At 38.7% G+C, this 55,661-nt stretch overlaps 5 protein-coding genes across 8 annotated transcripts; 3 read left to right on the forward strand and 2 right to left on the reverse strand.

Annotated features, from left to right (window-relative positions):
• Nucleotides 1-100: 100 nt before the first annotated feature.
• On the reverse strand, nucleotides 101-4,895 carry hoxb9.L (homeobox B9 L homeolog). Its single transcript, NM_001366834.1, has 2 exons — nucleotides 4,296-4,895; nucleotides 101-1,028 (listed from the first exon to the last, which is right to left on the reverse strand). Exons 1-2 carry the CDS (start codon nucleotides 4,744-4,746, stop codon nucleotides 793-795), a joined length of 687 nt encoding a protein of 228 aa, NP_001353763.1. The 5' UTR covers nucleotides 4,747-4,895; the 3' UTR covers nucleotides 101-792.
• Nucleotides 4,896-24,509: 19,614 nt separating this feature from the next.
• Nucleotides 24,510-28,530, forward strand: gip.L (gastric inhibitory polypeptide L homeolog). Its single transcript, NM_001097922.1, is given in 6 exon segments — nucleotides 24,510-24,537; nucleotides 24,923-25,010; nucleotides 26,097-26,243; nucleotides 27,407-27,544; nucleotides 28,234-28,311; nucleotides 28,394-28,530. Coding segments are annotated over 5 exon segments (453 nt in total). The 5' UTR covers nucleotides 24,510-24,537; nucleotides 24,923-24,930; the 3' UTR covers nucleotides 28,404-28,530.
• A 4,989-nt stretch (nucleotides 28,531-33,519) lies between these two features.
• LOC108700810 (vacuolar-sorting protein SNF8-like) lies at nucleotides 33,520-38,659 on the forward strand. Of its 4 annotated transcripts, none has more exons than XR_001933049.2 (4): nucleotides 33,531-33,638; nucleotides 35,471-35,562; nucleotides 37,220-37,400; nucleotides 37,746-38,659. XR_001933049.2 is itself a non-coding variant. In XM_018234780.2 (3 exons), exons 1-3 carry the CDS (start codon nucleotides 33,585-33,587, stop codon nucleotides 37,878-37,880), a joined length of 264 nt encoding a protein of 87 aa, XP_018090269.1. In that variant the 5' UTR covers nucleotides 33,533-33,584; the 3' UTR covers nucleotides 37,881-38,659. The 4 variants fall into 4 exon arrangements, 1 of the variants encoding a protein (XP_018090269.1); XR_005964136.1 differs by having other exon boundaries at nucleotides 33,532-33,638; nucleotides 37,220-37,294; XR_005964137.1 differs by lacking the exon at nucleotides 37,746-38,659 and having other exon boundaries at nucleotides 33,520-33,660; nucleotides 37,220-37,568.
• Nucleotides 38,660-41,418: 2,759 nt separating this feature from the next.
• On the reverse strand, nucleotides 41,419-51,022 carry ube2z.L (ubiquitin conjugating enzyme E2Z L homeolog). The gene is made up of 7 exons (XM_018234781.2): nucleotides 50,829-51,022; nucleotides 48,922-48,994; nucleotides 48,646-48,833; nucleotides 46,894-47,005; nucleotides 46,702-46,814; nucleotides 44,055-44,145; nucleotides 41,419-42,169 (listed from the first exon to the last, which is right to left on the reverse strand). Exons 1-7 carry the CDS (start codon nucleotides 51,020-51,022, stop codon nucleotides 41,999-42,001), a joined length of 942 nt encoding a protein of 313 aa, XP_018090270.1. The 3' UTR covers nucleotides 41,419-41,998.
• An 87-nt stretch (nucleotides 51,023-51,109) lies between these two features.
• Nucleotides 51,110-53,263, forward strand: LOC108700812. Its single transcript, XM_018234782.2, has 2 exons — nucleotides 51,110-51,243; nucleotides 52,065-53,263. The coding sequence occupies exon 2, from the start codon at nucleotides 52,209-52,211 to the stop codon at nucleotides 52,833-52,835; it is 627 nt and encodes a 208-aa protein (XP_018090271.1). The 5' UTR covers nucleotides 51,110-51,243; nucleotides 52,065-52,208; the 3' UTR covers nucleotides 52,836-53,263.
• Nucleotides 53,264-55,661: the final 2,398 nt, after the last annotated feature.

A 55,661-nucleotide genomic window follows, 5' to 3' on the forward strand; every position in this document is an offset into this window, starting at 1 on the left:
AATTATATTATGTAATTAATAATAACATAAATTACAATATATATATATATATATACAGAATGTGAAGAGATTTCTGAATCAAAGCAAAGAGAAGAAGAAATAATTAAAGTCACTAATTTAATAACCATGGAAATAAAATAAAACAAATAACATCACTGAACCCTTTATAACTACATTTACACACACACAAATATTTCAAGTATTAAAGCCTCCAACAGTAAAGTACAAAATATACAATCACTTGTCACAAGGAACACATTGTCTACATCTTGTAAAAAAGGTAAAATTCACAATAAATTATAAATATCTACTTCTAGGGATACATTCAGTTTTTTTTTGCCCCACACTCTTCTACTGTTTTTATTTATTTCTTTTTTTTTGCTAAAAAAATGATTTTTAATGTCATCACTTGGTCTCTACAAAACTAATTTAGCAAAGCGAGGGGAATTTCTTTGTGCTTCTAATTTAATCTCTTATAATATTCAAGCTCAGTATAAAAATGGGAGTCTGCTGGTCTCAAGGCCCTTTAATAATAATAATAATAATAATAATATTAATAATAAGGAGATGAGGTTGGGATGAAGTCGATTTCTGGGGATATTGATGACATGTGGGTATATGTGTGATGGAGGGGATCATGCAAGAAGGTTTGTGCAAGTCCTTTCCTAAAACTGCAAAGGCAACACAAATACATGACTGGAAATAAGAGGCTGCAGGTAGTGTTATTAACCCTTTATCGTAGCCCAGTCCTATTCACCTTCAGCTGGAACTATAAATAAGGAGCAGGGAGGGTTAATCTTTGCTCTGATCTTTGTTTAGTTTCTTCATCTTCATCCTTCGGTTCTGGAACCAGATTTTGACTTGTCTCTCGCTCAGGTTCAACAGCCTGGCGACCTCGTGCCTCCTGTCCCTGGTCAGGTACATGTTAAACAGGAATTCCTTCTCCAGCTCCAGGGTCTGGTATTTGGAGTAGGGGCACCTCTTCTTTCTGGAGGAGCGAGCGTGTAACCAATTGGCTGAGGGGTTGTCTGAGAAATACACAAAGAAATGAATTAATGCCTGGAAACGTTGGTTTTATATATATATATATATATATTTATTTATGTATAGTGTGTATATATTCAGAGTGAGTGATATAATAATAATAACAATGTACCCAGTGTAGGTGTTATAGAATATAAATACACTTACATATCTATATATATAAAAGTGTATATATATTAAGAATGAGTGATATTATAATAATAATAGTAGTAATAATAATAATAATTTACCCAGTGTAGGTATAAAATATAAATACACTTACATATCCATTATATATATATATATATATCTATATCTATATATATATATATAGTGTGTACATATTCAGAGTAAGTGATATAATAATAATAATAATGTACCCAGTGTAGGTGTGATAGAATATAAATACACTTACATATCTATATATATAAAAGTGTATATATATTCAGAATGAGTGATATAATAATAATAATAATAATAGTAGTAATAATAATAATAATTTACTCAGTGTAGGTATATAATATAAATACACTTACATATCCATTATATATATATATATAAATATATATATATAGTGTGTATATATTCAGAGTGAGTGATATAATAATAATAATAACAATGTACACAAAGTGTAGGTGTGATAGCATATAAATACACTTACATATCTAAATATATAAAAGTGTATATATATTCAGAATGAGTGATATTATAATAATAATAATAGTAGTAATAATAATAATAATTTACTCAGTGTAGGTAAATAATATAAATACACTTACATATCCGTTATATATATATATATAGATATATATATAGATATAGTGTGTATATATTCAGAGTAAGTGATATAATAATAATAATAATGTACCCAGTGTAGGTGTGATAGAATATAAATACACTTACATATCTATATATATAAAAGTGTATATATATATATATATATATATAGGAAAACACACACACATATATATATATACATATATATGAATTAGTAAGAGAAATCAATTTCCATACCAAATAAAAGAATTTAGTAGAAATGTATGATTGGTGCACTAATAGGAATAAGCTTTGCGTTTTTTTCTCCAAAACACGAATTATTCGACTTAATATTGGCCAATGGAAGAATTAGGAATTTACAAATGAATGTAATAAAATATACATGATATTCACTCTAAATATATACACAAATATATATAATGGATATGTAAATGTATCTACATCCTATCACATTGGGTACATTATTATTATTACTATTATTATTATATCACTCCTTCTAAATATATACACACACTATATATATATATATATAGCTATATAAATACATGTTATTAATAATAATAATTCCTGGATCAGTGTCTGGGATGGAATTGAAGGGTTTTTGGGACCCCCCCCTCTCTTGTTACTCTTTTTATTTGTGCTGGGGATGAAATATGAAAGTAAATTAAAAAGTTAATATTTAATAAAGCAGTGGCTTTGGTAAAGTAGCATTTATTGATTTCTATTAGTATTAATAATAATAATAAACTTATAGCAGTTACAATATTCAATTATTCTGAAATAATAGTATATCATATTGGGGGGGCACCTTAACTCTCCCTGGGAGAAATAGGCTAAAATCAGCCTGTTTTTATTCGTGGGACCATTGCGTAAAAATTGACGCACGCTCCAATTCTTCAGCGTTTTTTGCGCGACCTGCAGGGATATTAAACCCACAAGATGCAAATCGCAGGCTTTTATTGTGGAGTTTGTTCTGGATCTGTGCCCAGTTTAGCGGAATATGGTTTTTAAAGTGCAGTTTAACTCGCGTGCATAATCCCCTCATTTATCAAGGTAAAACGCTTCTAAACCGCTCATTACATCTGCAAATCGCTCAATATTAAGTGGCAAATGTATAAAAAAAAGTACACGAACACAAAGGAATTATGAATCGTTTTCCGCCGTGTCGATCAGATAAAGGGCTGTAAAATCGGCCAAACAAATCGCCCGACGCAATTGACAGTAGAAGAGGCGATTATTTTACGTTTATAAACGATTTTATTCTGTCTGACAGATGCATCGCTGTGGGCCATTTATATTATGAATTATGCGCTTTTATTAGGGGATATTACATTTCGGGGTTTTTTTTTTTTATTATTATTTTTGTTCCTCCAGTGGTTGAATAAATAAATAAATAAATAGATAAATAAATCGTCTGTGGAATTCGGGTAATAATTGTGTAAAGCTGTGAAATATAACGGCGGGGGCAGACTTGCTGTAAATCCCAAGTCTTATGGGCAATTTGGAAGGAGAATTTAGATTGTGAGAAGGTTCCTGCTACAAATATTCCCAGGATTTCTATATTTTGTGCTGGGAAAGTTACTGTTGACACGAGGATTGTCCCAGATGAATAATTCGGGGTTATTGTGATAAATGTGAGACCTGGGGACGAGTGTGGGCCCCTCTAGTTGGATATAAATATATAGAGAAATAGTGGGGCTGCTGGGAATGAAGTGGGGAAATATTGGGGTTCAGTTTTGCTGCAGAAGTTGAAATAAGGTCCCAGTGATGCAGCTGAAATGTGGGAATATTGGGGAGGGTTTTACTGGATCTAGTGTGAGTTTGTTTCAGTTTATTATTGGGGTTAGAAAAGGGGTACATCTTGGGGATCATTTACCTTGAGGGTCTGACTATTGGGTGTAAATGTTGGGGATTAATTATGAATATTGGGTGTAAATGTTGGGGATCATTTATGAATATTGGGGATCATTTACCTTGAGGGTCTGACTATTGGGTGAAAATCTTGGGGATCATTTACTTTGAGAGTCTGACTATTGGGTGTAAATGTTGGGGATCATTTACTTTGAGAGTCTGACTATTGGGTGTAAATGTTGGGGATCATTTACTTTGAGGGTCTGACTATTGGGTGTAAATGTTGGGGATCATTTACTTTGAGGGTCTGACTATTGGGTGTAAATGTTGGGGATCATTTAACTTGAGGGTCTGACTATTGGGTGTAAATCTTGGGGATCATTTAACTTGAGGGTCTGACTATTGGGTGTAAATGTTGGGGATCATTTAACTTGAGGGTCTGACTATTGGGTGTAAATCTTGGGGATCATTTAACTTGAGGGTCTGAATGGTGTGTAAATGTTGGGGATCATTTGTGAATATTGGGGGGATGTCTGGCAGTTGAGTTTGGTGCTGGGGAGGAGCAGATCCACACCCTGCAGGTAAATTTCCCTTTTATTTCCCCCTTAGGCTTTTGTCTCTCAGTCGCTGAGATGAGAACTTACTTTGATGCGTCCGGTCTTTGTCCCCGGCGTTGGCTTCACACACTTTATTGTCCGGGAAGTCGGCCCTTTGGTTGGAATCTTGTGTTGCAGCAGCGCCGCCGGGCGAGGCCACAGTGTAATGTTGGGGTCCCAGTTTGTCCAGGTCCCCCGGGGGCCCCAGCAGCGGCTCAGACTTGACACTCGGTCCATTCTCCAGCCAAGCCCGTAAGTACCTGCCCTCGGCACTGGGGGCGCCCTGCTGCTGCTGTTGGATATAGGGCTGATAGACTGAGGGGTTCAGGGGGTTCCAGGAGGCGCTGAAACTGCAGGAGGGAAAGTCCAGGGGTTCAGATTGGGCAGGGGCCCGAGGGTTGGGGAATTGTGCCGAGAATTTGGCTGCTGGAGTCTCGTCAGTCTCGGGGCTGATTATTGACTCCACAAAGTAATTAGTGAGAGGCCCAGAAATGGCCATTGTCCATCCCACTCGCCTTCAGCAAATTCATTGAGCGATCCACGAGCTTCTCCCCATCACAACTTGCTCCAACTCGGCAGCACTTGGGCTGCCCACGTGTCACTTGCTGCTGCCGCCGCCAAATGATTGGTCAGACTCCTCCGAGCGGCTGATAATAAAGCGTCAAGCTGATTTATATATAGGCTGGGTCAATCCTTGCAACATTTTACATTTCTCATCATAACAACCTGATAGAGAAGTAAAAATATTTCTGTAGAGTTTATAATGAAGGAACATGTGGATTCTGTTTGGAAACATGAAGCAATGGCGCCACCTAGCGACCTGTTTAGGGATAAAAGTATTGCAGAAATATTGCATTTATTTATTATTTTATTAGTTGATGAGTTTCAGGGGAGGTGTGTGGCTGCAAGATGTGCTTATTAAAGGGGAACTGAGCCTTTATTGAGGGGCTGTGGAGCTGAGAGGGAATGGCCAGTGTGAGGGGCAGGGGCAGCTCCTGACTGAGAAAACTGATAAAGAAAAGTCATTTCCAGATTTCTGTTGTTTAGAAGTTTATGGCTTGGGATTCTTGAAGCCTCAGACACCAGGAACAGGAACACAGAGACAAGAGCAGTTTCCAAGACTTCTGAAATAACAGAAAAGAGCCAGAGGTTTCCCACTTTCCTTTCTCTCCCCCCCCCCCCTCATCATATATTTTGTTTGAACTGATGAAAGGTATTTACATCCCAATCTCCAGAGCTGGGGGGAAACCCTCTGCCTATAAACTTTTACAGCAGTTATATATTCTTTTATGGCCCAGGCACTAAACTCAATTTTCTCTGTTTTATGACCCACTTCTTTGGTTTTTAAAGTCCACCATTTCCCCCTCCTTTGTTTTGCCAAAGAATTATGCAAATTGCCCATCTGATGCCTCTTCCTATACAAATTCCTTTTGTTTTCTTAATTCTCCTTTAACTAGGGGCATAAAAATATATATATATATATATATCCTGTTATTTTCCAATGAATATGTAATAATAAAATCCTATTGTGTGTGTCTGTGTATAAATCTAGAGTTGTATTTAGTTTCTTCTTTATAGAAAAATTGCTTGTGTATTTGTAATTTTGTATCAATATAAATCACCCTGTAAATAGAAATGATATTATTTAATTAATAATGATAATATAAATTATAATATATATAGATAAATCTAGAGTTATATTTAGTTTCTTCTTTATATAAGAATTGTTTGTGTATTTCTGTTTTATATCAATAAAAAATTACCCTGTAAATAGAAATTATATTATTTAATAAATAATAATAATATAAATTATAATATATATAGATAAATCTAGAGTTGTATTAATTTCTTCTTTATATAAGAATTGTTTCTGTATTTCTGTTTTGTATCAATATAAATCACCCTGTAAAAGGAAATTATATTATTTAATTAATAATAATAATATAAATTATAATATAGATAGATAAATCTAGAGTGGTATTTGGTTTCTTCTTTATATAAGAATTGTTTGTGTATTTATACTTTTGTATCAATATAAATTAACCTGTAAATAGAAATTATATTATTTCATTAATAATAATATAAATTATAATATATATAGATAAATCTAGAGTGGTATTTAGTTTCTTCTTTATATTAGAATTGTTTCTGTATTTCTGTTTTGTATCAATAAAGAATTACCCTGTAAATTATATTATTTAATTAATAATAATAATATAAATGATAATATATATAAATCTAGAGTTGTTGTATTTAGTTTCTTCTTTATATAAGAATTGTTTGTGTATTTCTGTTTTGTATCAATAAAATATTACCTTGTAAATAGAAATGATATTATTTAATTAATAATAATAATAATATAACTTATAATATATATATAAATCTAGAGTTATATTTAGTTCTTCTTTATATAAGAATTGTTTGTGTATTTCTGTTTTGTATCAATATAAATTACCCTGTACAAGGAAATGATATTATTTAATTAATAATAATAATATAAATTATAATATAAGAATATAAGCCTTGCTGGTGTATTTCTGTTTTTGTATCAATGTAAATTACCCTGTAAAAGGAAATTATATTATGTAATTAATAATAACATAAATTACAATATATATATATATATATATATATATATATATACAGAATGTGAAGAGATTTCTGAATCAAAGCAAAGAGAAGAAGAAATAATTAAAGTCACTAATTTAATAACCATGGAAATAAAATAAAACAAATAACATCACTGAACCCTTTATAACTACATTTACACACACACAAATATTTCAAGTATTAAAGCCTCCAACAGAAAAGTACAAAATATACAATCACTTGTCACAAGGAACACATTGTCTACATCTTGTAAAAAAGGTAAAATTCACAATAAATTATAAATATCTACTTCTAGGGATACATTCAGTTTTTGTTTTTTTTGCCCCACACTCTTCTACTGTTTTTATTTATTTCTTTTTTTTTGCTAAAAAAATGATTTTTAATGTCATCACTTGGTTTCTACAAAACTAATTTAGCAAAGCGAGGGGAATTTCTTTGTGCTTCTAATTTAATCTCTTATAATATTCAAGCTCAGTATAAAAATGGGAGTCTGCTGGTCTCAAGGACCCGCAATTAGCGCTCAGCGCAAATCCCTGCGCAATTTAGCAGAACTCTGCCTCTTGCACATCAGATACAAAAACTCTGCTGCCAATTCTATACACTATATTATATATACAGCCTGTTCTATACACTATATTATATATACAGGCAATTCTATACATTATATCATATATATTATATACACAGCCAATTCTATACATTATATCATATATATAATACACAAAAGCCATGAATATCCTGTAAATTATATCCTTATAAACGGTGAGTAGTGATGTCATCAGTTATAAACGGTGAGTAGTGATGTAATTTCTGTCACATGACTCACTAAAATTTGTGTATTATAATAAATAAAGTACCCCCAGTTGTAAAATATGAGGATATTAGAAGTTACCTCGGAGTTCCATGACCTGTATAACTCGGCCTTCGGCCTCGTACTTTTATATGGTCATGAAACTCCTCGGTAACTAATAATATCCTTATATTTTACAAGAGGGGGTACTTTATTCACTATATTATATATACAGCCTGTTCTATACACTATATTATAAATACAGCCAATTCTATACATTATATCATATATATTATATACACAGCCAATTCTATACATTATATCATATATATTATATATACAGCCTGTTCTATACACTATATTATATACACAACCAATTCTATACATTATATCATATTTTATATATACAGCCAATTCTATACATTATATCATATATATTATATACACAACCAATTCTATACATTATATCATATATATTATATAAACAGCCAATTCTATACATTATATCATATATATTACATACACAGCCAATTCTATACATTATATCATATATATTATATATACAGCCAATTCTATACATTATATCATATATATTATATACACAACCAATTCTATACATTATATCATATATATTATATATACAGCCTGTTCTATACACTATATTATATATTATACAGCCAATTCTATACATTATATCATATATATTAGATATACAGCATGTTCTATACATTATTTAATATATTATATATACTATATACAGCCAATTCTATACATTATATCATATATATATATATATATATATATATATATATATATATATATATATATATATACAGCCAATTCTATACACTATATATTATATATATTCATAGTAACTCACTATATATTTAGTTACAGAGAGAGACCAGTTTGGTAAATGGAGATTATAATGATGGGGGGATCTAATAGAGACAAAGCAGTTGAAACTCCAGCTCAATATTTAAACTGAACCCCCATATAATGGCAGATAGCGCTCACTCTGACACTTTAATTATTTGCACCCACAGTGCAACCTTTGGCAGATATGAAGCGCACAGCGGTTATTCCCAGTTATTTATATTCTGTAGTCGGACCCTGAGCCCTAAATTGTTATTTCTCTGGGCTGGTATCAAGTGGGGGGTCCCAATTTGCCCCCCAGTGCAATCAGTTTATAGAGCAGCAGATATTGATATTATAATAACTTATACCCAGTGTCCCATAATATAAACCAAACCCACAGGGCACAACGATTTATACCCTGCACTCCTGAACTAACTCATTTTCTGTATTCTGTAACTATTTATACCCAGTCACATATTATGCCAAATGCCTCTGTTCTCTGTGGCAGTTATTCCTACTCCTCTGTGCCAGTTATTCCTACTCCTCTGTGCCAGTTATTCCTACTCCTCTGTGCCAGTTATTCCTACTCCTCTGTGCCAGTTATTCCTACTCTGTACTGCACGACTGTCACTGTCACTGCCAATAAACAGCAAGTCATAGTGCCAATATAACAACAGCTAAAACCTAAGATACTGCCAATTCACTGTCCCATATATATTTATAGGGCACATTATATTCACTTATATTATACACATTATATTCAATACCAAGCATTTTATAGGGGAGCTCTGTGACCCCATTATTACTCCATTTATAGAGTATTTATCCTTACCCCCAGCTCCTGTATAACATGGAGCACATCATATATATTTGCCTGAATTTAACCACTTTGCACCTGACTTGCACCTACAATATAATCTCCCTCCAATTCCATCATTACAGGAATAAGAAGACAGGCCCTTTATTCAGCTCCGTAATATCACTAAAGTCACCTGCAGAATTTCTGGCCTGTATTATCCCTAATAATAATAATAATAATAAAGGTCCGGACCTCCTTATTTTCAGGGGAAATTATTTTGTATTTGCGGGTGTTAAACTGAACAGTGTAACATATATCATATGAATTTATTTATAAACACACTATGTACAGTTATATATAAATATGCCTGAGTCCCCCTCACAAATCAGACACACACAAACATGGACAATTTAGGGTTTTCTCCTTAAAACAGATGCGTAAATGATGACATATAATAATAGAGAAGGGACAGAGAGCTGCTGATAACTCACAGACAGACATATAGATGACTGAAATATTATACATTTATAAGGTATAGAAATACACAGAGGGTGTATGGTGGGAGCATTACAGGTGGTAAAACTGTAGGATGGAGGGGCCAGAGAGTCTCATTGGATGGTGTCAAAGGGAAAACTGGTTTATATACATTAGTATATAAATATATAAATATAGTACAATTTAAATATTGGTCCAAACATTACATAAACATGAAAAATAGATCAAGTATATCTCTTTTTATCTGTATGTCTACCCCTTTCTTCAGTTTATATTTTATATGTATCTGTATTTATCCGAAAAATAGATGCCCTTTTTGTTGCGATCATTTGTCTACCTGACAACTTATCTATCTATCATCTCCACAATCTATAGCAATCCATCTTAAAATCCAACAATTATTAATCATCTTACAAGCTATTATCTGAAGTATCAAACAACTTCTATCAGCTCTCTCAACATCTGTAATCTATCAGTCTATCAATCACCTATATATTCATCTGACAATTATCTACATATCCATCCCTCTATTATCTATCATTTAATCTATCTATCTATCTATCTATCTATCTATCTATCTATCTATCTATCTATCTATCCCTCTATCTATCTCTCTGTCTATCTTTCTATCTATTATCTATCTATCTATCTATCTCTCTGTCTATCTTTCTATCTATTATCTATCTATCTATCTGTCATCTATCTATCTCACTATCTATTTATCAATCCATCTGTCATCTATCTATCTAATTATCTATCTATCTATCTAATTATCTATCTATCTATCTATCTAATTATCTATCTATCTATCTATATCTATCTATCTAATTATCTATCTATCTTTCAATCTAATTATGTATCTATCTAATTATCTATCTATCTATCTAATTATCTATCTATCTATCTACAGTATCTATCTATCCATCTATCTTTCTATCGATCATCTATCTATCTGTCATCTATCTATCTCACTATCTATTTATCAATCCATCTGTCATCTATCTATCTAATTATCTATCTTTCTATCTAATTATCTATCTAATTATCTATCTAATTATCTATCTATCTAATTATCTATCTTTCTATCTAATTATCTATCTATTTAATTATCTATCTATCTATCTATCTATCTATCTATCTATCTATCTATCTATCTATCTATCATATGCCACAAGTCTCAGCAGATCTCCAGTAAGTTTGAAGCAGTCGGATGAGAGTTTATGCAAGAGTCACAATTAGTTATTATGTTGATTAGTGACTAATATATATATTAAAGTGTCCCTGGCCTTTATCTGTGTATGATTCATTGGCAGCGGCCTGGGTGAATATAAATGTATTATCCTCTCATTATTCTGTATTCCTGCGCAATCTATTGCCCATTCCCTGTCCTGAATAAGTGCAAGGCATATTTACACAGTCTTTATTTACTAGGGCTGCGAGTAAATCACCAGACTGGCCCGAGAATTATTGTAAATGAATATATCACCCCACTGGCCTAATAAGATGAATTACTGTGGACTCCTGCGTTATTACTTGCCATAGACTGTGTGTGTGATCAGTACCATCCAGTCCCAATCTCTACTCCCATTCCCTGGCCTCTAGTCTTCTGTTACCTCCTCTCTTTAAATAAAATTATAATAACTTAATTCTATTTCATTTTTATTTGGTTTCTGTCAAACTTTTGATCTGATAAATCAAACGAGTGTTGTGTTTGGATATATATTTATTAAAACGAACTGGAGGATTGTCCTTTATATACACGAAATAAAGGGTTAAAGGAATAAAATACAACAGAGGAGCAGGCGGAATAAACTGCGCAATTATGAGGAGCCATAAAAGCTCCACTTGATCGACCCTCATTTATGTTTATGTAACTAATCGATAGAAGCCAATCCAAAGAGCCTTTACAATTGGAAATGATCGGTCGATCGTGAGTGTAAATGATAAAACACGAAGCCCTCGGTGCAGCTGCCAACGAAACTGGGACAATTGGGAACGAAAAATCTTTTATTTTATTTTTTTTGTCCCCTATTTTGGCTTCTCTTTCAGAAAAACCTACACATTTGTATCAACGAATTCAGCTTTTTTTATTTCACATTTCCATGAAGTCTGATTAATGTAAAAATCTTTCTGGTTTCGTTTTTTTTCCCCAACACTGAATCTCTTTCTCTGCTCAGGGAGGGACTCAGTCTGGGGGGCTTGTAAGGGGGGATTAATAAGGTTCCTCTCAGCTGCCCATAAACTCTCAAAATCAGGATAAATCCCCCCATAAATAAAAAAATTCAAAAATGATTTTGGATTGGGAAAATAAACACAAATTCACATGACTACAGGTTGATATTTATATATTTATATTATATTTGGTGAATTCTAGGGATAACAGTGATTGGGTTCTGAATTTGCTGCTTATGGAAAAAGCTCCTTCCTTTTTTTTTTATTCTTTTATAAATAGATAGTTACATCAATGACATCAATCTACAATAACAACAGAAAGTACATGCAAAACAAATGCAATAATTAATAAAGTAATTAATACAAGCATTCTAATATATTTATTTTTTATAAAAAAACAAACAAATAAATCAAATTTCTAGTACAAACTATAACGTAATTGGATATTGTAGGACTATTGTCTAAAATATATTCTTCATTTTTTAAGCTGTAATATATTTATTTTTTATAAAAAAAACAAACAAATAAATCAAATTTCTAGCACAAACTATAACGAAATTGGATATTGTAGGACTATTGTCTAAAATATATCCTTCGTTTTTTAAGCTGTAAAATAATAAAGACACAGACACTTCCCCATCAAAAAAAAAAAAATGCAATTTTCTGCAAATATTTATTTTTTCTTGTGTAAATGAAACCTATTTGTATTAAAGTTTGTAAGGAAATGGGTTTGCAGAAGTGAAATAATATTTATGACATACATTAAACCTAATCAGAGTGAGATCTGTGAAATATAAAGGCCCAAAAAAGGTTATTTTGCCTCCAGGGTGAATTATTGGTTCAATTGTTACATTTTTTAAAAAAAATATTGTCTTTTTATTTGTTTGGTGACTTTTATGTGAGGAATGGGAAATATTTGTGAATTCAGATTTTGTACAAATGTTTCATTGATTTCTGAGAGGGATGGTGGGGGGGGGGAGCATAGAAGGGTCCAGAGTTCACGAACAAAGACCCCCCTAAAGGCAGAGCCACTGAGATTCCAGTCTGATTTAATTCTTATACTGTAATTCTTGGCCTCAAGTCGTTTTGTTTGGTTCGATCCCTTCTGCTTTTATTGAATAACCTTAAAGGGCAACCTACCCCTCTATTTAGATTTTTACTGCATTAAAAATATTTGAACTGAAGTTGCAGATTTCTCTAAATTCTGTTAATGAAATTGCCTTTAATCGCAGTTCCCATTCCATTTCCGTATCCAGTGGGAGTTTATGGAGCTGGGCAGGAAACATTCCCAAGAAAAGGGAGAAAAATATTTCCTTTGTACTTTTGTGTCTCAGGCGACCCCAAACAGCTATGTTTTATTTACTCCTCTGTGTTATTTACCAACCTATATATATATATAACCTCTTAACCCTTCCATACAATTCCTCAGGAACAACAGTGTTAAAGGGTAAGAAAACTCTAGCCTAAATACAGAACAAAATTCCTTAAAACATCAATTTTAAAATCAGACCCGCAAAAAATTACAAATCCATGAAAATACAGCGTATAAAAAAACAAGTAATTAAAGAAAGACTGCGCGGTCGGGTTGATTCCTGACATTCACCATCGCAATTGCGGCAGGTCGCAAATCGAACGCCATTATTGCTGAGAATGTATCAAAGACGCAGATATGAATTCTTTCGTTTAGGAAAGAAAAGTAGAAACGAAAAAGCCCAGGTTTGATTCAGGCAACCATCCCGTTTCAGTAGGGTAATTGTAATATTAGGGAGAGGAGACTGGAAATTGTACTGGATTTTAAAGAGAGCCAGAGAGAAGGGTTGACTATTTATTCTGCCTGCAATTTGGGACTGTAGAGCTGCATTGCCACAGGGGCCAAGTGTTTGAACTTCACACAGAGCTCAGAAAATATTAAAATTCCCAGAGCCATTAGTTCTGAATTGCTCACAGGTTTAGGAGCCTTTCCTACAGGGACATAGTGGGGACCCAGCTGATGAAATGACATAGAAGTGCAAGGTCTCACCACTTGCTGCAACTATTTCTAGAATGGGAAAGTCAGTGTTTCCCTGAGCCCCTGTCACAGGAAGAAAATGGAAAACCCTCCTTGACATTAAACCTAAAACACTAAGGGCACTCTGTGAGATAAGGACACTGACACATCTCTACTTCATTTATAGACACTCATAAGGTCATATATTGAAACTGACCTCCTGTTGTTTCTTTTGCTTTCATAAGTTTTCTCATTTCAACTTATTTCAAAAGGAACTAAAATGTTCTTGAAGCTAGCAGTGATTATATTAGTTAGCCACTTTGTTATTTTTTATTTCCCTGTCACATATTTACTGGCTAACAGTACAACAACTTTACTTGTGATTTCAGCTCCTAATTAATCATGGTTACATGGGACTATTCCAAGCATGTTTTTGTGGTTTACAGATGGACTAAAACACTTTAATTTGCCACTTTATAGACTAATCTGCCCCCTCCCTCCTTGTGCCTCGGACCTGAGAGTTTTAAATCCCACAGCATCAGATAGGATGTCTGACCAATGTGCTCTGTATATTCTGTCATAAAGATAGCCAGAATCTCAGCCATAAAGCGTGCCAGAACTGCTGCTTTGTGAGAGAAAGAAAAAAAGACTCAAATAAGGCATTTCAGATACAGAGGCCCAAACAGCACCCACAGCCCAATAAATAGTGAGTGTCTGTCATCTTACATCCCCCCCAATAAATAGTGACTGTCTATATCATCTTACATCCCCCCAATAAATAGTGACTGTCTATATCATCTTACATCCCCCCAATAAATAGTGATTGTCTATATCATCTTACCTCCCCCCAATAAATAGTAACTGTCTATATCATCTTACATCCCCCAATAAATAGTGATTGTCTATATCATCTTACATCCCCCCAATAAATAGTGACTGTCTATATCATCTTACATCCCCCAATAAATAGTGACTGTCTATATCATCTTACATCCCCCCAATAAATAGTGACTGTCTATGTCATCTTACATCCCCCAATAAATAGTGACTGTCTATATCATCTTACATCCCCCCAATAAATAGTGAGTGTCTATATCATCTTACATCTCCCCAATAAATAGTGACTGTCTATATCATCTTACATCCCCCCAATAAATAGTGACTGTCTATATCATCTTACATCTCCCCAATAAATAGTGAGTGTCTATGTCATCTTACATCCCCCCAATAAATAGTGAGTGTCTATATCATCTTACATCCCCCCAATAAATAGTGACTGTCTATATCATCTTACATCCCCCAATAAATAGTGATGTCTATATCATCTTACATCCCCCAATAAATAGTGATGTCTAGTCATCTTACATCCCCCCAATAAATAGTGATGTCTATATCATCTTACCTCCCCCCAATAAATAGTGACTGTCTATATCATCTTACATCCCCCCAATAAATAGTGAGCTGTCTATATCATCTTACATCCCCCAATAAATAGTGACTGTCTATATCATCTTACATCCCCCCAATAAATAGTGACTGTCTATGTCATCTTACATCCCCCCAATAAATAGTGACTGTCTATATCATCTTACATCCCCCCAATAAATAGTGACTGTCTATATCATCTTACATCCCCCCAATAAATAGTGACTGTCTATATCATCTTACATCCCCCAATAAATAGTGACTGTCTATGTCATTTTACATCCCCCAATAAATAGTGACTGTCTATATCATCTTACTCCCCAATAATAGTGACTGTCTATATCATCTTACTCCCCAATAAATAGTGACTGTCTATATCATTTAATCCCAATAATAGTGACTGTCTATATCATCTTACATCCCCCAATAAATAGTGACTGTCTATTCATCTTACATCCCAATAAATAGTGATGTCTATATCATCTTACCTCCCCCAATAAATAGTGACTGTCTATATCATCTTACATCCCCCAATAAATAGTGATGTCTATATCATCTTACATCCCCCAATAAATAGTGACTGTCTATATATTTCATCCCAATAATAGTGAGGCTAATATCTAACCCCAATAAATAGTGACTGTCTATATCATCTTACATCCCCCAATAAATAGTGATGTCTATATCATTTACATCCCCATAAATAGTGAGTGTCTATGTCATCTTACATCCCCCAATAAATAGTGACTGTCTATATCATCTTACATCCCCCAATAAATAGTAAGTGTTAATCATTTACTCCAATAAATAGTGACTGTCATATATTCATCTTAACGCATCTCCACCCCCAATAAATAGTGACTGTCTATATCATTTACTCCAATAATATGTCTAACATCTTACTCCCCAATAAATAGTGACTGTCTATATCATCTTACATCCCCAATAAATAGTGAGTGTCTATATCATCTTACATCCCCCAATAAATAGTGAGTGTCTATATCATCTTACATCCCCCAATAAATAGTGACTGTCTATATCATATTACATCCCCCCAATAAATAGTGAGTGTCTATGTCATCTTACATCCCCCAATAAATAGTGAGTGTCTATATCATCTTACATCCCCCAATAAATAGTGAGTGTCTATATCATCTTACATCCCCCAATAAATAGTGACTGTCTATATCATATTACATCCCCCAATAAATAGTGACTGTCTATGTCATCTTACATCCCCCAATAAATAGTGACTGTCTATATCATCTTACATCCCCCAATAAATAGTGAGTGTCTATATCATCTTACATCCCCCCAATAAATAGTGACCGTCTATATCATCTTACATCCCCCCAATAAATAGTGAGTGTCTATGTCATCTTACATCCCCCCAATAAATAGTGACTGTCTATGTCATCTTACATCCCCCGATAAATAGTGACTGTCTATATCATCTTACATCCCCCCAATAAATAGTGACTGTCTATATCATCTTACATTCCCCCAATAAATAGTGACTGTCTATGTCATCTTACATCCCCCCAATAAATAGTGACTGTCTATGTCATCTTACATCCCCCAATAAATAGTGACTGTCTATATCATCTTACATCCCCCCAATAAATAGTGACTGTCTATGTCATCTTACATCCCCCCAATAAATAGTGAGTGTCTATATCATCTTACATCCCCCAATAAATAGTGACTGTCTATATCATCTTACATCCCACAATAAATAGTGAGTGTCTATATCATCTTACATCCCCCAATAAATAGTGAGTGTCTATATCATCTTACATCCCCCAATAAATAGTGAGTGTCTATATCATCTTACATCCCCCCAATAAATAGGGAGTGTCTATGGCATCTTACAGCAGTCCCTCTGCCTTTTACCAGCACCCACAGATTGCCAGTCTCCATGGGAGAGCTCAGTGTTGGGTGTTTCGGTGCCCTCCAGTGGGTGCAAGTGTCGGCAGCAAAGCCAGCACTTGTTACATGTAAACCATTTATTTTTTATTTAGAAAGGTCCAATAATAGTCAATTTAACATTCCCCCCACAAATCTACAGATAACACTTGAGTTGGTGAAGGTACAGCCGCATCACCTCTGAATACATTATCTCTTTATAACTCCTGATCGGATATGGCATTTTCTTTGGTATTAAAGGGCTGCTTTTCCTTTAAGTTAATTACGCTAACGCTTAGCCACTTTTCAGTTGGAATTATTTTTTTTTATAGTTTATGAAATATTTACCTTCCTCTTCTGCCTCTTTCCAGCTTTCAAGTGTGTGTGTGTGTGTGTGTGTGTGTGGGGGGGGGGGGTCACTGAACACAGCAACTAAAAAACTATTGTTCCATGAGTCTACACATTTGCATTTTTAATTTTGTGTCTTTATGTTCAGGCCTCTCCTATTCATTTTACAGTCTCTCATTAAAACCATTGCCTGGTTGCTAGGGAAACTTGGACCCGAGCAACCAGACACCTGCTAAATTGCCAACTGGAGAGCTGCTGAACAATATGCTAAATAACTAAGTGTGACTGTGGGATAGCAGGTATAGTAGGGAGAGATGGTGCCTATAGTAACAGTGGATAATAGTCTCTGGGAAGGGAGTGTGACTGTGGGATAGCAGGTATAGTAGGGAGAGATGGTGTCTATAGTAACAGTGGGATAATAGTCTCTGGGAAGGGAGTGTGACTGTGGGATAGCAGGTATAGTAGGGAGAGATGGTGCCTATAGTAACAGTGGATAATAGTCTCTGGGAAGGGAGTGTGACTGTGGAATAGCAGGTATAGTAGGGAGAGATGGTGTCTATAGTAACAGTGGATAATAGTCTCTGGGAAGGGAGTGTGACTGTGGGATAGCAGGTATAGTAGGGAGAGATGGTGCCTATAGTAACAGTGGGATAATAGTCTCTGGGAAGGGAGTGTGACTGTGGATAGCAGGTATAGTAGGGAGAGATGGTGCCTATAGTAACAGTGGGATAATAGTCTCTGGGAAGGGAGTGTGACTGTGGGATAGCAGGTATAGTAGGGAGAGATGTGTCTATAGTAACAGTGGATAATAGTCTCTGGGAAGGGAGTGTGACTGTGGGATAGCAGGTATAGTAGGGAGAGATGGTGCCTATAGTAAACAGTGGATAATAGTCTCTGGGAAGGGAGTGTGACTGTGGGATAGCAGGTATAGTAGGGAGAGATGGTGCCTATAGTAACAGTGGGTAATAGTCTCTGGGAAGGGAGTGTGACTGTGGGATAGCAGGTATAGTAGGGAGAGATGGTGCCTATAGTAACAGTGGATAATAGTCTCTGGGAAGGGAGTGTGACTGTGGGATAGCAGGTATAGTAGGGAGAGATGGTGTCTATAGTAACAGTGGATAATAGTCTCTGGGAAGGGAGTGTGACTGTGGGATAGCAGGTATAGTAGGGAGAGATGGTGTCTATAGTAACAGTGGATAATAGTCTCTGGGAAGGGAGTGTGACTGTGGGATAGCAGGTATAGTAGGGAGAGATGGTGCCTATAGTAACAGTGGGTAATAGTCTCTGGGAAGGGAGTGTGACTGTGGGATAGCAGGTATAGTAGGGAGAGATGGTGCCTATAGTAACAGTGGATAATAGTCTCTGGGAAGGGAGTGTGACTGTGGGATAGCAGGTATAGTAGGGAGAGATGGTGTCTATAGTAACAGTGGGATAATAGTCTCTGGGAAGGGAGTGTGACTGTGGGATAGCAGGTATAGTAGGGAGAGATGGTGCCTATAGTAACAGTGGATAATAGTCTCTGGGAAGGGAGTGTGACTGTGGGATAGCAGGTATAGTAGGGAGAGATGGTGTCTATAGTAACAGTGGGATAATAGTCTCTGGGAAGGGAGTGTGACTGTGGGATAGCAGGTATAGTAGGGAGAGATGTGCCTATAGTAACAGTGGATAATAGTCTCTGGGAAGGGAGTGTGACTGTGGGATAGCAGGTATAGTAGGGAGAGATGGTGTCTATAGTAACAGTGGATAATAGTCTCTGGGAAGGGAGTGTGACTGTGGGATAGCAGGTATAGTAGGGAGAGATGGTGTCTATAGTAACAGTGGGATAATAGTCTCTGGGAAGGGAGTGTGACTGTGGGATAGCAGGTATAGTAGTAAAATAAATACTGTATTTGGTAAGTGCACAATTACTTTCTGACCATCAGAGGGAGCTCTTTACTCACAAGGTCAGTGACTGTTCATTGCAGAACCTTAGTGAATTGTGTATGAGTCTGTGTCCCTCTGACCCTTTTAAAACTATAATGTTAATAAAGTGTAAGTAGAATTAACTTGGTGACACCTATTCCAGCTCATACCCAGCATTCCACTGTAAGATATATAAATGGAATAAAAATTCCTTTTTTCAATGCTGATTTTTCCCCACAAAGAAATCAAAAATCTTTAAACCTGGGAAACTGCAGGAAATATTCAACTTGAATCAAAAACCAACATGTCATCTATTCCTTGTCCAATCAGTAGCTATGTCTGCATACTGTACACTTGTCAATACTGTATCAGAATGATGGAATATAATATATAATATAATCAGTATCAATGCTAGTAAAATGACAGGGGGAATTTCGAAAGATAACTTACCAAGCTAATTTTTCAGCCTTCTCCTGTGTAAATGAGGATCAAGGCACCGATCTTGGGCATTTTATGGTATGCTAAAGGGTGTAAAACAGAATATTAAACACTGCAGAGAGCTGAGGATACATTCTGATACTTTCATATGCAAAGTTGGGTAAAGTAGTGCTGGTGCTTAAAGGGGTTGTTCCCCTTTAAATTAACTGTTAGTATGACATAGAGAAGGATATTCTGAGACAATCTGCAATTGGTTTTCCTTTTTTATTATTTGTGGTTTTTGAGTTATTTAGCTTTTTATTCAGCAGCTCTCCACTTTGCAATTTCAGCCGTCTGGGTCGGCGGTTCTCGGGGTTTTCGGGTCGGGACGCGGGTCTTCTCAATAGCGAGTTTTACTCCTTTTTTTCTGATCACGCCTACTTCTAATGATGTCACTTCCGGTTTACAATGACAGCACTTCCTGTTTTACTCCTTTTTTTCCTGATCACGGCTGCTTCTAATGATGTCACTTCCAGTTTACAATGACAGCACTTCCTGTTCTACTCCTTTTTTTTTATGATCACGTCTGCTTCTAATGATGTCACTTCCAGTTTACAATGACAGCACTTCCTGTTTTACTCCTTTTTTTCTGATCACGCCTGCTTCTAATGATGTCACTTCCGGTTTACAATGACAGCACTTCCTGTTTCTTGATGGCCAGTGGGTCGCGAATCGAGTTGCGGATAATGCACTTGCGGGTCCAAACGGATAAGTATGCGGGTAGGGTTGCCACCTTTTGCAAAAAAAATTTCTGGCGGGCGGATACAAAAAGGGGCGTGGTGTGACATCAAAGGGGGTGGGGTTGTGACGCAAAGGGGCAGGGCCACGACGGGGCCAGGACAAAAACCAGAGGACAAGGTAAGTTTACAGGGGATTGGGGGCGGGCCGAGGGGTATTTTTAAGGGTATTACAAATTTACCGGCAGCTAAATTGCTGGTAAATTTGAAATACCGGCCGGGTGGCAACCCTATATGCGGGTTGCGGGTCCGGGTTTAACAAATTGGTTCCGCGCAGGACTCTACTATGGGCATATCGGGGAGAGATCTGCTCATTTGGCGACATCACCAAACAAGCAGATCTTCCTGTGTATGGCCAACTTAACGGTAACAGGAAGAAGTGTGGACACAAAAGACAGAATTCTGTCTCTTAATTGGCTCATGTGACCTAACAAGTATCATTTGTTTGGTTTGTTTGTGTGCACCGTGAATCGTACAATACCCAGGGGGTGGCCCTTATTCTTTAAAATGGCAGTTTTCTATTTCTGATTATCAAATGGCAAATACTACTAAAAAAGTATATTGTTTTGAAAATGGTATATGAGCTGTTGTATGCAATATATTTTTATAGAGGGCTACATTGTTTGAGGGGTATAGTTTTCCTTTAATAAATAACCCTCTGTGAGTGAAAGGTGAAAGTCACTTTGCTAATCTCTTGTAGCCAGGATGGCTGATCTGATATCAACTGCCTTCCATCTATTAACTGAGATCCCTTCCCCTGTCCGACTTATTGTTCCCAGTATAACTGGTTGCCGGGATCCTTGGCCCTTTATTTTCATTGAGTGGCCCCCTGTGGCCAGGGCTCCGATCCCTTAGAAAAACAAGAGTGCGCAGTTATCAGCAGCCTGGGCTATTTATCTAAAGAGCCTGATACATAAAGTGTAGACGGGGCTATGGGAGTGTTTTACACATTTGCAAATTAGTGAAAGGCAACTTGTTTTATGACCCTCTCTACATTCTGTTAGCAAATCCCAGGGTGGGCCTCATTAGCAGCCAGGAAGCACCTCACTTAGTTAGCCGCGTGCAATTAAACCGCTAATAAAACCTTTCACGGCGGAGCATTTCCATGAGCAACAACTGTAAAAATTACTGATAAGCCTCTGTGATATTTCTTCTAATAGGCCCAGTGCCCTTTAAATAACATGTTATTTAATCATTTTGGAACGTAACATGTTTCTACGAACTTGTGAGAACATTACGGGAGATTTTGTTATACTTTTAAAGGGCAAGAAAGATTTCCCTACAAGATTAAAAAAAAACCATATGCAAAATATTACTTAAAGTGATACTGACCAAACCCCTCTCCCCCAAACATTAAGGGGTGTATTTACTAAAACTCGAATTTATCTCATTCTTTTTTATTAAAACAAAGTCGTCCTAACTCTCATCCACAAATTTAACTAGTTTATCAAAAAATCAGCGCCAAAAAACGAGGTGAGCTAGAATCCGATTTGACCCTCCGAAAATTCGACTTTATCTTATGAAAACCAGTGCGGATCACAAGGTCAAGAACAACTTCTACATGGCCTTGACAGGTTTGAGATGGATTTTAAGGGATGATAAATCTCTAAAAATCAAGGTTTTATTTCCATACAAAAATTTGAGTTTTCCCCTTTAAAAACTCAACCAGAAAAATTTGAGCTTTAATAAATAAACCCCTTAAAGTTCATGTTGATAATTTTTTTGCAGATTTTGTCAATAATTGTTACTTGAAATTCCTGTTTTTCCAAACTGTCAGTTAGAATTTCTAACACAAAGGGGGTTATTCACTAAACCTCGATTTCTTTTCTGGTCGAGTTTTTTCTGGGCAAAAACTCGAATTTTAAAAGGAAAAAAAGAACCTAAAAATATTACAAGCTTTATTAAACCCCGTAGCTGCAAAAAGTTTGAATCCGCAATCTTAAACCTGTCGAAGTCAATGGCAGATGTCGCTTTTACAATTTGTAGATATCGTGATCTGACTGGGTTTTGTCTGATACCCAGAAAAATTTGGGATTTACGGGCGATAACCGGAACAAATTGAGTGATTCAGGTGTCAAATCCGGCATATTAGCATGAATTGGATTTTCACTTGATTTTATCGAGTTTTTCCCGACTCAACTTTATTATTAATCGTGGCTTTTTATTGATAAGATAAAATCGTGGAGTTTGGTCAAGCTTGGTTTAATACAAATATGAAATAAATTTGAGTTTTTATAAATAACCCCCTAAGGGACAACTGCAGCACAAATATGACAGCCCCCCTCATAGGGGCAGGGGTAAACAATGCCAAAGTTAAAGGACAACAAAAGCCAAACATTAATCACAGTTCGCCTCCTCCTCCTTGCGCAAAATAGAAGCTCGACGGCAGGAGAGCTGACTTCTGCTACACTGTTTCGGGAGCCAGAAACAGTAGTGCAGTACTGTAGTCACTGAGATTTACTACATTTACAATAGTGATGTGCGGGTCGGGATTTCCCAGACTTGCACCCGACCCTAACCCGCACTTCCGGGTTGCTTTTATAGACCCGCGCAGACGACACAAAAGGGGCATGACGAGCAGGTGCAGCATCTATAAAAGACAAACCCGGCATTTGACGGGGACGGGGTAATCAGTAGAAGAGCTCAACCCGCACCCACGAGGAAGCGCAGGTATCGGGTCGGCCCGCGCATCACTAATTTACAAATAACTTTCAAACCATCAAACCGATTGGAAAGTTGTGTAGCGTTACATTTTCTTTCATTAGACAAAAATGTTATTTCTCCATGTTTTTTCTCTAAAAGGTTCCTGCTTGTACGGCACAGAGAAAGATGGCAGAAAGGGTATAAATAAAAGATGTCTGCTCCAAGTGCCAGGTAGAAATCATAAGGAAGTGGTTCCCAAATTGAGCTCCCAGCCTAATGGCCAATGTGAGTGAGATTTGATTTATTTACTCTCTTGCGTATTCCTACACTTGCATGAGATTCACTGATAGGACTGCCTCCCCATATATTTATTTTCAGAGAGCACAGAGATATGGCTCAACAATGAACTGCTCTTACAGCCGAACAGGTGGCTCTGCCCTCAAGGCCAGGGTACTAGTGACCAAGACTAGCTCAAGAACAGAATCCATTCAAGTCAGGGTGGGGTTCATAATTTTATTCCCTTTCAGTGTGGAGCACATGATGGTCAAAGATGACAACTTGGCATCTCACACTTTGTATAAGATGTATGAGACAATACGGAGACAAGGAATATAACAACCTGTGGGTAGAGTTCTTGTAAAGTTCTTGTAAGTTACTGGCATTCACGGACACTGGTTATCATTTCCACGACCATAAAAAAAAGACCTGGGACGCTGGTGACATGGCCGTACCAGTCTCCTAATGTTACTTAACAACACAATCCTACACTAATCTGGCAAATGAAGTGGAAAATTGGGTGCGATTTAATTGATCATAGTGCAGGTAAGATTAGGAAAGCTTTCTATTCCCTTGGGTCATTCAATTAAGATAGGGTGTTATCAGGAACAGGCTCCGAACCAACGTTCAACAGGTCTACTCTATAAACAAAAGCCTTTCCATGTTCCTACAATTAACAAATTGATGTTAATTAGCGCCCAGCAATGTGTGTTTTCTACAAGATCAGCTCAATGGGCCTAATGAAGCGGGGAGCATGAAGTGGAAGCCTGACGTGCTTCTGTAAGCCAATAGGAATTGTCAGTTGTGCTTATAAGAACAGGCTGTCTGTTTATGGAATGGATCAGAACCACCGGACACTACTAGCAGTAAGTAACAGGTTTGGTGAATATTAGCTGGCTTCTGTGCATTATTCTTACTGGGGTATGAATTCTGAATCAGCTACATCTATTTCTTCTGTCCTCTTATTTCAGTTAGAAAAGGGTATATGCCCTTCTTATTCCATGTATATGAATATATTTATGTTATGGGATACATGTTCCTGATATACTAGATATTGATGACATACCATAAGTAGGAACTTCAAAAGTTTGTACGGCCATTCTATACAATTGTTGGGCTGTATTATTCCACCGCTGTCGTCTTGGCAATTTCCAGGCGAGGGATCAGGGTGGCTCCATAAAATTGGGACCCTACCTTTTAGGTTCAAAGCTTAACTATTAACTTGTTAACTATTTACATATTCATTTACAGTTTCCAAAATGAGGACCCTGAAATATGCAGCTTTCCTTTTAGCCTTTATAATATTCAATACTGCAGAAGCCGATGAAAATAACATGAGGTAAGTGGGAAATCTGTGTTTTTAAAGGGGGTGTTAGCCATTCTATAACATACTAAAAGTAGGATTCTGTCATGATTTTTTATTTTAGTTTTTATTCCTAAACTACATTGTTTACACTGCAAACAATTTACCATGTAAATTTAATTCCTAACCCAACAAATATATATTTTTGTTGTTATATTGGTGTGTAGGTGCCATCTCAGGTCATTTTGCCTGGTCATGTGCTTTCAGAAAGAGCTAGTGCTGCACCACGGAACTGTTTTCTGACAGACTATTGTTTCTCCTACTCAATGTAACCGATAAGTTGCAGTGGGACCTGGATTTTACTATTGAGTGCTGTTCTTATATCTACCAGGCAGCTGTTATCTTGTGTTAGGGAGCTGCTTTCTGGTTACCTTCCCATTGTTCTGATGGGCTGCTGGGGGAGCAGTAAAGAGTGACTGAAGTTTATCAGAGCACAAGTCACATGACTGGGGGAACCTGGGAAACTGACAATTTGTCTAGCCCCATGTCAAATTTCAAAATTAAATCCGTTGGCTCTTTTGAAAAATGGATTTCAGTGCAGAACTATGCTGGGGCAGCTCTATTTACTAAAAAAATGTTTTCCCATGACAAAATCGCTTTAACTAAAAGGCAAACTTAATGGATCCCATGGCTCAGTTGATGGCAAAAGAAGCAGGAATCCTCAGTGCCTGTCCTTAATCTAGAGTCCTCTTCTCCTCAGTATCCTGGGCTTGCCATAGGAATATGTAACCTAGCTGCCTTTTGTAGGAGTTAATACAATAAGACAGTATGGATGGCAGTTTGAAGCTGCCACTCAACCCACCCAATTAGTCTGAGTTCCTCCTTAAAAGAGGAAGCATTGCTCTGAAAAGAAGATTGACTGCTGCGGGTGCCCCAAGCAACAGAACACTGGGTAATAATGTGCTTAATCACAGTAATAGACAATAAAACAACAAACAGTACGAACAGCTGTAGACAATTAAAGCTGCAGAAGAATCAATCCCCTGGCAAAAAACAAACGCACCATCACCATGCAAGTAGAGGCCCCAAAGCTGATCCCCCCTATTTCTTTCTTTTTGGCAGAGCGAATGTAGAAAATGAGAGGCCACAGCCCTTACAGAGGCGATATTCAGAGGCCATCCTCGCCAGCGACTACAGCAGATCCGTGGATAACATGCTCAAAAAGAACTTTGTCGACTGGTTACTTGCTAGAAGAGAGAAGAAAAGCGAGTAAGTCTATAAACATATTTATATATATATATATCACAATCAAAGATCAACGTCTTCTTTAGTGCGTTATAGAATGGCTAAATATATGCAACTTTTCAATTGGGCTTAATATTTTATAATTCTTGAATTATTTGCCTTCGTCTTCTTTTCAGCTTTCCAATGGGGGGTCGCTGACCTAAAAATTGTTACTTTTTATTACTGGTCTTTCCTCTCTTATTCATATTACAGTCTCTTATTCAAATCAAACCAATTCATGGTTGCTGGGGTAATTTGAACCCTAGAAACCAGATGGCTGAAATTGCAAACTGGAGAGCTGCTGAATAAAAAGCTAAATAACTCAAAAACCACAAATAAAAAATGAAAGCCAATTGCAAATGGTCTCAGAATATCACTCTCTACATCACGCTAAAAGTTCACTTAAAGGGGAATAACCATTTTAAGCCCTGTGAATAAATAGTGTTTAGCGTCCATGTATTTTCACTTAAAGGGATACTGTCATGGGAAAACATGTTTATTTCAAAATTAATCAGTTAATAGTGCTGCTGCAGCAGAATTCTGCACTGAAATCCATTTTTCTAAAGAGCAAACAGATTTTTTTATATTCAATTTTAAAATCTGACATGGGGCTAGACATATGGTCAGTTTCCCAGCTGCCCCCAGTCATGTGACTTGGATTTCAGTGCAGAATTCTGCTGGAGAATCACTATTAACGGATGCGTTTTCAAAAAAAAAGAACAGTTTTCCCATGACAGTATCCCTTTAAACACAAGGACTACTTTCCTATTGCTATGGCACAGACAGAAATGGCAGCAGTGGGTTCCTAGAAGTTTCCTAAACAAATTGACATCCTTTGCATCACCATCTCCCTATTGCAAGTAGAGGAGCTCTTCAGTTAATAAAGATGTGTACTATACTGTGAGTACTTGTTGCTTTAGACAAAACACAATCGGTCTACTCCATAGGCACCAGACTTAGAATGTACCAATAGGCAGATGAGTAAATACAGATGACATTACATAATAGTCAAAAAAACAATGACTGTGCTCTGGTACCTTAGACACTTGTAGGAAAGAGGGTACACACAAGAGCACGAAGGTGCTCTTCTAAGCCATCCAGAGGGAACACCCAAATCATAAATCTGCCCTTTTATTTGTATAACGCAGAAATACATCTAAAGCCACCAAAAGAGAGGCAGAGTTTCAGCTTCCGGATGGGAATATGAAAGAAAAAGCAGCTCAGGAAGGATTTGAGAGGAACATAAGCTACTTCACCTGGCTGATGAGGAACAAGCACAGAGAAAGGTGACCAAATAGATCAGGGTTTCTTAACCTTTTTTTGTCGGTGAAGGTGAACTCAAATCAGACCTGACCGAGCACCTCGTTTTAAATGCTATTATTTACCATAGGAATAAACCACACATTAAAGGAGATTATGGGACCCACCATAACTATCTGAAATCCCCTGAAATAGATTCTACATATTCACGTCTATAGGTGTGCCAGTATCTACTATACCTACAATGATTCATCACCCCAACACAATATTTGGTGGAATACATAACCAAACCCTGACTCTCATTTACCCATGACAAATCTCAAACCAGAATCCTGGATTCAATATATTAGTAGAGCAAATTGGCAGCTAGAGTACACACGCACCAAACAAATGGGTAAATGCACATTAGTAACTAAAGTACAGTAATGTGGGTGGCCACAGTGCCCTTCTCGGATAGTTTAGCCAGTTCCATAGGTTAAATATGAATGAAATAAGACATGTGAAGGAAGTGATGCTTCTGCTGTCTCTTGTTGCATATATTCTTCAGAATGCACTCTATGGAACATGAGAAGAGCAAAGACATAACCTTGAGGCTTCACCCTCTTAATAAATGCAACAAATGCATTCTCCATCAATGCTAATGACAAATGCATTTACCTCTAAATTCATGCACGACTCCTTTCTAAGTCTTCTTCTTCTCCTCACTAACATACAGTGCCTACAATGAAGCCAAAATGATGTCGAACCAGGAATTAGTAGATTTACTGATGTTAACAGATCTATGCAAACAGAGGTGAGTAAAATATTCATACTGAGAACATTGTGAGCCCCAACTGGTGCAAATTATGTCCAATAAACACCTCTTCTCATTATAGGTTTTCTTAATTGTTGCTCAGTTCCATATCTGGACCTCGTGTGTCCATGGAGAATCCACGGACAGACACACAGATGCTGTAGTTATCAATTTTATTTGCTGATTCCCAATGAAAGAAATAAAATACATTTCAGAACTCACTTCCTTTTGGTGTTTATGCATTTTTCATAGATATTTCTCAATTTCCGATCTGTAGAAATTCCCTAATGTCCAGGTAACTTCTGGAAATCCACTTGTGGGAGAACTACAAATTCCTAAAAGCTCAAGTTCAGTCCACGCCCCCCTTTGAAGGGCATACCTTTGTTCAGGGGCCTCCTCTTAAAATTCAAGTGTTGAGCTCTCCAATTCTCACACTGGATACGCTTGTTGAAAATGTTCATGGGTTATAAGTGACGGGGAGTGATAAATACTCTTAGCCAAATTTTGTAAAGGATAAGGACCCCAGACGAGGATCGTACACAAAAATTGGTAATAGTTGAAATTCTATTTAAGGAAGGTTCATCCATCTTATTCTGAATCACTTTACAAATAGGGAGTCTGTTAATTGCAATAGTTTTTATGTTTGATAAGATCAATTCCACATACAAATGTCACACTCATTAAAACCAAATCTAGATATTATAGTATCCCAACTGTACAGGAACCCCCGAGTGAGCATCAACAATCTGTTGTAATTAGATGATACCTTTCTTTATTCAATAAGGAATCAAGGTTCTCAGTTAGAGAATAAACTTGAATCAAATGGAAACAAAAATGGTGAAATATGATAGTTACTTCCATGAAGTTTATTGAGTAACAAACTTAGCTCTGAATAGACCATTTTTCTTAATATCAGTGTGATGATTACCCCATTTTTAATGTAAATAATAAGTGATACGGCCCCATTTCTAAAAAGGAATTCATATTAAAATTGGTAAGTTTCTTTACCCAAAATCCCTATAATTAGAAACCCAAAATCCCAAGATTTTAGAATCTCTTAACACAGAGAAACGTTGGTTTTCTTTCCTTGCCAAAGGAATTTAGAAAGAATTTGGTCCAATTTCTTAACATCAGAGTGTTTCAATAAAAGAGGAAGATTTAACAAAGGGTATGATAGTTTTGGGAAAATTAAGATTTTGTAGAAAGCTACTCTCCCAATAAGATTAAGAGGACAATTTAACCACTTATCGCAAAGAGAATTAGCGAGTATGATCAGGGAAGGTAAATCTAGAGAATATAACCTAGATAAATCTGAGAGAATATTTATACCCAAGTATTTAATAAAACTAGTAGGGGGTTTAATGTTTAAATCCAAAAGAATTTGTTTAGGAATTGAGCTATGAATGTTCAGTGTCCTAGTTTTACTTGAGTTAATAACATAACCAGAGAAGGAACCATAGGTTTGGAAAAAGGTGAATATTTTCATTAAAATGAATTATGAGGCTCCTGGACAATCAAAAGTAGATAATCTGCAAGTGCCATCATCTTCAGATATTTGCCCTGAAATACGTCTAGAAATATTTAAGAATCTAAGGATCTATAGATATATTTGAGAGTTGGGGGAATAAGGGGCAACCTTGTCTTGTTCATCTGAATAAGGTGAAACTATCTGATTGCTCACCAGCAATTATAATTCTATTTTGGGAAGTTAGAGTCAAAAAGGTAATTCCAGTTTACATTATCGAATACTTTCTCAGAATCTAAACTCAACAGAGCATGGAATTTTATACTTATTAGACAAATAAATGACACTTAGGATGGCCTGAATATTCTTAATCCTATTTGAAAGTCTTTAAACCTCATAAAGAAAGGAGACATAACTTCAGAGATCATTCAATACATCCTCATTCTCAACAAGTAAAAGACTAAATCTCAACCCAAAGGGCCAGATCTCATTCCACAATCTAATGGACAAAATAATGAGGAAAATATGAAACATTTTCAGTGCCAAACCACCAGTATTTCAATTATAAATGCAATATCCATTTCTCGAAAATTAGTTATGGTGGTCATATTTTTCCCTCAGTGAGAAGGTATAACTTTCTTTCTCCTCATTTCTTGTACTGTATGTTCAATGTTTTGTTATATTTGTTTTTTGCTCTCTCATCAGATTTTTTGATGAGCTCTCTCTTGGTACAGAAATCAGCTTTGAAAATATTATTCTCAAGTAAGACATAAGTTGGGTATAGTTTCATGGAATGTGAATGGTTGTAATTTATACATAAAAATAAAGTTATTAGTGAGTTACATAAAATGAAAACTGATATTGCTATGCTTTAAGAAATCCATCCATCTGAATCGAAAAAACTTAAAAGGGATTGGTGGGAATCTAGTTTATAATTAAGTAAAGAAATGGAATGTTAATTTTATTCTACAAATCTCTCAATGTGCAGATCTTGAATGTTGAGCAAGATAATCAGGGAAGATTTTTTTTTACAAAGCTTCTCTTTTAGTAACAAAGAGGAGTTTTACTCTGATCGCTGAAAACATCAATACTTATCCTTATAACAGACTTATAATTGAATGGGGATTTTAATGAATCTCATATTAAGTCTTAAAAGTACTTTAATCAACAAACCTACTTTTACAAAATCTAAATTAACTTCCAAATGTACAAAACAAATTTTGTGGATCTATCTATCCAAGCTATATTCCCTTAACTTTACTCCCAATTTAAATTTAATTAAATCTATGTGTAATAGATGGATGAATTGTCCCCTTAATTTAGAATTCCTGTGGCAGAGTAAAAAAACAAAAATGTCACTATCCAAATTAATAAATCCTAAAATATTTGGTGGTCTAAATATTTCAGACTTTAGAAGATTTAACTTGGCTTTATTACAGTATATTTAGTGGAATAGTTAATAGATAAGGAAAAAATCACTAACTTAAATATTGAACTTATACTTGATTCTAAAGAATAAATAGTTTCTGCTTTCCATCGAAGCTGGTCGACCAACCAATACAGATTAAAAAGAACCCCCATTTTCCTCACCATTTAATATGAAGATATTTCCTAAAGCAAAAAGAAACACTATTCTTTCTTCTTACAGAAAAAAAGGCATTTCACAAATAAGACAAATTGTGGATCCAGACACTGGTGAATTACCTTCTTGAAATCAAATTGGGCTATAATTACCTGAAGCTGATAATTTACATTTTTATCATCAGATATTTTCTAGCCACCAACAAACATACCATATATAACTCCATATTAAAATTTATGGATTATACTGCTCTAATTAATCTCTCAAATTTTCTTTAGCCCTCTTTCTCAAGACATTTTACCTTTCCAAAAAGTAGCTGAAATAGGCCTTTGAATATGGATATCTGTCCCAAAAATGTAATTTCTACATTACGACATTATCATGGTTGTATATTTTCTGAAAATTGGAGAGACGAAGAATTTAGACTCCTGCATCTTGGTTATAAAAATTCTATGAAAAAGTAAAATCAATTTAATTTCGTCCAAAGTGTAAACAACAAACTATAGATTTTTTTCATTATTTGTGGACATTTTCCTGGAATTTGTTTGATGAGGTTGAATCTTAAAATGTTTTTATCTGTACATAACTTATTTAATAATTATATAATTTGTGATTTTAGATACCATTCTAGTTTTAAACGGCATAAGGGAGCCTTGGATTAGTCTAAGGAAATGAAAAATTATCTTTTTATTGTTATGGCCCGTAAATCACTTTTTCTGCATTGGATTGTAGATAAAGTTAATTTACATAATTGTATGCTTTTAAGAGGCAATTAGATAGGAATAATTTTACAAAATATTGGGGTTTTTATTTAAATTCCGTGGATATCAAAAAAAGTCAACTAATTTATGGGTAATTGAATAGAGATTGTATTTCTTGAATAATAATACCTTTTATTCACATTTCCTGTCAGACCATTGTATTTGATATTTTTTTTTATTTCTATTAAGCAGAGATGATTTAATATTGTAGTTGTTGTTTATTCATCTTGTTTACTCTGGAAGATTTACATGATATGTTTATTTTGCTAATCTATTTCCAGGTCTACTTTGCATATTTGTCAAAATGATGCTTTTTACAAAGGTTGGATTTCAGTGGTTTTAGAAGCCACAGCTAAACTTACAGACTCAAACTACAAATGTCGTAAGATTTATTAAAATAATAAGCTACAAAAATTAGAGTTTTTTTGGAGAATTTCTCGCGAAAAAATACTAAAACCTCTAAAACTTTGTATTCATTTAGAGTGCTTTGACATTTAATTTCGACTACCCCCTAAAATGCTCACTCCCCCAACACCCCACTTTCCGCCCCTATGCCGTCAACCAAGGCCTCCCTTGGTACTAGGGTTGCCACCTTTTTTTGGAAAAAAATACCGGCCTTCCTGTATAGATTTTTTCCCCTATTAATAACATTGGGGGCAACCATCATTTTTACTGGTCAGGCTGGTAAAACACTGGCCAGGTGGCAACTCTACTTGGTACTGGCTGGTATGTTTAGGGTAGAAAGGTTGCAACCCTCCTGTAAACCCATTTGTTGGGCCCCAGAATGTCAGCATTATCCATTTCTTGCTTGTTTAAAATGAAATGAATAAAAATTTCTGAAAAAGTAAAGGAAGAATTTGACTGGCCAGCACAAAACCCTCCTGTAAACCCATTTGTTCTATTTTCACCACTTTCCCAACCAATATTTTAATATACAGGCCTGAGAATCAAAAACAGCCCTTGTATTTCAGAAACACAGAGGCCCAAAGAGACCCCAAGTCCTACAGAGTCTCCCCATGTCTAGGCCTCTCTCTATAGAAGCCACAAGCCCTGCTGCCCTTTAGAAGAAATTGTAATAAATAACAAGGGAACATTTCCAGCCATTAAAAATGTTGTTCCCAAGTGAAGGGAAAACATCTGAATTTATGAGGAAAAAAATAATTTTCACTGAATTTTACACACGAAAAACAAATCCGAGTGTGGTGGTGGCGGCCCTATCTGTTAATGAGTCCCTACTACACATTCTCCCAAACGCTAATAAACTAGTTTTGTTTGTAATATGTAGCGCAGAGCAGAGCCCTCCACCACCAACACTCGCCTCAAGGAATTTAACCGCGAGGCAAATGGCGCCTCAGTGAAATATAAGGCGGCGGGGGCGGGGCTATCTTGACGTCGGCGCGCGAACGTCAGTCTTATGTAGGTTTGACGTGACGCTAATGCGGAAGTGTCGATTTTGGAATGAACCATGCACCGGAGAGGGGTGGGAGCGGGGGTTATAGCCAAGAAGAAACTGGCGGAGGTGAATAGAGAATGAGCATTTGGTGGGCGGCGTTGTTCTTGGCTGTAATATAAAGTACCCTGACACTTGTGCTTTGGAAACTTCACTCTAGAGCAGAACTACATTTCCCATCAACCCAAGTTAGCCGAGCAGGGCATGGGGAATGGTAGAAGCCCAGTAGTATTTGTGCACATGTTGACTAGGGGAGTTTGTGTCTCTGCTCACTGTCAATAGCCTTCTGGGAGTTGTAGTTTAGCAGCAGCTTGTTAGTGGAAGAAACCATAGATGAGGGGTGTGAGTCTCTTTACCCTGGTAATGGCTGATTCCCTGTAGTTCAGATGTCACTGGGTAACTACAGATCTCCCTGTCCTGTGTGTTATATAGAGAATAAAGTACCCCCTCTTGTAACTTATAAGGATATTATAAGTTACCCAGGAGTTTCATGACCATATAAAAACACGAGTGATTTTATACAGGTCATGGAACTCCGAGGTAACTTATAATATCCTTTATTTATTAAAATACACAAGTTTCAGTGAGTCATGTGACAGAAATGACATCAGAACTCACCGTTTATAACTGATGACATCAGAACTCACCGTTTATAAGGATATCATTTACAAGATATTCATGGCTGTTGTGTATTATACAATTATAATCTATTACACTGGATCCCACTGTACTGACACAGATTTAGAGAGACACGCTCAGATTCGGAGAGATTAGTCGCCCGGCGATAAATCTCTTCTTCTTCGGGGCGACTGATCTCCCTGCCTTCCTGCCGGCTACAATGTAAATCGACTGCGCACGGAGCACTTGCCTCACGAGGAAACTTCGGGCGACTTCAGAAAACAAAGCACTCGGAGTCCCATCCCGTCGGCGATTTACATTGTAGCTGGCGGGAGGCAGTTCGGGGAGATTAGTTGCCCCAAAGAAGAGGAGATTTGTCGCCGGACGACTAAATCTCCCCGAATCTGACCATGTGCCCTGATCCTTAAAGGAATTGTTCAGTGTAAAAATAAAAACTGGGTAAATAAATAGGCTGTGCTAAATAAAACATATATTTAATATAGTTAGTTAGCCAAAATAATGTAATGTATACATTCTGGAGTGACTGGATGTGTAACATAATAGACAGAACACTACTTCCTGCTTTTCAGCTCTCTTGCTTTCCACTGATTGGTTACCCTGGTTACTAGGCAGTAACCAATCAGAGACTTGAAGGGGGGCCACATGGGTCATATCTGTTGCTTTTGAATCTGAGCTGAATGCTGAGGATCTTATCTGTGGAGCGGATAAAGCTGCCGATATCGGTCATGTAGACCAATTTGGCCACTAATCTGCCCGTCTATGGAGGCTTCCGACGGGTCTTTCCAATCGATATCTGGACACGATATCGATCGGGAAGCTTTGATTTTTCTCCCGACCCGTCGGAGCCCATTGCGCTCGTCGTTATCCGATCGTTTGGCCATAGGGCTGAACGTTCATATTACCCCCGATATAGTCCTGCCGTTAGTGGCATATCGGGGAAAAGATCCGCTAGTTTGGTGATGTTGCCAAACAAGCGGATCTTCTAGTGTATGGCCAACTTTACTCTGGGTTCCCTCCTTCCTATTCTATTAGTGGTTTCCATCTACTGAACCCCAGGACGGCCAGGGGGTTCAGAAGATATTGGGGATCCCAGTGGGCACCGACTGGTTCAAGAACCCTCAGTTCAGAGTCCAGTTCCAGGACATGTGCGCTACCATTGGAGCGGATCCTCTCGCCTGTACCATATTCTTCTTTTATATATTCCTTTTTAGCCTCTTGTCAATATACATCGTCCAGTAACATCTCCCTGTTTGACTTTACAGCCGGCAAAGGATTCTGGGCGTTGGAGACTTTTATTACGAGCTGGGGGTTCAGATAACCAAAGTGTGCCTGGCTCTCAAACACCACAATGGGGGTCAGTAAAGATTAGGATTTTATTTGTTTAATAAAAATATTATCAACACTGGGCAAATTTGCCTATGGGCAGTAATCCATAGCAACCAATCAGATTGCTGCTTTCATTGTCCTACTTGGGGCTGGCTTTAAATAGCTTATCACTGATTGGTCGCTATAGGTAACTGCCCATAGGCAAATTTGCCCAGTGTTAATAAATGAGAACTGAAATGCAGCATCGGCTAAAGGCTGGTCCTGGGCAAATACTGAGTCAGCGGTGGAAACAGTAAATTTTCCAATCACCTAGAAGGGAACTAAAGTTGATTGTCTTCCTAAAAACACTGTACAGGTGTGGGATCCATAATGCGGAAACCCGTTATCCAGAAAGCTCTGATCTACGGAAAGGCCGTCTCCCATAGACCCCATTTTATTCAAATAATCCAAATTTTTAAACCTGATTTCCTCTTTCTGTTTTATAAAAAAAAACAGTAACTTGTACAAATTGGAATTGGTTTTCATTTTTTAATTATTTGTGGTTTTTGAGTTATTTAGCTTTTTATTCAGCAGCTCTCCAGTTTGTAATTTCAGCCATCTGGTTGCTAGGGTCCAAAATACCCTAGCAACCATGCATTGATTTGAAGCATTCTGGTAGCTAGGGTCCAAATTCCCCGAATACGACCGAATACCAAACCAATTTGCATATGCAAATTAAGGGTGGGGAGTAGAAAACATTTTTTAAATCCTTGTTTTTTGACAAAAATTTTTGCGATTTCCCCTTACCGCCCCTAATTTGCATATGCAGATTCAGTTCAGCCGGGCACAAGGATTCGTCTTAATCTAAATCCTGCTGAAAAAGGATTCGGTGCATCCCTAATTTTTTTTTTATAGTTTTTGAGTTATTCGCCTTTTTCTTCTGACTCTTTCCAGCTTTCCAATGGGGGTCGCTGACCCCACCTATAAAAACAAATGCTCTGTAAGGCTACAAATGTATTTTTATTGCTACTTTTTATTCCTCATCTTTCTATTCAGGCCTCTCCTATTCATATTCCAGTCTCTTATTCAAATGAATGCATGGTTGCTAGGGGAATTTGGCTCCTAGCAACCACATTGTTGAAACTGCAAACTGGAATAAAAAAGCGAAATAAGTCAAAAAACTCAAATAATAAAAAATGAAAACCAATTGCAAATTGTCTCAGAATATCCCTCTCTATGTCATAGATAAACATTAATTGTGAAGGGAAACATTGTAAGCAACTTTTCCATTGGCCATGATTATTTTTTTTTTTTATAGTTTTTGCCTTATTCTTCTGACACTTTCCATCTTTCAAATAGGGGTCACTGACCCCGTGTAAAAAACAAACGCTCTGTAAAGCTACAAATGTATTGTTATTGCTACTTTTTATTCCTCCTCTTTCTATTCAGGCCTCTCCTATTCATATTCCAGTCTCTTATTCATATCAATGCATGGTTGCTAGGGGAATTTGGCTCCTAGCAACCACATTGTTGAAACTGCAAACTGGAATAAAAAAGCGAAATAAGTCAAAAACCTCAAATAATAAAAAATGAAAACCAATTGCAAGTTGTCTCAGAATATCCCTCTCTATATCATAGATAAACATTCATTTAAAGGGGAACAACCCCATTAACGTTCTTATCTATTTTCTTTTTTTTTACTGCAGAAAAAGGGATTTGTGACAGTCGGCGAAATGAAATCAAGTTTGAACTGGGAAACGGAAAGAGCTAAACACGTTCTGGTGAGTAAAATACACGGCTGTATCTTCACAGAGAATCCGTGCTGGCAAATCTGGGATCCTGGTAACGTGTCGGCGTTGTACGAGTGCGGTCGATTTATTTAGGGAGGTAAGTGTTAATTCCACGAGTGCCCCAGTGAGAATGGACACAATTTCTAATGGGAGTAAAGTTGATCTCACTTCATTATTAAACAATAAAATTAGGGATGCACTGAATCCACTTTTTTGGATTCGGCCGAACCCCCGAATCCTTCGCGAAAGATTCGGCCGAGTACCGAACTGAACCCTAATTTGCATATGCAAATTAGGGTCCGGATTCGGTTCAGTCGGGCAGAAGGATTCGGCCGAATCCGAATTCTGCTGAAAAAGGCCAAATCCTGGCTGAATCCCGAACCAAATCCTGGATTCGGTGCATCCCTAAATAAAATAAAACATTTTGCTTGTACCCATCCAGGAGCATTTACTAAAGGAAGGTTTGGCTTGGGTCGACTCCCAGGCTCCGGGTGAAGCCCAGTACTGGCTGCCAGCTCTCTTCACTGCACTCTATTGCCCACAAATGAATATGGAAGAGAACGGAGGACCTTCTTGATTTGCTGGGAGTCATTGATGGAAGAAACCTTTATTACGCCGGACTCTTGTATCTATAAAATAAAGTCCCTTGGGTGAAAAATCCGTCACGTCGAAAGGACTGGAGAAATTCAAGATCTTTAGCCTCTACTTTCCTCTCCTTCTGTCTCCCCGTATTGTACTCACACACCTGGTGAATTTAAGGAGGTGCAAGAACAGGAGCCTAACTGATTAAGGTGATAACGTTCCCGTTATACAGACTGAGCCTTGTGATATGATCAGCTCCTCAATGCCTCCATGCTGCTGCTGGACTAGTAGAACTGAAACAAGGCTACGGCTGAACATTGACTTTAAAACATACCTGGGAAAATCCAGTATTGGGATTTTGATGTGCTGAGAGCTAGAGTCCGGCATTGGGTCAGGTAAATGCGGAATAACCGCAAAGTGGTCGGGTTTGGTTCAAATAGTCCCCAATTGCTTGGCGGTGTCAGCGGGTAACCCGGATGGGTCCCCAACATAAGTGCGGTCTGATCCCTCCCACCCTTGTGGTTCTTCCAGTTTTTACATTTTATTGTGAAGATTCAGCACTGGAGTGACATCACTTCTGGCCAAATGTGACGTCACTTCCGGCTTCAAGTGTCCCCCAGGTCGGAAGGTTAGTTGGCCTATTGCTGGTCGGGACATGTGGGTCGAATTGCAGGTTTGTGGTACTAAGAGCAACTGGTGTTAACGTTGTATTTATACAGGAATCAGGGCGAGTGTACGAAGCTTCTCTTTATGGAATAAAAACCTTGTTATATACACAGTGGCCACATTATTTTTTTAGCTTGAACCCTTAATGACAGTAAGTAACTGGCAGCGGATTCTTGGCCTCCGGATAAAAGCCGGCCCAGAACCTGCTCCTAAACTTTGTCATGTGCCTGTACCCGAAGATATTGCATTGGCCCGGGTTCAGGCACATTTTTGCTTCTTGGATCATGGGACAGATAAACGCGGACCCAGAACCTGCTCCTGCACCTCGGCATGTGCCTGCATTTCCAACAATTGCATTGACACATGGAGCAGATTTCATTGCAGAAAGCATTATTTCAGTGCCGAAATCTGCTCCATGTGTCTGAACCCGGGTCAATGCAACTCTGGAAATGCAGGCACATGTCGTGGTGCAGGAGCAGATTCTGGGTCTGCGTTTATCCATTCCCTGTGCTCCAAAAAGCAAAAATCTGCTCCATGTGCCTGAACTCGGGCCAATAACAAACAAGGGAAAGTTGTGCTCACCACTATTTTTTAAAACCATTAGGCGGGGGTGCAATGAGGGTGTGACCACAAAATACATATAGACAAATACAAGAGTCCTCTGCACTCAACCCATTATCAATATATTTAAGACAGAGACATTTTGTGCTACTGCTACTGAAAAATGCCTTACCCTTTAAACAAAACAGGGATTGTTTGTCCATATATTGCAATATATTTAAGCTGAACAACTACGTCACACTCATCCCATATCTGGCCAGTCCTACTCTCAATTTTATCTGATTCATTAAGAATTCAATTGCATAATTATACATTTTATAAAGGGACTAAGTTTTACCTGCAACTTACTTGCTGCTTTCAAAGTAAAACTCCCAAACTTGGCTGGGAAGGGTGGGAGCTACAACATGGAGCTGGTCAATGCAATAGCTTGGGGTACAGGCACATGACAAAGTTTAGGAGCAGGTTCTGGACCTGCGTTTATCCGTCCCCTGTGCTCCAAAAACGTTGTCATGTCCCTGCACCCCAAGCTATTACATTGGCCCGGGTTCAGACACTTGGAGCAGATTTCAGCACTGAAATACACACTTTCTGCATTAAAATCTGCTCCTAAACTCCAAAAACCTTTGTCATGTGCCTGTACCCCAAGCTATTGCAGGGGAAGGATAAACGCGGGCCCAGAATCTGCTCCTAAACCCCAAAAAGCTTTGTGATGTGTCTGTGGATAAACTAACTGAGACTCTGGCCTATTGCTGTAACCTGAGGATCTAATGGAAAAGGTGAGAGACAGAAATCAGATACAACTTCCAGTGGTTTGTTATGATTGAGAAACCCAAATCGCTTTATTACAAAACTATATTTGCAAAAAGATAATTACACAGTCCATTGGAGATACACATTCTTCTCTCCGGCGCACACACAAATGCAACTCTTACACACACGGGAACTGAACACACTGCACTCGCCTGTTGCACTGAATCCTGGGTATTAAATGGAGTCAGCTCTGTCCCTCGTATTCCCTGCACATTCTGCTGCTGCCAGTGACCCAACCTCAAATCTCATCTAATGCCCAAGTCTGTGGGACCAGGGGTTCAGATAAAAGTAGGGGAGCTGTTGTATAGGCAAAGGGTTGTTTGTTCCCCTTTAAATTTACTGTTAGAATGATTTAGAGAGGGATATTCTGAGACAATTTGCAATTGGTTTTCGTTTATTATTATTTGTGGTTTTTGACTTATTTAGCTTTTTATTCAGCAGCTCTCCTGTTTGTAATTTCAGACATCTGGTTGCTAGGGTACAAATTCCCCTAGCAACCATGCACTAATTTGAAAAAGAGACTGGAATATGAATATAAGAGGCCTGAATAGAAAGACAAGGAATATAAAGTAGCAATAACAATACATTTGTAGCCTTACAGAGCATTTTTTTTTTAAATGGGGTCAGTGACCCCTATGTGAAATGCTGCAAATCTTTTTCCCACAATGACGGACATAAATCTGATTGAATGTGCTGCACTGGTGGCCTGGGCCACGCTTGAGAGGAAAGAGACTGAGCAATTAGCACATCAATGAGTCCTTCTAAAATACAGAAGAATATAAAGTATTATTTAAAGGTGTAATAAAGGGGAAGTTTATTTCTTGTTCCCCTGCATAAGGCTGCGGTATAATCCCACAGTCATTGTCAGCCCCTCCCCCACACACTTCCCTGTACCACCTCCCTAGCAGTGATGTCATACCCACTGTGCCCTTCCCTGGAACTGATGTCATACCCACTGTGCCCCTCCCTAGCAGTGATGTCATACCCACTGTGCCCCTCCCTCGCAGTGACGTCATACCCAGTGCAACTCCCTAGCAGTGACGTCATACCCAGTGCCCCTCCCTAGCAGTGATGTCATACCCACGGTGCCCCTCCCTAGCAGTGACGTCATACCCAGTGCCCCTCCCTAGCAGTGATGTCATACCCACTGTGCTCCTCCCTAGCAGTGACGTCATACCCACTGTTCTCCTCCCTAACAGTGATGTCATACCCACTGTTCTCCTCCCTAGCAGTGACGTCATACCCACTGTGCCCCTCCCTAGCAGTGATGTCATACCCAATGAGCCAATCATGTGCCCTTAACATAAAAGGCCACAGACTAGGGGACAGTGCAACTATTGCCCCATGGGATTTTAGAGTCTCTTTAAAGGGGTTTATTTTAAATAAAATGTGTAATGGCTGTGTTCAGGGCATGTCCATGATTTAACCCTTTACTAGCCAATGCAGAATGGAAGAATGAACAGCGACTGGGAATTCATCGGGCAGGGAAAACATAAAAGCACCAAGAGATTTTTATTTTTTTTAAAAAACTGGTATAATTGGTGCATAGTATTTAAAGGTGCAGAATCCTTTTTCTATTTCCAGATTAGATTTGCTCTTCATAAATTAACATCTATTACGGGACTTTGCTGTTAGTGGGTGGGCGTGGGGGTGTTAAGACTTTTAACTCGGAGCCTAGAACAATTATATAGACAAAGCCCAGAGGGCAAAAAAGACAAAGTGCATTTTTTTTCCGTGGGGTAAAAAAACAAAGTCAAAAAAATTTCTCGTGTGCTTGAGATCACATGACTGGATCCTGTTCGAGACTCTTTGGCTTGTCGGGACCAATAGGCGACTGTTGTGCAGAGAGAAGAATCACACATTGTAACAAAGTGCTGCCCTGGTGAGAAATCCAAACTCCATGATTTCGGAATCCATTCCCCCTCCGTTGTCTCCTTAGTAATTAGAGTGATTACGTGACACTGCACCCGTGCAGCATCCAAGGCAAAGAGGTCCTTTCTTGTCAATCACAATCCATGATACTCGGCTTCACAGAACAGTCACAACAAACGCTGCACAATTACATTCCTGTAGGATTTAAGGGTATGAGCTTCCCTGTGTGTCGGTCTCTGTCTCTGAGGAGCTCGAATCAGAGTCTATATCCACAGTCTCTCTCCGGTGCTTCTCCCGCACTCTCTGGTGAATGGTCTGCAGGCGGCTCAGCAAAGACTGGTAGTCAAAATGGCCTCGCTTCTCCCCAAATGGGTCCTGAAAGGGCAAAATAGCTCAAGGTCTGACCACGTGTACTTTAAACCTGATTCTGTCATGATATTTTTGATGTCGTTTTTATTTCTAAATGACACTGTTTACACTACAAATAATTCACTGTACAATATAAAATGTCATTCCTGAACCAACAAGTTTATTATTAATTATTTTATATTGGTCTGTAGGCAGCCATCTTGCCTGGTCATGTGCTTTCAGAAAGAGCCAGCACTTTAGGATGGAACTGCTTTCTGGCAGGCTTTTGTTTCTCCTGGGGTTTTAGGATCTTTCTGTAATTTGGATCTTCATACCTTAAGTTTACTAGAAAAACCTTTAAAGGGATACTGTCATGGAAAAACATTTTTTTTCCCAAAACGCATCAGTTAATAGTGCTGCTCCAGCAGAATTCTGCACTGAAATCCATTTCTCAAAAGAGCAAACAGATTTTTTATATTTAATTTTGAAATCTGACATGGGGCTAGACATTTTGTCAGTTTCCCAGCTGCTCCCAGTCATGTGACTTGTGCCTGCACTTTACGATGGAACTACTTTCTGGCAGGCTGTTATCTTTCCTTCTCAATGTAACTGAATGTGTCTCAGTGGGACCTGGATTTTACTATTGAGTGTTGTTCTTAGATCTACCAGGCAGCTGTTATCTTGTGTTAGGGAGCTGCTATCTGGTTACCTTACTATTGTTCTTTTGTTTGGCTGCTGGGGGGGAAAAGGGAGGGGGTGATATCACTCCAACTTGCAGTACAGCAGTAAAGAGTGATTGAAGTTTATCAGAGCACAAATCACATGACTGGGGGCAGCTGGGAAATTGACAATATGTCTAGCCCCATGTCAGATTTCAAAATTGAATATAAAAAAATCTGTTTGCTCTTTTGAGAAATGGATTTCAGTGCAGAATTCTGCTGGTAACAATAAAGATGAGGATGCGATGCTGTGTTGAAATGGTGTGCCAAAAGGCACCTCCAAAATTTTTATTTGTGCGGAATATGGCCCAGACGTTTCAGGAGCTACCTGCTCCTTTCTTCAGTGGGTAAGTGCACTTACCCACTGAAGAAAGGAGTAGGTAGCTCCTGAAACGTCTGGGCCATATTCCGCACAAATAAAAATTTTGGAGGTGCCTTTTTGCACACCATTTCAACACAGCATCGCATCCTCATCTTTATTTTTACTTGGATATATCACGTTGGGTCACGTGACTGGAGGAGACGCTGAGCTGTAAAGTCACCATACATTGTAACCAAGTTTCGTGAGTGTATACAGTTTCTTTGTTTACTCAGAATTCTGCTGGAGCAGCACTATTAACTGATTCATTTTGAAAAAAACAACATTACTATCCCTTTAATAGACAATAGGGATAATTTATTAAGAATGGAGCTAAACGGCACCTGAATATAATGGTAAATACAATACAGATGCCTTCCAGCTTATCTTATGGATGGATAATAATATACAGGTACGGGACCTTTAATCCAGAATGAATGGGGGTTTTCCGGATAACGGATCTTTCTGTAATTTGGATCTTCATACCTTAAGTCTTCTAGAAAATCATATAAACATGAAATAAAGCCAATAGGCTGGTTTTGCCTCCAATAAGGATTAATTATATCTTAGTTGGGATCAAGTACAAGCGACTGTTTTATTATTACACAGAAAAAGTAAATCACTTTAAAAAATTTGGATAATGGAGTCTATGGGAGACAGCCTTTCCGTAATTGAGAGCTTTCTGGATAACGGGATAACAGATCCCATGCTTTACAGAAGTGTCTCTGGGCTGCTATATTGTGACCCTTTTTGTTTGGTTTTTCAGACACTAGTCACAGTTGTAGTTCTAGTGGAAATCTAAAGAGAGAAGAATGACAGGCCCAGGATCACTTACCTGCATGTTTTGCCCTTGTAGGTGAAATCTGTCTTTGCAAACGGCTTCATAAAAGTCATAATATTCCATAAATGATTTTTCCATAACGCTCCTGTGAGACAGAAAGAGAGAAAACATAGACATGGTCAGTGGGGGGTTCTTACATTATATACAATTTGGATCACCATCTTAGAATGTCCTATTCCTATCGACTTTGCAATTGGTCTTCACGATGTATTTCTTTTAGTTTCTGCATTATTTGCCTTCCTCTGCAACACCTTTCTAGCTTTCAAATGGGGGGTCACTGACCCCAGAAGCCAAAAAAAACCCTATTTCTCTGTGAGTTTACAATTGTATTTCTTTCTACCGATTCAGTCGCTCTCCTGTTTATATTCCGGTCTCTCGTTCAACCCACTGCCTGGTTGCTACGGTAAACAAGACCCTAGCAACTAAATAGCTGCTGAAATACCAAACTGGAAATGCAAATAATCTCAGAATTTCAATGCCTGTATCATACTAAAAGTGAATTTAAAGATGAACTTCCAAACACTTTTTTTCAGTTCAATTCTTTTCAGATTGTTCACCAGAAATAAAGACTTTTTTTTTCAGTTACTTTCGATTTTTTACAGTTTTTACAAAATCGAAGTTTGAAGTTGAATGTCCCTGTCTTTGGTGTTTCGATCAGGCAGCTCAGTGATTCAGGTGCAGATTCTGATCTGTTACAATTTTGCTACATTTAGCAAATATTTTTTTATCTCTAGTAACTATTGTATCAATTCTAACCGCTGCCTTTAAAGGGGATGTTCACCTTCCAAACACTTTTACAATTGAGTTGTTTTCAGATTGTTCCCCAGACATAAATACAGGGTCGGTGACCTCCCCTCCCCAGAGCTGCTTTAGAAGGTGAAAAATGACACTTTACACTTCAGTATTAGAAAAACAGTCACAGAAAATAGTAAGTACCGATAATTGGAAAAAGTCTTTATTTCTAGGGATGCACCAAATCTAGGATTCAGTTCGGGATTCGGCCTTTCTCAGACGGATTTGGATTCGCCTGAATCCTTCTCTGCCGGTCCGAACCAAATCCGAATCCTAATTTGCATATTTTGCATATGCAAATTAGGGGCGGGGAAGGAAATTGCATGCCTTTTTGTCACAAAACAAGGAATTAAAAATGTTTTCCCCTTCCCACCACTAATTTCATATGCAAATTAGGATTCGCGGGTTCGGCCACATCCAAAATAGTGAATTCGGTGCATCCCTATTTATTTCTGAGAAACTATCTGAAACCAACTAAACTGAAAAAAAAGTGTTGGAAGTTTAAAGCTCTGTATCCCCAGCAAGTGGTCACTAAGGGCAAGGCCAGACATTGCTTTTTTATGTTGCGTTTTTATACACTGGAAAACGCACTATGGCAATTCTCACAGGGAGCTTGCAAGCGGTCTGCGTTTTTCAGCAGAAACGCTTATACGTGAAGAAACTACCAAATCAATAAACTCTATCGAAACCACACTTTATGCAAATACGCCGCGTATTGTAAATATGGCATCTACGTTTTTACGGCCGGTGATGTAATTACGTTGCGTATTGGCGATTGTTCCTGCTCCATTTTGCATGTAAATAGCTTTTCTATTTTCTATTTCCAGCCAGCGGAATTATGGGGAGCGAGAACAATGAGAAGTGCATGTTGGGATAAGAAACCTACGTGCTGAAAAACGTTCATGTTGACGGTCGCGTGTGGTGTCGGTGGCGTATTTACGCCCGACAGAGCTTTTTTTTTTTAAAAACGCAACGTAAAAACGCCATGTCTGGTCTTGCCCTAAAGAAGTGAATACGACTCTCAGGTGGCCTTTAGTGTGGAATGTACAGGGGAATCTCAGATAAGACTCTGTCATGGTGTCACAGACAAAAGCAGGGGAGAGAAAGGCTTTGAAGGTTTATTCTTTGCTTAAAGGGATCCTGTCATCGGAAAACATGTTTTTTTCAAAACGCATCAATTAATAGTGCTACTCCAGCAGAATTCTGCACTGAAATCCATTTCTCAAAAGAGCAAACAGATTTTTTTTATATTCAATTTTGAAATCTGATATGGGGTTAGACATATTGTCAATTTCCCAGCTGCCCCCAGTCATGTGATTTGTGCCTGCACTTTAGGAGAGAAATGCTTTCTGGCAGGCTGCTGTTTTTCCTTCTCAATGTAACTGAATGTGTCTCAGTGGGACCTGGATTTTACTATTGAGTGTTGTTCTTAGATCTACCAGGCAGCTGTTATCTTGTGTTAGGGAGCTGCTATCTGGTTACCTTCCCATTGTTCTTTCGTTTGGCTGCTGGGGGGAAAAGGGAGGGGGTGATATCACTCCAACTTGCAGTACAGCAGTAAAGAGTGATTGAAGTTTATCAGAGCACAAGTCACATGACTGGGGGCAGCTGGGAAATTGACAATATGTCTAGCCCCATGTCAGATTTCAAAATTGAATATAAAAAAATCTGTTTGCTCTTTTGAGAAATGGATTTCAGTGCAGAATTCTGCTGGAGCAGCACTATTAACTGATTCATTTTGAAAAAAACATTTTCTCCCATGACAGTATCCCTTTAACATGGTGCCAAAGAGCAGATTTTACATTTAAAAACTATAAAATAAAAAATCCCTCCTGTATTTAAGACATACCTTAATGCATCAGGGCACTGGCACTTGCCCTCCAGCATCTCACACACCGCTACCCGAATGGTCTCATGTCGAATGCACTCATTGTAGTTCTTGCTGTCCCCCGAGTGTCTCTCCTTCAAACATAAAATAAACATTGGGTCAGACATGACTATACGAAGCAACAACCTGCTGCTTTGAAACAAAAGCCGTTACCTGCTCAAAGCCTGGCTCGTTGTGATACGGATTCTCCGTCATGAGAGACTGGATCGATATGAGCACGGACGACAGACTCTGAGCTGGACTCCAAGCAGGTCCTGTCCAAGTTCTGCAATGTCACAAAATAGATTTTACCCGCATGAAGAAGGGTATCCATGCAAATAATATGAAGGATCGCTGGTTCAATAGCACATTTATCACTTAAAGGGGTTGTTCCCCTTTAAATAAACATTTCATATGATGGCTATTCTGAGTAGGGATGCACTGAATCCACTATTTTGGATTCGGCCGAACCCCCGTGAAAGATTTTGCTGAATACCGAATGGAATCCGTATTTGCATATGGGAAGGGGAAAACATGTTTTACTTCCTTGCCACGCGATTCCCCTCCCTTCTCCTAATCTGCATATGCAAATTATGATTCAGATTCGGCTCGGCCTGGCAGAAGGATTCAGCCGAATCCTGCTTAAAAAGGCCGAATCCAGAAACGAATCCTGGATTCGGTGCATCCCTAATTCTGAGTTTTTATTATTTGTGGTTTTTGAGTTGTTTAGCTTTTTATTCAGCAGCTCTCCAGTTTGCCATTTCAGCCATGCGGTTGCTAGGATCCAAATTCCCCTAGCAACCATGCATTGATTTGAATAAGAGACTGGAATATGAATAGGAGAGGCCTGAATAAAAATTAGCAATAACAATACATTTGTAGTATTGCAGAGCATTTGGTTTTTTTTTAGACCCCCATTTGAAAGCTGGAAAGATTCAGAACAAGAAGAATAATAATAATAATTAAAAAAAACTGTAAAAAAAATGAAGGCCAATTGAAAAGCTGCTTAGAATTAGCCATTCTATAACATACTAAGAAGCCTCCCTGCAGCTGCGGTTACTGAGCCGAGTCAAAGGCAGCGCTAACTGCCCCCCACTGTGTCGACAGTTGGTAATAGGCATGAAAGAGAGGGTTAAATCCCGACAGGCCAATCGGGAAGAGGAAGCAAAATAGGAAGCACACGGTCGGAGTTAAAGGGACACTTTCTTATTAAACAAGTAAAGCCTCCCTGTCCCATTCATGTCATTCCTAATCTACTGCCCCCAGCAAATGTGACTTAAACATATACAGGCACGGCATCCGTTATCTGGAAACCCCTTCTCCGAATTACAGGAAGGCCGTCTCCCACCGACTCCGTTGGAATTCAGTAAATCTCATTTTTAAAAATTGATTTCCTTTTTTTCGGTGTAATAATAAACTAAGATCTAATTCATCCTTATTGGAGGCAAAACAATCTTATTAATGGTTTTTTATTCAGGTTGAAATGATTTTCTAGTATGAAAATCCAAATGACAGAAAGATCTGTTATCTGATAAATAGGGATGCACCGAATCCACTTTTTTGGATTCGGCCGAACCCCTGAATCCTTCGTTAAAGATTCGGCCGAATACTGAACCAAATCCGAACCCTAATTTGCATATGCAAATTAGGGGTGGTAAGGGGAAAACATTTTTTACTTCCTTGTTTTCTGACAAAAAGTCATGCAATTTCCCTCCCGCCCCTAATTTGCATATGCAAATTAGGATTCGGTTCAGCTGGGCAGAAGGATTCGGCCGAATCCGAATCCTGCTGAAAAATGCCGAATCCTGGCTGAATCCCGAACCGAATCCTGGATTCGGTGCATCCCTACTGATAAACCCCAGGTCGTGAGCATTCTGGATAACAGGTCCCATAGCTGTAGAAAAAACACTCACCGCCAGCACTTACCCTAGAATACTCAGGCACACTTTGCCATTGCGGTAGAAATTGGGGTTTAACCTCACGGTATTGTTCCCGGTTGTTATGAGCTTAACCCGAGGCGGGTGTATGGGGTAGTCGGGGGGGCAGCGGAACAGGAACAAGAAGAAACCACCTTCATAAGGGGTGTCAAACGGGCCTGTGATGAGCGCATAGATCTGGTGATAAAAAACAGAGAGGATCACATGAAATGAAACACATCGCACACACTCCCAGGTGAAATAATGTAGTTGAACTAAACCCTACCTTTGTCATGTCATGAGGATCCGGCACCACAAACATACCAGGGGGCGGCTCTTTGTAAATGGACATAATATCCCTAAAATACAACAGAAAAGGGAGGCGCAGATTAGTGGCACTTACTGAAGCTTTGCTCAAATACGTGAAACAAAAAGTAAAACAAACACGGGATTGTGAAACCAGGAAGAAAGCCTCATGCGCCTTTTTTTCCTCCTCCCCCAAAACAGGCAGGGGGCAGGACGGTGAGGTAGGGGGCGGGAGTGATGATGATGCGGCGACCAGCGATTGGCTGATCACCATGTCATTCACTTCAATGTCCTGATTTCCTAATTTCGTCCAAAAACCAGGCTGTCCGGGGTAAAATCCGGAGAAGTTTCGCTCCTAGTTCTCAGCTTCAGCTCAAGCTCATACAATCCATGATATATAGACATAGAAATTAAGGATTTGGTTCAGGATTCAGACTTTTTTAGCAGGATTCGGCCGAATCGGATCCTAATTTGCTTACGCAAATTAGGGGCAGGAGGGAAATCGCAAGACTTTGGAAGGAAGTAAAAACATTTTCACCTTCCCTAATCTGCATATGCAAATTAGGATTCAGATTAGGTTCGGTATTCGGCCAAATCTTTTGCGAAGGATTCAAGGGGTTCTGTGCATCCCTAATATAAATGTATTTGGAAAGAGCCAAGGTTTTTCACCTTCCAAACACTTTTTCAGTTGAGTTGTTTTTCGATTGTTGTCCAGAAATGAAGACTTTTTTCAAATGGTTTCCATTTTTTACCGTCTAAGTTTAAAGATTAATGTTCCTGTTAGTGATGTGTGGGTCAGGCTTTTCCCGACCCACTTCCGGGTTAGTGTGTGACAGTTGTGTGTGACAGTTGTGTGAGTGTGACAGTTGTGTTAGTGAGTGTGAGTGACAGTTGTGTGTGAGTGACAGTTGTGTGTGAGTGACAGTTGTGTGTGACAGTTGTGTGTGAGTGAGTGACAGTTGTGTGTGAGTGAGTGACAGTTGTGTGTGAGTGACAGTTGTGTGTGAGTGAGTGACAGTTGTGTGTGAGTGAAAGTTGTGAGTGTGTGTGACAGTTGTGTGTGTGACAGTTGTGTGTGTGTGAGTGATAGTTGTGTGTGTGACAGTTGTGTGTGACAGTTGTGTGTGTGACAGTTGTGTGTGTGACAGTTGTGTGTGTGACAGTTGAGTGAGTGACAGTTGTGTGTGTGACAGTTGTGTGTGTGACAGTTGAGTGAGTGACAGTTGTGTGTGTGACAGTTGTGTGTGTGACAGTTGAGTGAGTGACAGTTGTGTGTGTGACAGTTGTGTGTGTGACAGTTGTGTGTGTGACAGTTGTGTGTGTGACAGTTGTGTGTGTGACAGTTGTGTGTGTGACAGTTGTGTGTGTGACAGTTGAGTGAGTGACAGTTGTGTGTGTGACAGTTGTGTGTGTGACAGTTGTGTGTGTGACAGTTGTGTGTGTGACAGTTGAGTGACAGTTGTGTGTGTGACAGTTGAGTGAGTGACAGTTGAGTGAGTGACAGTTGAGTGAGTGACAGTTGTGTGAGTGACAGTTGTGTGTGTGACAGTTGTGTGTGACAGTTGTGTGTGTGACAGTTGTGTGAGTGACAGTTGTGTGTGTGACAGTTGTGTGTGTGACAGTTGTGTGTGACAGTTGTGTGTGTGACAGTTGAGTGAGTGACAGTTGTGTGTGTGACAGTTGTGTGAGTGACAGTTGTGTGTGTGACAGTTGTGTGTGTGACAGTTGTGTGTGTGACAGTTGAGTGAGTGACAGTTGTGTGTGTGACAGTTGTGTGACAGTTGTGTGTGTGTGTGTGAGTATAAGAGTGAGTGAGTGACAGTTGTGAGTGAGTATAAGAGTGAGTAATGAGTGTAGAGATCACTGGTCCGAGTGAGTGGAAGTCACCTCTTTATTCTCAGCAGACACTGAGTGGAAGTTCTCTCATTATCCCAGTCAGCACTGGCCGAGGGGTCCCACATTGAGGAGGTGCTCAGAGGAGACGTCCCGGGGGCCTGGAGGCCGCTCAGGTGAGGAACGACCCCGCCGCCTGACGCAGCTCCGGGGAGAATAATCGCTTCAGCCGCTGGACTTTCCGCCATTCCGCTTCGCACTTACTTTCGGGACTCCAGGGCAACGAGACAACGGGGGAAAGAAAGTACCGCGGACATAGAGACGGCGAACCAGAGCGTCTGACCAGTTCTACCGGAAATAGTCATCAACTCGTTTATAGAGTGCGTGCGACTCTTCCTGCGGAAACGCTTTGATTCGGCTCATTCTATTGGTGTGCGGCTCTCGCTCAGAAACTGTCGGTGCCTGGGCTGTAAGTAGCCATTTTGTTGGTTTGTCTCGTCCCATATCTGAACCCCCTAAATGCTATGCTGCCTGGGAAAGCGCCTGGTTAAGTCGCACAGTTGTCTGTTGTCCCTCCCTTTCTTTTACCTCCTGATTATCTGTCACTGGAAAAGACCTGCTTGTTAATGAGGCGCTTCACCTTTAAATTAACTCTTACTGTCTTATACAATCATGTCACTGACCCCATCTAATCAAATGCTCTGTCAGGCTACACATGTATTGTTATTGGTACTTTTTATTACTCCCTTTCTATTCAGTCCCTCTCCTATTCATATTCCAGTCTCTTATTCACATCAGTGCATGGTTGCTAGGGGAATTTGGTCCCTAGCAACCAGATGGCTGACATTACAAACTGGAGAGCTGCTGAATAAAAAGCTAAATCAGTCAAAAACCACAAATAATAAAAAATGAAAACCAATTGCAAATTGTCTCAGAATATCCCTCTCTACATCATACAGTTCATTTAAAGGTGAACAAACCTTTTTAAAGGACAACTAAAGTGCTATTTTTGCTCTTCCTGGCGCCGGCCAAAACCAGATTGTCCTGTTCAGACCCAGACACCTTTATAGGGTGTGTAAACACTGGGCCAATGCTTTTCTATAGTAGGAATGTGCACATTTGCCGTAAACTTTCATTGTTGATTTTTTTAGTTCTTAAAATATGTACTTACCGCACTTGAACTCCCATCCTCTCTAGTGATTCGGGGAGACATGGTCTGAACAGCTGGAGAGCAATCTTTTGAGCATTGAGATATTTTAACTGTTTCTCCCTCTTTTGTTTCCCACACAGGCCGGGACACCCTTTGAGGCCGGGACACCCTTTGAGGCCGGGACACCCTTTGAGGCCGGGACACCCTTTGAGGCCGGGACACCCTTTCCGACTGGTTCCGCAGCTACAGCTGAATGTAAGCTCTTGTGCATTTCACACTATAAAATGGATAATCTTGGAAGCCCGACTGCAGGAGTTTGGGCCCATGAAGCGCCGGCAGATGTGTATATTGAAACAGAGGATCCGAATATTGATGACGATCATGATGATGATGATGATGATGAAGAGGCCTGCGCTATGGATCACATTGACCACTGCTATACCTCCGAAAACACGGACCTTTGTCACGTTACTCTGGAGCTTAAAAATAAAATCAGGATCTTGCAGAGGATCGCCAACAATCAGAAGTACCGCATCCAGAAAATGAACCAGTACATTAAAGAGTTAAAAGTGCAAAATAAGGAGACTTGTAGGAAACAGGCGGCCTGCCTGCCGGACTTGCACCGCTCTGATGGAGCCGCAGGGGAAAAAACATATAAAAGAACCCTCCTGCCCCCCAGAAAACTTCATGGGAAGTGCCTCAGTCTCCCAAATTCCTTCAGGCAAGAAACGGTAGCTAAGGGGCAAAGTGCAACGGAACCAGCAGAAACCAGGCTGCTCCGAAGTCACACTAAAAGGTTAATTATGGAACCCGAGGATGGAGGGACAGCAGACTGTTCAGCAAATGACCAGCAGAAAGAGCAGGAGGGCAGCAGCACAACCAGCCCTAAACACCAGCAGCAAGGCAGCTGAATATGAATAATCAACAGACACATTCCATGTCTTCAAAGACTACTAGTAAAGTGCAGCCAAAGCATCAGGGGAAGCCACCAGCAACTGCTCCTGCCCCCAACTGAGCTATAGTAAGGATTTCTGGGAAGGCTCCAGTACATGCTGAACTCTACAGCGGCATCACTTGCAATTACTGTTCTGTTTTATTCAGCTCGAGTAAGGGCAGAGCAATCAAAAGCCTGAAATTGGCAGCCTAAAACTGTTAATATCTGGGAAAGAACAAAATAAAAGCTCAGAAGAGCAGACAGCAAGCTAGTTGTTCATTCTCATCCAATCCACGAGGATTTCTGCATTGACCAGGAAGGAAACGCCTCCTCTTCATCTGCAAACCCTTTATATGTTGTTTTTTTTAGCCTTGGATTAAATAAACAAAGTGAATATTTGATTAATATGAAAAAAAAAGGTTTTTATTTGTTGCTTACTGAGGTTACAATACACAATACACACATTAAGGGGCAAATTCACTAAGATTCGTAGTTGCGCCAGCGTCCACTTCGCCAGGCGTATTTTCGCAAGCGCTACGCAAATTCACTAAAATCCAAAGTTGCGCTCAGGGGAAGCGTAAGGTTGCGAAGTTGCACTAGAGTTAATTCGCCAAGCAAAGCGAAGTTACGCTAGCGATATTTAATTTGCATACGGCGCCAAATTGAAGTTACAATGGAGGAATACGTAGCAGCACTACACAAGCCTGGGAAACCTTCAAAACAGCAAATAAAATGTTTATTTTGCCCTACACATGTGCCCACTGTATAGTTAAGGTGCCATGAGTTAGGAAATGTAGGGGGGGGGAGGGGAGCCCCAAAAATTTTTTAGATCTTTTTCAGCCTATCACCCATAAAAAAAAGAAAAAAACGCCAGCGTTTTTTGGAACTTAGAAACATTTTTAACTTTTTTTTGAAGCAATCCCTATCTACTCTATTGCGCTTCGCCTGGTCTGAGGTGGCGAAGGAAGTCTGGCGTAAAAGGTAGCGTTCAGAATAATTTGCGCGTTGGTGAATTTGCGTAGTTACGTCTGTTGAGCAAATTCGCCAGGCGTAAGGGTGCAAAGTAACACTAGCGAATTCACGCCAGCGTCCGTTAGTGAATTGGCGAATTAACGAAAATGCGCTACGCTAGCGTTAGGCGCTTCGTCGTTTAGTGAATTTGCCCCTATCTCTCTAGCGTCGTATTCTCTTCAGCGGAAAAGATAAAACTCCTACTATCGCTCAGATACGTAGATCCAGGGAAGGGGAGTCGGTAAGGCTATAAACAAAAAGGAAAACAAATTTAAGGCCTGCCGTCTGCTGTTTTTTTTTTACTTTACGAGAAGGGGAGTCTTCAATTGTTTTTTCTCCTTTTTGCTTTTGGATAATTGCAGTTGGAGGAGCTCTGCGTGAGAACGGAATCCTCATCAGTCCTTCTTTAGTTTCACCTAAGGCAACAGTGGTGAGTCTATTGTTGAAGATTTAGCACGCACCTTATCTTTTATTATAGTCATTTTAATTTGCCCAATATGTGGTGCTTCTGCATGTTGTCAATGTATCATGGACCAACCTGATGCACATTGGTGCTGGTGTGAGACACAGGCGGATGTTGGACACACCGAGGGTTCAAGAACATCCAACATCTGTACTCAATATACTCCTACTATGAGCAAACCTCTATGGTGCATCATGGGATAATGTAGAACACATATACCAGCGCTGAAAGAACAGAATAAAGCATAAGAAATGTTGGATATCCAGCCGTTCCTATGAGCTTCTGCCCATCCCAGCCGCACCTACATTCCCATACAATGGAGACGGAATAAAACTGAGAGAAGATACACCCTAGTTTCCTAATATGTTATTTATTTAGAAATTGCATTCAAGAGCAATACAGTCATAACGGATGCAGCAGTCAGAGTAAAAGAGTTAATAATAAACAAATACAGATAAGCCCTTCTCTTTACTCAATGCTGTTTCATTTCAGAGTCAACAGGTAACTTCAACTTCACGATTTAAAAATACAGACGTTTCTGATGTAGACGCACCTTTCTCTACAATGTGCACTTGGGCCCAACCTGTAGTTCCGCTCTTTCATTCTCCCATCCCCGGGCTCAACAGCCGAGCTCCCTCCCGTTATGAGGAAAGACTTGTCGGTCTGTTTTTGGAGTGCGGAAGGAAACTGACACGGGGTAACACACAGACTCTATGAATTTAATGCCCTGGTCAGGTTAGAACTCAGGACCCCGGTGCTGCTACATTTAACCCAAATGCCCCCTTTATAGGAGCAAAGCCTTTTATATCCAGCTGTTTTCTTCACAAAGGTTCCCAAATAGAAATCAGAAGACTTTGTCGTCAATCTCCGAGCTCATAAGAGAACAATATATCATCATCAGCATCTTATTCATTTCTATATTGTGCCACGAGGGTACCAAGTCCTATTCAGGACACACGGGGGCATTCGATATTACAAATTAAAAGAAAACTTAAGTGCTGATTCATTTAAGACACAGGTCCCTGCCCTGTAGAGCTTACAATCTTTTTACCTATGGGGGAGGGGAGAAGAAGTGCATATGTAAGCCAGGAGAGCGTTGCACCCAAAGGTCACTAATAAAATGTATCGTTAATAAGCAGTGTCGGATTGGACACTAGGGGCCCACCCTAAAACCTTGGCCAGGGGCCCACCAATTAATCTTAGACCAGGGCCCACTCTCAGTACTATTTTTCTTCCTCTCCTCACTCAACATCTATTCTCCAGTCTCTTTACATACTATAATCTATTATTCCATCTATTTACCCTTTTTGTTCTCATAGAAATAGGGAA

This window comes from Xenopus laevis, chromosome 9_10L (genome assembly GCF_017654675.1).
Source record: "Xenopus laevis strain J_2021 chromosome 9_10L, Xenopus_laevis_v10.1, whole genome shotgun sequence".
NCBI lineage: Eukaryota > Metazoa > Chordata > Amphibia > Anura > Pipidae > Xenopus > Xenopus laevis.

What these genes read in the sequence shown, in the direction of transcription:
- hoxb9.L (NM_001366834.1), bottom strand. Translation starts at nt 4,746, where the DNA reads ATGGCCATTTCTGGGCCTCTCACTAATTACTTTGTGGAGTCAATAATC. An exon ending in CAAAGACCGGACGCATCAAA is followed by an intron (nt 1,029 to 4,295) that starts GTAAGTTCTCAT and finishes TGTATTTCTCAG; the next exon opens with ACAACCCCTCAGCCAATTGG.
- LOC108700810 (XM_018234780.2), top strand. Translation starts at nt 33,585, where the DNA reads ATGCACCGGAGAGGGGTGGGAGCGGGGGTTATAGCCAAGAAGAAACTG. An exon ending in CCAAGAAGAAACTGGCGGAG is followed by an intron (nt 33,639 to 37,219) that starts GTGAATAGAGAA and finishes TTTTTACTGCAG; the next exon opens with AAAAAGGGATTTGTGACAGT. An exon ending in AAAGAGCTAAACACGTTCTG is followed by an intron (nt 37,295 to 37,745) that starts GTGAGTAAAATA and finishes GTACCCATCCAG; the next exon opens with GAGCATTTACTAAAGGAAGG.
- ube2z.L (XM_018234781.2), bottom strand. Translation starts at nt 51,022, where the DNA reads ATGGCGGAAAGTCCAGCGGCTGAAGCGATTATTCTCCCCGGAGCTGCG. An exon ending in ATCCTCATGACATGACAAAG is followed by an intron (nt 48,834 to 48,921) that starts GTAGGGTTTAGT and finishes TTTTATCACCAG; the next exon opens with ATCTATGCGCTCATCACAGG. An exon ending in TACAAGGGCAAAACATGCAG is followed by an intron (nt 42,170 to 44,054) that starts GTAAGTGATCCT and finishes TTGCCCTTTCAG; the next exon opens with GACCCATTTGGGGAGAAGCG.
- LOC108700812 (XM_018234782.2), top strand. Translation starts at nt 52,209, where the DNA reads ATGGATAATCTTGGAAGCCCGACTGCAGGAGTTTGGGCCCATGAAGCG.